Genomic DNA, 53,047 nt, shown 5'->3' on the forward strand with positions numbered 1-53,047 from the left:
TAAAGTTTCGTAAAATTTTCAGTCAAAAATTTTTTGTCCCAAAATTGTGCTCTGAGTATACCATTAGAAAGATCTCGTTCCGAGGATTCTGAATATATATTTTTCAGAATTTTCGACCACCGGAAGGCCTCCAAAAGACCAGTCAAAGTTTCCTTGTCCACTATCGCCGCCGCTGCTCCGCCACCTTCTGGCCACCAGCTCGCCGGAGAAGACGACCGGAGAAACCCGATCCGACCAACCCGTTTTGTCCAGACCAACCCGTTTGACCAGAACCAGATCTGGTCAAAGTCCAATTGCCACATCATCCTTTTGTTGACTCTTTCAACCAGCCAGTGATTAAACCGGCCCGGTTCGATTTGAATTAGTGCAGCCCGGTTCACTCTGTTTTTGTCCGGTTTTCAGATTGGTCAGACCGGTTCCCTAAGTTTTCGACCATTCCGGATTCAACCGTGAGTCCCGTTTTGCCTGATTCTGCTTCCACAGTCCAGTACAAGCAGATTAGGTGCACTTTATCATGGAGAAATCATCATCGGATACCATGATTCCGCTAACATCCTCAAATGATAACATGTGGAAACCTCGTATGGAGGACTTGTTAAATTTGAAGGATTTAGCCGAGCCGCTTGAAAATAAAGGTGCCAAACCCGACAAGAAGACAGACGAAGAATGGGCAAGAATGAATAGGAAAACGATCGCACAAATTCGACAGTGGATTGACCATAGTGTATTCCATCATGTCCCGCAGGAAACGAGTGCTTACAAACTTTGGGAAAAGCTTGGGAGCATGTACCAAGCAAAAACGGCTCGAAATAAAACATTGTTGATGAGGCGATTGGTAAATCACAAGATACGTAGCGGTACCTCTGTCACAGAACACACAAGTCAATTCCAAGATCTCGTGAACCAGCTAAGTGCAGCCGAATGGGTTCTCAAAGATGAGGAGCAAGCAATCTTGCTCCTAAGTTCTCTACCTGATAGCTGGGAGACTCTTGTCGTCACTCTCAGTAATTCTGCCCCCAATGGTAAGGTGACCATGCAGATGGTCACGGACGCCTTAATAAACGAGGAATCGCGAAGAAAAGAAGTCTGGTTAGATCAATCATATGCCCTTGTTTATGAAAATAGTGGACGCAACGGAGGTAGAAGCGGAGGTAGAGGAAGAGGCCGAGGCAAAGGTAGAGGTCGAGGTCAAAGTAGAGGAAGATCTCAAGTTTGAGGGAGATCACGAGAGCGGGGAAAGTCCGTCGATACCAACACTTGGTTCGAGAGCTATTGTAACTATTGTGGCAACTATGGCCACAAGAAGGTGGAGTGTCAAAAGCTTAAACGGGAGCAGCCTCAAACTAACCAGAGTTCGAGCAAGGAAGATGGTGAGACCATGGTCACCGTGTCACCAGACATTGCACTTGTTACATGCGGAGAGGAAGCATGCCTACACGTGGGCACAAATGATATTGAGTGGGTGATTGATACTGCTGCATCATTCCATGCCACTCCACACCGGGATTTGTTCAGTACTTATAAATCTGGAGACCACGGCGTTGTGAAGATGGGCAACACCAGTTTCTCGAGCATTGTTGGCATTGGTGATGTGCACATAAAAACAAGCAATAGAAGCTCACTTGTGTTGAAAGAGGTTCGTCATGTTCCGGATCTGAGATTTAATCTGATCTCAGGAGTAGCTCTGGATCGACAGGGGTATGGAAATCTGTTCAAGGATGGTACGTGGAAGCTGTCCAAAGGCTCTATTGTTATTGCTAGAGGACATATTTGTGGTACTCTTTACAAAACCAATGTAAAGTTGTATCGACCGAGTCTCAATGCAGTTGAAGAAGAGACATCGCCAAACTTGTGGCATAGACGATTGGGCCACATGAGTCTGAAGGGATTGACGACTCTTGCAAAGAAAGAAGCCATCTCAATAGATAAAGACGTAACTTTGGATCCCTGTGATCACTGTTTATTCGGGAAACAACATAGAGTTTCTTTCAGTTCCACCAGAAAGAATCGTTCCGAGTTGCTGAGCCTTGTCCACTCTGACGTGTGTGGACCCATTGAAGAAGAATCTCTTGGTGGTAGCAAATACTTCGTGACATTCATCGACGACGCATCACGGAAGGTTTGGGCTTATTGTCTCAAATCGAAGGATCAAGTATTCGATCGTTTCAAGACATTCCATGCTATGGTAGAAAGGGAGACTGGAAAGAAGCTGAAATGCCTCCGATCCGACAATGGAGGCGAGTACACTTCCCGGGAGTTTTTGGCATGTTGTGCTGAACATGGGATCAGACATGAGAAAACGGTGCCACGAACACCACAACATAACGGTGTAGCTGAAAGAATGAACCGCACTATTTTTGAGAAAATCTGATGCATGCTCAGTATGGCTAAACTGCCAAAGCCATTCTGGGGCGAAGCTGTTCTGACAGCTTGTTATCTTATAAACAGGTCACCTTCAGTCCCATTGAACTTTGAAGTTCCAGAAAAGATATGGTCTGGGAAAGATATTTCATATTCTCACTTGAAAGTGTTCGGCTGCAAGGCATTTGTGCATGTATCCAAGGAGTTGAGGCAGAAGCTTGATCTCAGATCAACTCCGTGTATCTTTATCGGCTATGGAGATCAAGAGTTCGGATACAGGCTGTGGGATCCCGAAATGAAGAAAGTGATTCGAAGTAGAGACGTCGTGTTTCATGAAAACCAGTTTCATGAGTGTGCTCCAACAGTCAACAAGCAACGAAGTTATCATGCTCCAGATGATGTCCCTGAATCACCACACATTCCTCTCAACAATGAGGAACTTCATGATAATGTCCATGATGAACAAGAAAACATTGATCCGACAGATGTTGATGATGATCAAAACGAAGAAATTCTTGAGCAGGGGGAGCCTTCACCCTAAGACGCAACTGGAAATAATCAAGTTCGACGCTCTGCACGAGGGTTAATCCCTCAAAGGTCATACTCGCCAACAGAATGGATCCTTCTTACCAGCGAGGGGGAGCCAGAGAGCTTTCAAGAAGCTCAATCTCATCGTGAAAAATCCAATTGGCGACAGGCCATGGAGGAAGAAATGAATTCTTTACAAAAGAATCAAACATATGAGTTGGTGAAACTTCCTCCGGGAAAGAAGGCCTTGAAGAACAAATGGGTCTTCAAGCTCAAGAAAGATACTAGCGGAAATATCGTGAAGTACAAGGCAAGGCTCGTAGTCAAAAGTTTCCAATAGAAGGAAGGAATCGACTTTGATGAGATTTTTTCGCCGGTTGTGAAGATGATGTCTATCCGAGTGGTTCTCGGATTGGTGGCAAGTATGGATCTTGAACTTGAGCAGATGGACGTGAAAACAGCTTTTCTGCATGGTGATTTGGAGGAAGAAATATACATGGAGCAGCCCGATGGTTTCCGAATCCCAAAGAAAGAGCATCTCGTTTGCAAGTTAAGGAAGAGTCTCTACGGTCTCAAGCAAGCCCCAAGGCAATGGTACAAAAAGTTCGACTCATTCATGCTGAAACATCAATACAAAAGAACAACTGCAGATCATTGTGTGTACTTGAAGAAGTTCCCCGATGGAAAATTTATCATCCTTCTGCTCTATGTGGATGATATGCTGATAGTAGGCCAAGATGCAACTATGATCAACAACTTGAAGAAAGATTTGTCTAAGTTCTTTGATATGAAAGACTTAGGCCCTGCACAACATATCTTGGGCATGAAAATCATTCGTGATCGAAAGGCAAAGAAGTTGTTCTTGTCACAAGAGGAATACGTTGAACGCGTGATCAAAAGGTTCAACATGAAAAATACCAAGCCTGTCGGTACTCCACTAGCAAATCACTTCAAGTTGAGCAAGGAAAGTTGTCCTTCTTCCGAAGAAGAAAAGAAGAAGATGAAAGCAGTGCCCTACTCTTCAGCAGTTGGAAGTTTGATGTATGCAATGGTGTGCACAAGGCCAGACATTGCTCATGCTGTCGGTGTTGTGAGCAGATACTTATCAAATCCAGGAAGAAAACATTGGGAAGCTGTCAAGTGGATACTACGGTACCTGAAGGGTACATCCAGACTATGTTTGTGCTATGGGGGAGCTAAGCCGATTTTGGAAGGTTACACTGATGTTGACATGGCAGGAGATTATGATAGCAGGAAATCAACTTCGAGTTATATATTCACATTTGCAGGGGGAGCTGTGTCATGGCAATCCAAGTTACAAAACTGTGTAGCACTATCAACCACAGAAGCCGAATACATTGCCGCAGTTGAAGCTGGGAAGGAGCTTATGTGGCTGAAACGTTTCCTTCAAGAACTGGGTTTCCGACAAGAAAAATACACAGTTCATTATGATAGTCAAAGCGCTATGGATCTCAGCAAAAACTCGAGGTACCACTCACGCACAAAACATATTGACGTTCGATATCACTGGCTCAGAGAAGCAGTCGAGCAACATGAACTGAAGCTCTCCAAGATCAACACAAACAACAATCCTGCATACATGCTGACCAAGGTGGTACCGAGAGACAAGTTCGAATTGTGCAAAGAACTTGTCGGCATACACTCAAACTAAAAGCCAGTGTACCTCCTTCAGGTGTATGGGACTGGAGGGGGAGATTTGTTAGGTTCATCCCATAATTTGAGGAAGGAAACATCTCCCTCATTTTAAAGAAGAAAACATTTCCCTTGTTTTGAGGAAGAAAACATATTCCTTGTTTTAAGGAAGAAAACATCTTCCTTGTATTTGACAAATTGTCAAGTGCTTGCTTGAGTCACAAATGACATGAATAGGTTCATTTCATCCCTATAAATAGGGAAGCCTTCTATCATTTGTAGCATCACCAAGAGCAAGAGAGAAAAATAGTAAAGAAAACACTTGAGTGAGATATAGGTATTCAGTTTAGGATTGGTTTTTTGTAATAGTTGAGTGTGAGAGTTGCTCCTCCTATTGTAATTCTGTTCCGGTTATGAATAGAAGATTTTTCCAATCCTAACATATAATTCTACAAAATGGGGTCTGTGGAGGGTAGAGTGTGCGCCAACGTGGTCTTTCCACTAGATAGTATTTGGAATTCGAGATCTTAATGTGCTGAACTTTTCTATGTTTTATGATATCACTCTAATTCGCACCTCGGACAGAGGCGTAAATATAACCGCTGTAGTTAGGCTGTTGAGTGTGTCTTGACTACACTGATGTCTTTGCTCCGTGTTAACTGTAATTAATTTTGGGAATCTAAACATAGTGGATTGACTATCTCAAGAACGTAATTTGACGTTGTAAGTTAGATGCCTTATGTTTGACAAGAGACTTGAAATGGAAAAATTATCTTTCTTGTTTGTCAAATCTTATTTTCATAAAGGTCTGTTTCAAATTTGTTTAGATTGAGATTCTATTTGGAGTGTCTAATGTGAATTTGGCTCTTGCTAAGCATTCTTGTCTGTAGGAAAATTCACCTAGCTATGTTGCATAATTAGGGAGCCACTGTATTTTTAGTTCTACATTCCATTTACTACAGCAACTTCTCCCAAGTCTGAAAAGAACTCTTCCTTGAGTTTAAGCTTGACAGTCATCTCACACGGATTACATTCCTTTTCTCCAATGTTCCATCTCTTTCTCATTTGTTATTCACACTATTTATTGCAACTTTTGGTACGGCCCGCTCAACAATCAGTGGCCTAGAGCCAAAAGTTAATAAAATATTATAAATTTTTAAATCAAATTCATGTATTTTTTTTTTTCAAGATGCACTTTTTAATTTTCTTAGATGCAAAGCTATACATTTATGCTTTTAGGGATTAATTCATTCAAATACTTATTTTAAAGGACAAACAAAAATATTTGAATTAGAAAATTGAGTTTGAAACGGAATATAAAATCGTCATAAACTGGAAAAAAGGATAATAAATGTACGGGATGAAGGAAAAATTAGAACCACTGGAGTAGGTATATATACTAAAAAATGAGAGATAAAAACCTAATTTACGATCATTCGAAAAAACCCAAACAAAAATCTAAAAAAATGAAGCATTTTATTTATGATAATTAGAAACTATCATATATTTTACGGAAAAGGGTCAGATATACCCCTTTACTTTGTTTTATTGTTGAACTTTGTCCCCCGTTATACTTTTTGATAATATATACTCCACCATCAGCCAAAGTTCTAAATATACCCTTACTTTGACGGAATCTAAATAAAAGACCCAACCCACTACTTAAAAGAATCTCATACCCGACCCAAAACCCGTCCGACCCAATTGCAAATTAAAACGGGCAATTTGCAGGATTGCCCTTCGCTGGGGGTGGTCTTTAATTTTTATCCCTCAAAATGGTGGTCTTTAAATTTTGTCCTTCAAGCAGAATTTACATGACACAAGCAGAATCTATGGGATGAAGATTAGTAGTACAGTAATATTTATCTTGTCGATCAGGTAAATCTAGTAGTCTAAGTTTAACCTGATTTGGCAATAAGGTTTCACATTAAACCATATTATTTAATTATCGTTAAGTATATTGAAGAAAACATTAGGTGCAAAGAACCAAACAGATTGTCCGAGCGAATAAATAGAAATAGCAATTGGACTAGCTAATGCAATTGCATTATAATTATAAGGCCTTTAATTGAACAAATTAAGCAAAGCTCGAATTGATGTGACATGGAACCTACCAGGTCAAAAGCTATTGCAGAGAGGACACTACTGAAGCCTCAATAAAGCCAAATGAGATGTCCAGTTCCGTCTTCTCAAAATTATTATGCCAGACGGTCTGGGAGACCCATTTGCCTGGCATCGGATAAGTTTTCTTCAATGTATATTGAACAATCTGGCTAATTATATCCCGGCCTGAGAGCCCCGTTCGCCGAAGTTTTCATAATGTATATTGAACAATCATGGTTAAGTGATAGAGGTGTTTTCATAATGTATATTGAACAATCATGGTTAAGTGATAGAGGTGTATAAGAGATGTTCTCTCGCAAGTTTTATTGTAGTCAATATATTTGTGTAAAAAGTATCCAGAAACATAAAATCGTTTTTGATAATTTATCAGCTTCAAGAAGAAAGAAAAAATGGATGCAACTCTAATTCCTTATATATGATTCAGTATTTGTTAAAAAAGGCACAATGTACAATCCAGTGAGGAAAGTGATTTTACTTTCTAGTACAGATAAAACTACTTGAATTAGTTCATAGTTCAGAAAGGAAAATCAAAGTGACTCACAATCTCGATACATGCATCTCATTTTGTAGACGCTCAGAAGGATATACTTTACATTGGAAAGAGGATTGAGGGCTTAAAAAACACCCGATGACCCAAAGCACAACAAATAATGCAAACTGAGAAAAAAGACTAATTACATGAAACCAAGAAAATATACAAGCTCGCAGACACTTAGCATGGAAGTAACAATCTGGTAATTTACAAAACTGTGTTTATGTGGAGTGCTTTAAGCAGAGAAGTCGCCATCTGTTTCACCAAAACTTGGCCACCCGAACTCTGTCCATCTCTGCGCTCTTCAATCAAATTCTGAAGCTTTTGAGGCAGATCATTTTCCACAATAAGTTGTTTTGGACGCGGATGGTGCTCATACACAGCCTGACATCAAAAACATTGTCAGCAAATCATCAGCAATTGCTTTAACAAACACTAGATAGTAAATACCATTCAGGTTGCCCATTGCTAATGCTACACAAAATTCAATACAGAATTTTTGGAAAGTTAAATCTTGAAAGGACAAATATCAAGTCGTTTGAAGGAGGTTGTCCAGTCACGGAGGGGATATCATCATGTCCCTTGTTGCTATTACAACATATCCCCTCTATAGAATAGAACTGATTGCGAGAGGCAGAATAAGTTACCAATGGGAAAAACAGTGAAGACCATTTAATCAACTGAGCAGCACTAGAAAGTCGCAAATACCATAATAGAACCACCCAAAAACAATAATTTCTCACCTTTATCAACTTGAGCAAATTCAGTCGAGCTATAGCATCTCGGTGGTCAAGTCTAGAGACAAGCAATGGTGTTAATCCATTGACAGCAAGAGTTGTATTTATTCGAGACGATTTCCTGCACAAAAGTTAACCAGAAATCAACAGAAGAATATCTTCATAGTAAAATACCAGGAAAAACTATTTAACAAAAGTCAATAAGGTAATTCAGCATGCAGGACTAGAGTGGAAAGTTCTGTTGTCCTAAGTGGGTTTATTAATTAATCATACACAGAGAGGACAACAGGAATTAAAACAAGTATTACCTATATTGAGATGAGTCAAAAAGAAGCACCAAGAGTATATTGCTCATCTAGTAGGATAGAGACCATTTAGAGACTACTCAAACACAGCCTCAAAGTCAAATAAGCTATGAAAAGATATATCAGCTCTACTACATAAGAGTGCATCTACCAAGATCTCGATAAATGTATCTGGCCAGAAGCACTTGCTCTCTTTTGACAGGTGAGTCTTGCCAGCTAATTACTACCAAGCCAAAAATGGTCAAACTTACCACGTTCCAACCAACCACGTTTCCAGATGTCATTCAGTTGTAGGCAGATTCATTAACATAAGTTAAACAAAGACAAGCACACAACATTTGCAAGCAGGCAAAGTAAAAACTCTAAAAATGACATACGTGATAATTTTCAGGAAAGGCTCGAGTATGTGCAGAAAATGCTGTTCTGGACAGCTTTCGAAGAACTTGACCATTTTCTGTATGGCATCCTTTTTAAGCAACGCTTGTTCCACTTTCCTGCTTTCGTTGTCATGTGCCAAACAAACAGCAATGGAATCTAATGCTGTGACAGACCAGATTTCATCTTCAAGTAAGCTCAAGTATACATCTAGCCCACCATGAGCACGGAGCTGTTCTCTTGAATTACGTGATGCATGAGCCATATCACATAGGAGAGGTAATGCATATTGTTTCAAAGGAGAACTGGTCATTACAAAATGCATCAAGTGTGGAATAATTCCATTTTCCGCAGCTTGCTCCTGTCTTCTCTTATTGATCTTGCAGAGGTTGAACAATGCATGGAGAACCTGAAGCAAGGAAGACAGGCAAGAAACGATCCATAAGCACCGCACAAGCATAGACTTAGATATCATATCACAACTACCGAGATAAGACAAAAAATAGACCAGGAAGAGAGATCTTCCTCTATATCTAGATCAAAGTATGGTTCTGATTTATGAGCTATTTTACAAGCACTTGTAACTAAGAAAATAACAAAACAGCAACAGCAGGTCCGGCTATTGTTGAGTGGGGGCAGTTGTTCCCTCTGTTGACTTGTCCAAGAGCCACAGCTAAAGGCTTTCAAAACTTAACCCAGTCATGTAGTAAAAAGGTCATATAAGAAAGCAAGATAGACAGAAACTACTAATTAGCTTGGCCAATGTCAACATTGTTGTCCTCACAGAGTCAAAAGCAAGCATTTCCTTGTTATCTGATATTTTCACCTCAAACTAAGCTATAATCTATGCTCCTTTCATCTTCCTACCATGAGCATGTGGTATTTATTTCTCTTTCTTTTCTTTTGATACCCACAAATAAAAAATGTAATTATTTCTACTACCTTTTTTATAAGTGCAATTAATCTACTTTTATTATTGTTAATTTAGTAATTTTGGATAAGATTAATAATAAACTAACGGTAGAAAGACATTTTTCTATTTTCTTCTTTTCATTTTCTCTACCTTGCTTGTTTATAATTGCAGACTGTTACCAGTAAATAATACTGGGAAAATTACAATTTATCACGTACTTCATGTTTGGTTCTGCTGTAAAAACGTATGCATCACCAGGCACTCCGGATAACCCATGAATTAAATGCTTAGATTACCTCATGATGTATTTGGGACACAAGAGGACCCTCTTTGAGATCAAGATTGGGTATCAAATACTTTATTGCATCTGCTCGCTGGAGATGTTCTAAGCAGTGTGGGTCTGTTGAAAGGTGATTAATGCATTTCAATAGCTGAAAGAAAGGAAAATAAAATAAAGGAACCATCATGAGCATAATTATGTGATAATAGTAAAAACATTGAAGGACAGAAACTTTCACGAGAAATGAAGTACCTTAAGAAGAATAGGGGGCTCTATCTTGTTAAACATCTGAAAAAGACGGCTGAGCAAACTTTGGCTGCACATGAAGGATTTTACGGTTGTGTCTGCTGCAGCAAACTCAAGCAGAAGGTCTGCTACCTTTTCCAAGTATTCTCTTGCAACATCAGCATTCCAAGGGGGAACCATGTGTGAAAGTATTCCAGATGATGCTGCACTTCCTGCTCTAGCATTTAACACTCCAGAACCGGACAACACACCTGATGCAGTCTGTGATGCAAGTCCAGAAGTTGAAGCAATTCCATCAGTAGAAGCCGCCCCTCCAACTTTCTTAGTGGCAGCTTTAAGTGGACTTCTAGGCAATGACTCCAGGTTAGTATTTTCCCTTCCACGTCCAGAAACCTCTGTTCAGCCATTAATCGAGCATTTAGAGGAATCCTACTCACTAGAGAAGATAAAAACAAGAGTCTGCTTGATGCTAATCAAAAGACAATCCCTTGTAAGAAAGGAGTATTACAAAAATTTCAATTCTTTTCCAATTACAATGGGAGGCAGGGAGGTTCGCAGTTTCTACAGCAAAGGCAACAAATGAAACAAGCAGCTGAAGCATTACCTGCAAATTCAGCCATCAAAAAGTCCAAACCATTGGTTTTCTTTTCATTAGATGCATGTAGAAGAGGGAGTATACTTTCATGCTTCTCCAGTCCAGGAAGATTGTGATATTCAAGCTGACCCGAGAAATGGCGAGATGGGGGTTCCTTCTCCAACAAACTAAGAAGGGGCCGAACATTCTCTTGCTGAGTAGCTGCTGAAGCAGGAAACCCATATGATGCCCCTTCCATCTGTTTCGATGCCCTGTCAGTTGATATTCTACTTGTATTGCCACCTCTTTGCTGTCTAAGGTCAATCTCAGCTCGAGAGAGATCATTTTTGTATCTGTCTAGGCTTTCTCGATCTTTTGTTACTAAATTTCCTGATTTATCAAAAGGTGTTCCATCTGGCAATCTTGACAGACCTGAAGCTTCCATTGTAGCATTACTTGACCGAGGTCTCTCACCATCCTGTCGAACAAATGGAGAATCTGGTGAATGTGAAGCTGAAGTACGTGAAGGTTCCTGCATTCCAGATGGCAAAACACGGTCTCCGTTCTTAATTTTAAGCATATCTGACTGATCAGTTCCATAAGGGGGCATTTCAGTCTGCATAAATGAAGAATTGCCAGGGTCCAGTGGCCCAGACCGTGGTCGGGGAGCCAATCCATCAGCTGGGAACCCACCTCCACCAGATGCAGAAGTTAAACGAGCTGCTTCATTCAAGCTGTAGAGAGTGTTGATGAGCCTGAGCAGAATTCCATTTTTAGCCGCTATACGGCAAAAATCATTTCTAGGGGTAGACTTCTGAAGCTTAAACACCTGCCACATGCCATCTATAGCCATGTGAACCATTTCCCTGCATGTGTTTTGGGAGGGGGGACTTTAGCAAATAAGCAAATATTATTTGCATAATAGATTAAATGAAGCTAGTTGATTTGAGATGCTAATTTATCACGTCAAGTAATTTAGGTCATCCTGTTTTCAATCTAAATTTAAAGAAAAAGTAAAGAGAGAGAATAGGGGCAAGTGAAAAAGGAGAAGTTAAAATAAGTTCGCAGAGTTATCCATTAGTTATAGCATTCCCAATCCTATCCACATCTGGATTGCCAAATTCTCTATATTTCTTAGGGGTCATTTGGATGGGAAACAAGTTATCCCAGGATTACTTACCCTGGGATTAGTTATTCCACCCTCCCACAGGGATAAAATAACACCACAATCCCGGGATAACTAATCCCGGGATCAGTTATGCCGCGATTTTATCCTAACCAAACGTGGAATAAACTTACCTCAAATTTAATCCGGGGACTATTCGTCCCTTATCCCTTGTACCAAACGAGCCCTCAGTGTCTATGTTAAGATATAAGATGTGAGGTTTAGGTACATTAGAACTTGGGGAAAAATTTGAATGTGAGTTTAGTTATTTCCCATTTGTGTACCAGCATACATAGTTGCAGGAAATCGAAGGTTTAGATACAGTAAAACTTGGGAAAAGAAATTGAATGCAAGTTTAGTTATTCCCCATTTGTGTACCAGCATACATAGTTGCACAAAATTGGAAGTAACTAGCTTTCAAATTTGTTTCCAAGTTTTGCTTTACATAATACTAGAAATAGAGAGAATTCAGCAGTCCAAATATTTAAGCACAACCATTTATTTAAAAGGAAAACGTTTATGCACAGCGCCAACCCCAGTATTATCTCTGGTAGAACTAAAATTCATACAGAAAGTGTCAATGACCGAAAGAGCCATAAGATGCAATGAAGGTTAAAGTCGGCTTGATACAACAACTACTACTAGGCCTCATTCCCAAGAAAGTTGGACTCAGCTATGAATCCTCACTGTCCATACTGCTCCATTACACTCATAGCATAACAAAATTATCAAAGCCGGCTTGATATGGAAACAAAAAATTTGTAGCGGTCCCTCTTAATCACTTCAATCCTTTACAAGCAGGATTTAGAAAAGACCCGAGTTAATCCCAGAAACTGAAGCGTCGCACTCAACAAACCTTTTGTGATCTCCAAAAGTGTGTTGCATCAGAAAAATGAGCGATGCTTCTGATTCCAAAAGTGTAGTTCTAGGCTAGTTCCATAAAGTCCCAGGTTAAAATGCACATAAAATGAATAAAGGTTCTTCTTTTACCCTATAAGAGCTCTACTTGAAGATTGTTAACATTCCTCTTTCAGAGCTTCTATCAGTCAAAAGCATGAACACACTTTGTCTAATTTTGAATAATATTTATCGGTTGATGAAAAGGATAAGCAGGGGAAGGGGGGTGAAAAAGGAAAGGCATAAGTCTCCTTTAGTTTATTGATATTCACCCGAATCCCAGTACATAAAGCACCATCAGGCGCAAGTAACCTTCCTCTTTATCAGATTATTGGTTGTCAAAATCACCCCTCTAACCGCTATATGCCAACCACACTTAACTCGGGCTGACACTGCTATCTGAACTCAGGTCTTTTTCAATTACCGAGGACCCTGATTGAAAATATCCAGGTCATGACACTTCTTAAAGAATTTCTTCTCTTTTTTTTCTTAATTAGTTTTGTGAAATCTCAGTAGTAATTTTGTACTTCTTGATGGTGACATACTAACCCCTCCAACACAATTATATCAGTGATCAACTGTTTTCACACTTCGGAGTTCAGATCAACTCCAAATTAATTTTTATTAACAAAAAAAAAAATCCAACAATGAACAAAATCGAAATATAAATGTACACAAAAGACAAAGTTCCAATATAAACATTAGATAGCAACTCTTGCAGACCAAAATAATTATACAAGAGAAACTACATTCAGTTAAGGTCAAAAATGAAGAAGGCATGAGGTATGACAGCTCGTAGAAATGCTCTAATCAAAGGATACAGAAGACAAACCTATATTTGGCATAGTCAGCTTCTAAAAATCCCACAAGAACAGGTATTCCACGGTTAGCAATAAACATTTGCAATGTCAAGGAACTGTAAAGAAAGCAATCATAAAGTAAGGTTCACAACTTTTCATGTCAACAAGACAACAACCCAAGCCATAATCTCTATACCTCGACTGACAAAGCTGCTGAAAGAAATAAGCTGCTTCCATACGAATTTCCCGGGGACGATCGGGGGCAGCAAAACTCATCACAACCGGGATCTACAAAACAATTAAACATAAAGACAAGTTCAGAAAAATGTTTTAGCCCCAGTATCAAGAAAATATTGTTTGCAGTATTAACTTTCCCGAATTACTGAACATTTATTTTATCATATTCAGAGTACAATCAGAAGTTTAAATGTAACACCTACTAGGCCAACAAGATGAGTATTTTCTTGGGAATACGTGTTATCTTAATATAAAGTTGAGAAAAATGGTTTAGCCCCAGTATCAATAAAACTATATTTTGCAGTCTTTTACTTTCTGAAATTATCCAAGATTTATTTACCAACATTCAAAGTACAATCAGAAGAATAAATGCAAGAACTACTTACAAGGCCAACGAGACAAGCATTTTCTTGGGAATCTGTGTTATCTTGAACAATCAGATTCAGTACCTGCAGCACTGAACACATGACCTGAAAATTGAAAGCATATTAAACGAATTAACCAGAAAAAGAATCAACCACAGCTGTTGAATGTGCATAGAGACTGAAGCACCAATACGATCACCAGATAAAGACATACACGAGTTTTGGGAACCTCAAGTAACTCCATCAGAGGAAGCAAACCGTGCTGGGTGACAAAAACACGTTTCTGGTCTGGCCGTTGATGAAAAAAAGCAATTAACTTCTGACAAGCTGATACAATAACATCTTCTGATTCATCTGTTCTTAAAGATGATACTAACTTGCTGAATTCTACAGCCTGTCCATATGATAAGTTCCAACATGTCCATGAGTCAGGTTTTCATTTATCTTCTGTCTAGAAATTCATAAAAATTAAAGGACATCGAACTTTTTGTAACAGTCAATGCAAACAAAACATATTAGAAAGGCACGTAAACTAGAGATTACAGGATTATACATAGGAAATTATCTTACACTTCTCTGGCACAAGCTAGAAATCCCTATTACCGGCTATTGGTTACACCATTTTGAGCTTAAACACCCCCCCCCCCCCCCCCCTCTTTCTGCTACCATTAGGTCCAGTTTCTCCCTCAATCATTGCTTTTTTTCGTTCTTTAAAATTTGAAAATAAATTTGAAACTTCCCAATAAAACCTTTTAGCAACCCATCCCTTTTTTCCATTGGAAAGAATAACTATCTACTCAAGATGATTCATTCTTTGCAAAAGAAGGAAATGATCCCTAACTCTACACATTAGCAAATCAGAAAATAAAATTTTCAAGAATGTGATATAATTTATTATATCTGTCCTCTAATATCGAGTGTGACAGTACTGGTTTACTACCGGTTTGTTAAACCTAATGCTTTAGCAAACAAAGAAAACCTTATTTGCAACCATTCTACATCTAACTAAGAGACCAAGCTGAGAAGGAAAATGAAGGAATTGGCATATGCTAAAGGAAGAATATTTTGCCGTGTCGAGAATATACTTATAAACACTACATTGCATTCGTCACAAAAATAAGTCAAGGAAACTAGTTGAATAGTACCTGAAGGTGAAAAAGATTTTCGGTCGGTAGTTTATCATCAAAGCCCTGAAAAGCATCCAAAAAAGAAAGAACTAAGAAAATGGGGGACAAAGACGGCTGTATAAGAAAATATATACAAATCAAGAAAACACGAATAAGCACACATACTAAACCGTCCATGTCTATTACATCCTCCTTCAACACACCCATCATGATACTGAGTAAATCGCCACCATTTGGTGGTCCTGATTCACTTTCCATTTGTTTCTTAGCAATTGTGGCCCTCAACTTTGTTGCCAAATCATTCTTTCCAGTTTCGGCAATTGCATTGCTTTGAGCGACTTGTGAAGATGATGCAGAGTGAGAGACTTCAGCAGCGCGATTCTCCAGGTTCTTCTCCAATGGATGAAACAGGTCGTCCAATGAAGCATCACCAGGGGGGTCACTGAATCTGCTCAGTTCATTTCCTTGCGGAACTGCTGATGTCTTTACAGCCTTTACAAAATTCAGTAAGCAGCAAGAAGAAAATAGGAATTATAAGCATATATTTTACTACCTTTTTTCTCAAAGAATTAATGGAATTTATTGAAAAACATCCAATAGATGCAAAGAAGTACATCTCATTAAGAGTATATTTCATTTCAAGTAAAAACATTAGGGCCCCGGTAGATGTTTCTCGGAAAGCCTAACAACACACAATAAGTCTATAAAATCAAAAATAGGAATTATAAGCATGCATTTTACCTTTCTAGGACTATAATCTGGGTTCTTTTGTCCAGAACTGGATGATGCAGAATAAGCATTAACACCGTGTCCTTTTTCTCCAACCTTCTTACCTACAACGTTGCCGCCCTTGGATTCACTAGACTCAAGCTCACCATTTGCAAGAACATTATCAGGCTCACCCAAGTCTGTTGAACTTTGAAGAGTTGATTCTTTATTCACATCTGATCCATCAGCACTGCTGTGAATAAGAGAGTTCTCATGAATTGCTAAAGTTGGAACTTGATCTGACGTAAATTGATCTTCAAACTTATCAGTTCTTCCTTCGATGTGAGTACTACTTGAACCATCAACCTCCTCTGACTTGCTAGTCTCCGAGACTTCAGATGATGCCAATATTGGACCAGATTCCTGGATTGCGAGGTATCACTATGTTGTTTAATTGATAATTTCATCGTATTAAAGAAACTCCAAAGGAAAATACTTTTGCTTTGTCGGAAGAAGAGCTTCCAGCAGCGCCCTTGTCATCTTCATTTGATGCCTCTGCGACAGACGATCCATCTTCTTCTATATTTCTAGAAAATAATAAATGCAAGAAAAATATGGTACATCAAAAAGTATACCGTCATAGAAAGGACTTTTAAGGGCAATCCTGGAGGAACCTAGACAAATGAAGACAAGATGTGTATTACAAGCCGCCGGGACTTGGGTCTAATGACACAGTCAGTGCAAATCAAGGGTTCGAACCCTGTCGCGGACAAAGAACTGATATTTAAGTGGAGAAGGGTAGAAGGGCAGGCCCATTATCCACTGAGTTACAAACCGTGCCAACTGGCCCACGTTATTTTCTCAGTATGCAAAAAAAACTAGGAGTAGATTACAAAATCTACCTTATTGTCCCGCTATGACGGAGTGAGGACTGCAAAGCACGCCTTGAGTTTTGTATCCAAGGATGTGAAAGTAGTGTCTTAGCATCAGGCCTTTGTCTAGCATCCTGAAACATGATAATCTAAAGTTATCAAAAGCCATTGGAGTAATCAAGGGATTGACTCGCGAAAAGACAAAATCATAAAACCAGGCAAATGGGAGTTATGATGATATGATCTCTGTGATGCCATAGATTAAGCGGTGATTAAGGGCATAAACATTGCTTAATTCTCAGTACACACCATTGTCACAGACCTATCACCAGGCATCCAGATTCAAACAACCCAATTAATATGCATAGAGCCTCATCGAGCATCATTTTACTACAATGCCAAAATTCAAGGTATCTAATAAAAATATCAAATTTCAAGGTCTGTAAAGCTTCACGTTTCCATTTAACAAACTGTTAGAATGTATTTCCAACTACATTTAATTTCACAAAATGTAGTAGAAGAATCTCCTCAGTACTTTACAACTTCAACCATGCTCGCTAGAAAGCCTCACGCTGTTCATCATGCCTGCCTCCAATTTTTGACAATATTATAGAACTACATTACTTTAAAAATGTTAATAATAGAGAAACTGGCTTGTAGTTTTGTTGGATTCCACGTTCAACATCAGACATCATCCTTTGACCATTATTTTTTTTCGAAACGGGTGACTTTATCCTTTGAGCATTATAAATGTGAGAGTAAACAACTTAGGTCACGCCACCTAACTTCTCATATTCCTAATCTAAATGTGCAGCAGCACTCTCCCTTTGGCCTCATTTAGCTAATAAAGTATATCAAGTGCCAAATCTGAATTGATGCAGGAATAATATATTATATTACCTTCTTAAAACACTGACGCAGAAAATCAGTGATAGCAGGAGAAAGGCTATCTGGAATTGGGGGATGATCATCCTGGAACAGACAAGGATTCATTAAATTGTTGAAGATCATATCATCAAAGCAGCCACTTAACCTCTCAAGTAGCATTTGAATCAAGCAAGAGGAATAAAAAATATCATCACTACCTAAACTCCAAAATATTATCCCCATCTTCCTCATATGTAAAGACAAGACGACATAGCATAACTAAAACTTACCTGTACAATCCGAAAGAGAGCAGGCATGGGCTGAAGATCATAGTACGGAGGTACACAAGTAAGCAATTCTATAACTGTACAGCCAACACTCCAGATGTCAGATGCAGCACACACTCCTGACATTTCAATCACCTGAAACACTAGATAGCGTTAAAGTAGATCTTCTAGCTGCAAGTTTCTGCTACCACAATTACAACCCGCAGAATATTTCACCAAATCCCATTTTCTTACAAGTAAACTGTCCATTCAAACTCTTTGCCCTTTGATTGGTTTAGCATTCTTTTCCAGAAAGTCTACTTAAATTCTATTTGATTTGACATGCTAAATTATGCCTTTTGGAAGGTGGTTTCTTACATAGGTTAAATAAATCAAAGCTAAGATACTCTAACTTCTAGTCGTACTTGATTTCTTTATAGGGAACACAAAGTGCATGAGTTAATAGGCAAGATAGAAATACCAGCTAAGCAACAGCTAATCGGTAACTAATCAAAATAAAGTTCTCCTCCCTTTCAGAAGTTAATAACAGGCAACAAGGCGAAACAAAACGTCAATCCAAATATAGACAGCAATGAACTGAGTTTGTTGTACCTCAGGTGCCATCCAATACGGTGTTCCAACAACTGAATGTGTATTAACATCTGCCTCTGTTAATTTCGTTGCAACACCAAAATCAGCAAGTTTCACCAAACCCTGCAAAAATAATTTATCAAAAACAAGTAGTTGGGAATGGCACACACACGTCAGGCAGAAATTTACATGAGCTGAATATATAATCCAAATGATAATTGCTGGTAACAGCGAGACTGGAAATGCAAGTAAATAGCCATGCAGTTATACAACTCATGAAATCTCTTTCTCAAACAAGGCACAAAAGAAATCAGATATAACACGATGAGAAACTAACTAATTACTCCATTCGTCTGATCTATTTAGCAGGGATCGGAATACAAGGGCCAAATTGCTTAATTTTCTGAGCGAATTCGGATATAGATTCTTTGAGATTTTTGAAGTATGAATTTAGATATTTGGAAACTACGTAAAAAGTATTGTTTGTCCTAAAGTTAATTAATAAAATATATTTTAAAAATTATTTAAGAAAATAGTGTTCAAAGAAACAAAGAAGCGTTACTTTGACTATCCAAATAGTAGAAGTGCCACAAAAAATGGAACAAAGGGAGTAGTAACTTCCCTTCCCTGGATGAATGTAGCAAAAACAAAAAAAAGGAAAGGGAGTGCAATCAAAACCTCTTTAGTTGTCAATATATTTGCACCCTTGATATCCCTATGAATTACACCTTGCTCGTGTAGATAAACCAATCCTTCCAATACCTACGACAAAGAGAGCCATCAAAAATCAAAACTTTCACATCTAACTCCACGATACCTAATTTGGCAAAAGGTTCTAAGACCTGAGAGATGTAAACAGCAACCAAAGACTCTGGAAAAGGCCCAAATTTGTTTGGCTTGACGATGTTGGCAAGTGAACCATTCTCTACGTACCTTTGAACAAGTATCGAAATTCAGCTAGTTAGTTTCCTTGAGAATTAAAGCAAAAAACAAAAAAAGTGAAGATAAGTTTCAAGCTCACTCACTCGAGAATTATGAAAAGATGACTCTTTGTCTTTAAGGATCCAAGATACTTCACAATGTTTTTGTGGTTCAAATTCTGGAGAGCAAAACGACATAAGATCACACAGGTTTAGTTGTCCTTACTAAAAAGTATGCCTTCAGGTGCATTCCATTTTCTTTTTGTTTTTCTTTCTCACCCTTTGGGGAGTCAGGGATCCTATGATCAGGACAAAAGAGGAAATATATTTTTACCTTAAGCAAATCAATCTCTTGCTGTGACATTAATGCATCCAGCCAAGTATAGCATCATCAAAAGAAAAGAACAACTTGTAAGTCACATTAATTCGAGAACATAATGTAATACATCAAATGACAGTATACACAATGCACATAGCAGTAATTATCATATATTAGTTTAACACAACCAAATGTTAGGGATGATTTGTGGGAAAACATACTGGGGATACATGGCTTGGAATAAGGAAGACCAACACTTATTAGCTAAGTTGCTCGAACTCGGGTGCGGGTATCCCATACGGGTATGGGTCCGAGTGTCGGATTCGGAAAAATCTAAATTCTAAGATTTGGGGGTGCGAATCCAGGTGTGGATACGGATGCAGGGATTCGGCTAATAAATTCAAAATTATAAAAATAGAGCAATAAAGATATTGAAGGGGAGCCTTGGCGTAACTGGTAAAGTTGCTGCCATGTGACCAAGAGGTCACGGGTTCGAACCGTGGAAACAGCCTTTCTGCAAGATAAGGTTGCGTACAATGGACCCTTGTGGTCCGGCCCTTCCCCAGACCCCACGCATTGCGGGAGCTTAGTGCACCGGGCTGCCCCTTTTAGAGCAATAAAGATATTCTAAATTTTGAGAGATATTCTATGAAAACTTACATGTATATCGTAGAATTCAATCTTTCATTCTCCAAGATGGGTATTCCATTTCCCCTGTCTTAAACCTGTTTTATCTTTTATTTGAGAAATCAAAATCTCAATTTTCCCCCCAAATTTGTCCATGGACTCTAGTCAAAGTATCCGAAGTTGATTCCAATATGTGCATAAAGCATATTTGCAGACACAATGTACGTATGCTAACATAAAAAGTTGGAAAAAATCAGGAATTCTATTTTTTTCCTTTTTAGTAGACAATTAGCCAAGAAGTGAAGATATACCATAATGATGTTGAGATCCTCCTGTGCAATATTCTCCAAAGAGACTTGCTTGATTGCAACAAAGTCTCCATTTTCCAAATCCAGACCTTTATAGACTCGACCATAAGCTCCCTTACCGATCTCATCTCCAAGCATCTTCAATCCACAAAAACAAGTATCAGTCAATCAATCCATCAGCTATGCCTCGATCACAAAAAGAGCAGCCAAATTTTCTTATGAACTCAAATATAGACAAATATAGAAACACAGATAATATATCCAAAATTGTACCAACTTCAATATATATTCATACCAACTTCAATATATATTCATTCTACTTTGTTTGAACCTTCGCAGAATTTGATACTTCAGCAAGAAAATTCCAAAACCCCGACAATCTCAAGACAAAAACGCAACAAATTTTACCCACTAAACATCTTCAACCCCTAATTTCACTTACTTAACTACAAAATCACAAGGAAACTTAAAAAGAATACAAAAATACTTTTCATTTGTAATTCCTAAGGAGCATACTAGAACTTAAAATCAATCAAAAGAATGAATAGACTACCATAAACACCGGAAAAAAACATATAGAGCAGGGCAAATCTAATTCTTCAAAACGGTTCTGATAACCGAGTATACACATGGAAAATATATATATATATATATATGTATATGTATAACCGCTAACTCTAAATTCACAATATGTACGTCAATTATGTAGGTAAAGTGAATCATTACATATCAAAAAGTGTACTATCTTCGATATACATTCATTCTACTTTGTTTGAACCTACACAATTCTGATAGCTCAGCAGAAAAATCCCAAAACTCTTGCACTCTCAAGACAAAAAGCAGCAAAATTTTACCCACTAAACCTTTTCAACCCGTAATCTCACTAACTACAAAATTTAATTTTGAGTTCTAGTTACTATTTACTAAGGAGCATACTAGAACTTAACATCAACCAAATAGATTACCATAAACATAGAGACAGGGGAAAAAACCATATAGAGCAGGGCAAATCTAGCCGAGTATACATATGAAGAAGAAAAATTAAAATATATGTATATAACCACTATCTAAACCAATATTTATTAATTCTACTTTGTTTGAATGAAAAATTCTAAAACCCTGACACTCTCAAGACAAAAAGCAACAAAATTTTACCCGCTAAACATTTTCAACCCATAATTTCACTTACTTAACTACAAAACACAAGGAAAGTTAAACCTTAGAAGCATATTAGAACTTCAAATCAATCAAAAATATGTATAAGAATAACATAAACATAGAGACAGAAAAAACAAAAACATATAGAAGAAAACAATCAAAATATATCTACATAACACTAACTCAAAAATTACCAATAAAAAGAACACTAACTCAAAATGTAAATCAATTATGATAGGCAAAGTGAATTCACTACATATTTGTTATCGAGCATCTTTGATTTGTGAAAAACAGCATTCTATTCCATAATCTCACTTTAATTGTCATTTCAAGTTCCTAAGGAGCATATTAGAACTTAAAATCAATCAAACAAACAAACAACAACAACAACAACAACATACCCAGTGTAATCACAAGAATGAATATAAGTACCATAAACATACAGAAAAAACATATCTAGCAGGGCAAAAAAATAAAATTAACTCTAAATTCACAAAATGTACGTCAATTATGTATAGGTATAGTGAAATCATTACATATTTATTATCGAGCGTCTTGGATTTAAGAAAAGCAGCATTTTGCCATTTTTTATACCTCAACAGAAAAAATCCAAAACCCTGACACTCTCAAGACAAAAAATTACCTACTAAACATTTCTAAACCCACAATTTCACTTACTTCACTACAAAACACAAGGTAACTTTATAATAATAAAAAAAAAAAAATGTCATTTCCAGAACCTAAGGAGCATACTAGAACTTCAAATCAATCAAATAAAGTAATAAATATATCATAAACATACAGAAGGAAAAAAAAAATATCTAGCAGGACAAAAAATGAAATTAACTCAAAATTCACAAAATGTACATCAATTACGTAGATGTAAAGTGAAATCATTACATATTTATTATCGAGGGTTTTGGATTTATGAAAAGCAGCATTTGCCATTTGCCTAGACATTCCTTCTCCAATTAATTTATCTCTTCCCCCTTCAAAATCCTTTTTTTTTTTTTTTTTTGTGAATGAATTAATTTGGGGGAATAGGTTCTAGAAAGTTCTAGAATAGTTTCATTGTTGAGGAAAAGAGATCGCCGGTGATGAACCGATCGGAAATTTTAGAGACTTTAATGGGCCGGGCCGGGCTTTTGTAAGGCCCGAAAAATGAACGTATGTTCAAATGACGGGGGAAGACTGGTAAAAAGTGTACAAGTTCATAGAGACTCTACAAATAGTATGTATAGTCTTTTGCATTTGTGGATGACAGTTATGTCGTAGTTGGAACTTCTGATTTTTTTGATTTTATGGAATTTGTTTATATTTTTATTACGGAAAATGATGTTTTTGGTCCTTGAATTATAGCTTTATTTCTTCTTTTTTATTACAAAAACAATGGTTTTGGTCCTCGAATTATGGCTTTGTTTTTTCTGCTTTGGTCTTTTTTACTATTCCGTTGTTGATACCGGATATGTTCTTACAATTGATGTATTTCTGCTTTACTTGAGCCGAGAATCTAGCGGAAACAACCTCTCTATCTATCAGGATTGTAACGACCCGCTAGGTTGTTTTGAGCGTTTTGACTATTTTACCCCTTTTGACCTCCCCCGTAGTTCTGTTAGAGTGCATTTGACTTGTTGAGATGGGTGGAACGGTCCTAGAGGTGATTGGATGAGTCTTGGTTGATTGTGAGGAATTTAGAAGTCTTTTTAAGTTGAATAAGTGAAAAATGGTTGATCAAAAGTTGTCTTTTGGGTAAACGTGCCCGTAATCGAATTCCGCTAATTCTATTAGGTTTGGAGGGTGATTTATGACTTAGTGAGGTCATTGGTTTGGTTCCCGAAGGGTTCGGGTGTGATTTGGGTCATTGGTTGAGAAACTAGTTAAGTTAAAGAATTAGAGTTGACCACGATCAACATCGGGTCAAGATGACCCCGTGTCGATGTTTTGAAAGTTCCAACAAGTTTTTATGATGATTTTGGACTTGTCCACAAATTGTGGTTAGATTTCGATGAGTTTTGGGTGAGTTTGGATTGTATGGTGTTTGTTTTCGATTTCGACGTCGATTTGAGCAAAAAAGGTACCATATTAAGCAAACGACCTTTGATTCGTGTTTCGACTAAACCATTATTTCTGTATCGTAATTACGAAGCCATAGCAAAAGAAATCGTCGATTTTAGACATCGTATGAGGGATTTATGCCAATTTTAGTGTCGGAACAAGTTGCTGGTGTTGGTGCATCGCACCTGCAAGGCGGGTCTTGTACACACGCCCATCATACTATGGGAGGTGGCCATGCCCGGAGTCGTTACCTTAATCGCAAAGGGTCCGCACCTGCGACCCCGCAGGGGCTGAAAATGGTCCGCAAGGGCGGAAATGACAGGTGTGAGACCGCAAGGGCGCAATTTTGGCCGCAGGGGCGGAAATCGCTGTGTATTAAAAATCAGACTACGTCCATTTAGTATTTTAAGCATATCTTGACTTCTAGAGCTCTGAATGGGGTAATTCAAAAGCCTAACTTGAGTGAAATTTCGCAAGAAATCTATTGGAGTTATCAAAAGTGAGTTTTGGGATCATTTGGCACCAGATCTGGGTCGGACAGCTGGGCATTTTTGTTCTTGTTATTTGCTTAGGGTTTCTAACAATCTTGAGAGCTTAGATTTGGGAGAGTTCAAGGGTGTTCTTCAAGTTTCTTCATTGGGATAAGATCTAAACTATAATCTAAGTATTTCCCCTTGATTCATTCTCTTAGTTTAAGCTTTAATCCATGATTTCTAAAGCAGAAATTGGGGTTTTCCATGGAAAGTGGGTTTAATGGTTTTGATGAAATTGAAGTTAGATTTCAATGATTTTATGGGTTTGGACTATCTAAGTTATGGGTAAACCGATTTTTAAGTAAAATTCCAGTTTTGCCCTTTTGAGTCAGAAATCCTAATTTTTGGTTTTATTTCGGAATTGGGTTTTATATAGCAATATGGATATCAATATGTACTAACGTATAACCCTACTTGATCAGTTTGGGATCGTTCAGAGGGTTTGAAGAAGGAAGAAGGCCGCGTGGAGATCGTTGAGCTTCGAATTGCTAGTTTCCGATTTTGAATTAAATATTTTTGTTCTATTATATATGTAGAAGTGCTGCTAGATATTTTCATTGGTGGAGAAATTTTAGGTAGGCCTTTGGCCATAGAAACCTAATATTTTTCACTTTATTTGAAATATTTGAAGCTGGAATCGAAGATGGAGTCGTGTTTAGTTGTTCTTTTTGTAAAGAATATTTGGTTGTTTGAGCAGGCGTTAGACCTTTGGCTATAAAAATCAAATATTTTTCACTTTATTTGGGATACTTGTAGTTGGAGATGGAGTAGTTTTTTATTATAGTTTAGCTAAAGAATATTGGATTGTTCGGAGTGGAAAAAGTGAAAACAGAGTTTTAGGTGTTTTACAAATTCTAAATACTACAATTTTAAGTTGTATTTGAAATTTTCATTTTGATAATGGCCAAACTTGGTTTTCAAATAAAGTGATTTTTTTTTTAATAAAATGAATAATTCTCATGGCCATCCTGGCCAAACGAGTCCTGAATGTCAGGGTTTCAGGTGGATTTTAAACTTCAAATACAACTCCAAGTTGAATTTCAAACAAAGCGGAAGAAATCCGAAAAAAAGTGAAAAATTCTTATGGTCAAACTGGTTACACTAAAATATTCCCCTTCACAGGTTCAAACGGTGAAGAAATTCGACGCTGGTTTGAATAAGAAGGCGGTTGTTGCCGCCGTTAACGCTAGGAAGCTGGATGAGGCAGCGGAACCGGCGGCATTGCAGAAAGTACTGGTGGATGTGAGGCATGCGTTACAGAAAGCGAGGATTGAGATGAAGATGAGTCAAGCTGATTTTGCGAAACAGATTAATGAACGGACACAGGTTGTTGCGGAATATGAGAATGATAAGTGGTGCCTAATCAACTTTTGTTGGGGAAGATGGAGAAATTACTTGGTGTTAAACTTAGAGGTAAAAGGTAAAAATTCACAACTGAGAAGTGTTTAGTTTGTGTATGATGGGAAGTTTATAGTTGTTGTATTATTGTGTTATTTTTTGGATTTTCTTTATATGTCAAGGATTTCGATGTCAAGCTTATGTAAAAAGCTAGTGGGATGTGTTCATAATGATAATGGTTCTGTTCTTTAATGGTGTGACCCTTTTTGGAGTTAATTTCTTATACGATCACATAATTATGTCAGAAAGTCACTCAACTATTTGTAAAACATCATCACTCAATTTCAGGCTATATCTCCGGGTGATATCGTTAATGTGGACTTTTTTAATAAAAAGCGATTCATTTCGGTTAAATAAAAAGCAAGTCAACATAATGATTAATTAAAATAAATAGGTTTCTATTTTTTAAAGAATTGGCTTAAAAAAATTTTACTTCAACAATATCTATCGAAAATTGTCGGCTTGAATAAGAAGGCGGAGACAGCTGTGGCTGCAGTTCCAGCGGCGTTTGAGAAAGTACTGTTATGAATCTGTATTTCGAAACAGTAACTTAGCAAAATTTCCAGAAACCAATAATTTTACAAAATCATAAAGTATAAACCAATGTAAAACAGAATCTGGAAAAATAATCAGATAAAAGTATACGAAATATTTTTTAAGGAGCAAAAATCTAGCCCACTGAATGCACAGTGTGTCCTTAAGGAAATTATTCCCCTCAAGTACCCGAGGTTGAATGTGGAATATATCCTCCCAGGATAGAAAGATTTCACTCACCGGTGTATTAGTACCAAAAACTCTGATGTCAGGCGAACCACTCAACGGCAGTATAACACACAGAAGAAAACTTTTAAGAGAGTAGAAGAATAGAGAATATCATAAAATTCGTAAGTAATAATCTGAGTATCAACTGGAATTTATAGCCATTAATGCACTGGTTGGGAAAAGCTTTGCAGCTTTTCAGAAAGTTTTGCAACCTTTCAAGAAAAATAATTCGTTTTAAAAATAAAACGGAGGGAAATTTAAATTAATCCGAGAAAGAAACGGGTCGCGGGTCAGACACGCGGATCCGGGTCACTATCGGGTCAGGATCTGGAAATTTTAATTAATTAATTAATTATTTAAATAAATAATAATTAATTAAATTTAAATTAAAGGAAATTTGGTCCAAAAAGATTATCAATCAATCAGTTGACCGAAGGCCGAAGCCGAGCTGAGCGACGACGACGGCGCGAGGGGAGACCCTCTTCTTGACCCTTTAGCAACAAGAAGTTGTGCTTCTACTTTTAAGTAGGAGAACTTTTCTTTCCACCACCTATGAGGGACAAATGCTTATTTCATAAAGCAAGAGGGAACTACTCATTTTCCCTTCATTTTTTTCCCCTCCATTTCCCATTCAACCTATCTATTAAACCCAACAAGTACCGATGGATGTGAGGCAAGCACTTGAGAAAGTACCGGTAGGTGTGAGGCAAGTGATACAAAGGGCGAGGATTAGGAAGCTGGATCAGGAGGTACCGGTGGATGTGAGGCAAGCACTTGAGAAAGTACCGGTAGGTGTGAGGTAAGTGATACAAAAGGTGAGGATTAGTTCCATCCAGGAAGCTGGATGAGGAGGTGGAACAAGGCGCTTGAGAAAGTACCGGTGGATGCGAGGCAAGTGCTTGAGAAAGTACCGGTGGGTGTGAGGCAAGCGATACAGAAGGCAAAGATTGAGAAGAAGATGAGCCTAGTTGATTTAGCGAAGTAGATTAATAAACGGACACAGGTTGTTGTTGAGTATGAGAATGGTAAAGCGGTGCCTAATCAACTTATGTTGGGGAAAATGAAGAGAGTACTTGGTGTTAAACTTAGAGGTAAAAATTAAAAGGTAAAATTCACAAGTGACAAGTATTTAGTTTGTGTGAGATGGAAAGTTGTTGTATTCCTTGTGTTATAATCTCGATTTTCGTTGCGAGTTGCCAATGATCTTGGTTTCGTAATTGTTCGAAGGCTATGTAAAAATCTAGGGGTATGTGTTCATAATGTTATAAATAGTTCTCCTTTCCAATGGTATGGTTTATCTTTATTGTGTGGCAACATATTTATCAATTATAACAATATACCCAATATGACCGCACAAGTGGGGAAGGTTGCAAAAATATGACAACAAATAGCTATAGGCAAAGCAAATGAAGCAACATTTTGGATCATAAGTAAAAAGTGTGTTTCTGAATAATTAGGTTAGACCATTGACTCAATTCTCTCATCCTATCCTTCATTCTCTGTTGCCTTATGGTATGTGGGAAGAGAAGTTTATAGTTGTTGTATTCTTGTGTTATCCTGGATTTCGATGTTGTATCGCCTTAGTAACTTTGTGATCCGATTATGGTATTATTCTATTTATCGTGATTAAATTCACATGCTTTGGAGAAACTCGTACTATCATTTATTTTTTGGGATTGTTGGCAATGCGAAAAAAGTGATGGAAAAGAGGGGTTGCTTAGATGGTAAGCGCCCTCCACTTTCAACCCGAAGGTTGTGAGTTCTAGCAACTGTTGAGAAAATAATCTTATATCTCGAAAATAAGTTAAACATATTCATTTACTAGCCATGATTAAATAGTCATTAATCATCTTTAATCCCTTTGTAAATGACCATTGAATAATAGCCATAATTTGTCATTATTCTAATCTTGATTCAAACGTTACATGCAATTTATATGCATTTGTGAAAGACTTTGATTAGCCTTTAATCCTTAGCCAATTCATGATCTTCTTGACCGTTGCCAACATTTTGAGCCATGAAACACTATATAATCATGGTTTTTCCTTTGGCTAATTGTGGAAAAATACAGAGACAAACTCCTTCACTTTTCTTCTCTTGTGTGCTAGGTTTTCCTTTTATTGATCTTTATTAGTTTCTGGCTCCTAGTTTTATACTAGAAGAGCTTATTAAATCCTGGGGATACACTCACACGGGATGAAATATCCTTAAGGACAGTGTCTTAATAGACACGCCTCAAGCTATGAAATTGTTCAAGAATTCAGTACAATGATCGTGATCAAGTATTTTTCGTAAGATTTCCAACAACCTTAAGGATATTTTCTTATGAAAAATTGAAAGATAATGACTCGTTTTATCAAGAACACATTAAGTATTAATGTAATAAGGTAATGGAGACAATCATGTTCAGCCCTTGATGGGTAGTGCGATGATTTGGTCAAGAAAGGAGGTCTCCTGGTGGTATTGCAAGTATTATTCAATCAGTAGGATGTAATATGGTTGTCTCTCATTTGAGGAGTTGACGTAGAGTAGGACTAGGTGGGGTGCTATAAGGAGTACCTCATGGGCTGGCTTCGAGTCCGCGACTTTTGTAGCACAAAAAAAAAAATATTGAACCAAACTAGCAAAAAAAAAAACATTAGTAGGTTTCACGTACTAAATTAGTGCGTGAAAGGACCAAACTGCAAAAATGCAACTTGGGCCTTTCACGCACGAATTTCGTGCGTGAAGGAGGCAACAAAAAGTCGCCCCCACCTTCCCTACCACAGACCCGACCATTTCACCCCATTGCCATTAACGCCGTTTTCAGCGGTCCACCACCCCCCAAAACGCTATTTTCGTGTTGTTTTTCAATCCAAAACTCAATATTCTTGGTATATTGAAGTGTAGGAACAAGTTTCCAAGGTTAGATTTTGGAATAGAGTGGCGCGGAGCTCATTTTGAAAACTCAAAAACACCTTCATTCTAGGTATTTTACTACGAATTTTTTATTACATTGCTAAATATATTATTACCTTAGGTATGGTGGGAGGGATCTGTGGTGGATTGCGCATTTTTTTTGTGCGTTTTTGGGCAGTCCGCACCCACCACTGCGACTGCCCCCTTTAATTTTTTTTTTAATTTGTTTATCTATTGTTAATTAGTTAATTATTTATTGCTTGTTTATTTATTATTTGTTAATTGTTCGATTAGCGACTTAAATATTTATTAATTTTTAGACTAGCTATTTCAATTGTTAGACTGGCTAATTATTTATTTAGTTTTTGTTAAGCCAATTGTTTATTTGTTAATAATTTCTTAATTGTTTCATTAGTTAATAAATTGTTTATTTGTTAAATATACGATAATAATTTATTAATTTTTGATTAGTTACTTAATTGTTTATTTATTAAATATATGATAATAACTTGTTAATTATTTGATTAGTTAGTTAATTGTTTATTTATTAATTATTTATACTAATTGTATGCTAACTAATTGTTAATTATTTGACTTATTAATTTTTAATCTTTATATTTTAGGATTGAAAACCCTTAGTTTAGGATTCATAACCCGTAGCTTAGGATTGAAAACCCTTAATATAATTTTCGATAAAAGATTACATAACTAATATTACTTGTTAATGATTTTATTTAAAATACGTAAAACAGATGGGTCACCACAATCCTTAATAAAATTTTCGATAAAAGATCACATAACTAATATTACTTGTTAATGATTGATTTAAAATACATAAAACAGATGGGTCACCACAATCCTTAATAAAAATTTTGATAAAAGATTACATAACTAATACTACTTGTTAATGATTGATTTAAAATGCGTAAAACAGATGGATCACCAACCTCTTGATCCGGGGCCCTTTGACCGAGAGTTACTGTATCTTCAGCCCGAGCATAGTCGCAACATATATGGACATCCGACCTGCAGCCTGAGTCTCAGGTCCGTACCCGGTTAGGGGACTCAGCATGGGAGATCTTAGCTGCTCGCCCCTCACATCCTCGTGTCCTGGATATACTACATCGGGGCAGTATCTACTGGTGCATCAAAGTTGGTCGGGTACAGCACGATAGGTCGCTAGTGACGGCATTGATTGAGAGGTGGCGACCCGATACGCACACATTTTATCTCCGCACCGATGAGGCTACCATTACCCTTCAGGATGTGGAGGTCATTTATGGGCTACAGGTTGATGGACGCCCATTGTATATTGAGGAGCCTCCTGTGCTGCTGTCTTACCGGGATGAGTTGACTAGGCTCACCGGTTTCGCGGCTCTGGATGGTCATATTTCCGGCTAGAGTCAGCTTTTGTTGTCGGCCCTTTACGCTCACTTGCGCCTCACAGACATGCAGCATCCGATTGGAGAGGACACGCCTCAGGCTGATGTTGACCGACGCGCTCGTCTATACCTACTCATCATATTCGAGGCCATCCTGTTCCCGAACACTTCGGGTTCGCATTTGAGCCTGAGGTATCTTTGGTATATCGACGATCTCGCCGAGATAGGATGTTATAGTTAGGGCGCTACTGTGCTGGGCTACATGTATCGAGGATTCTACCGATGTTCTATGGGCACGAGGGTAGAGGTCCCTGCATTTTGCTCGCTCCTTCAGGTAATATATTTAAGTGTGTGTAATTAAACACAAAATATATTTTTTTAAAACGACGACTGATAAAATATTTTTTAAATGACTATATCAAATAATTTTTATTGTTTTAAGGACATGAGGGAGTTTAAGGTTGATCAGTCAAACACAAAGATATGGAGGCTAGTTTGTAGACGGCGGTATCAAGGCTATGAGTGGTTGCTTGGGGGAATTGTTAAGCCCGATGGTATGTGGGCTATCACAAAATTCCGCGAAAGACATACTTGTGATATGGAACAAAATCGAGCAGATCATTATAATTTAGATACAAACATGATTGCTCAAGTGTTACTTAAAGACATTGCCGAAACGCCAAGGTAACTTATCCTACCTAGTACATTATATGTCTTATAACAATTGAAAGATCATTACTAAATGTTGTTTGTTTAAACTTATGCAGGTTCCCCATCAAAGATTGTATTCGAAACGTTCAAACTGTATATAGTAAAACTATATGCAACAGAAAGGGATTTCTCGGGCGTAGACACGCTTTTGAGATGGTCTTTGGAAATTGGCATACTTCTTTTCAATCGCTGCCAAGGTATATGGCAGCTCTACTACATTTTAATCATGGTACTGTTGTAGAGTGACGACTTATAGAGGGTAAAATCTTCAACTTCGTATTTTGGACATTCAAACCATGCATTGATGGTTTTGCTCACTACCGACCAGTGATATCCATAGATGGTACGCATGTATATGGTGCCTACGACATCAAACTCCCAATTTCAATAGGAATGGATGCCAATGGGTCAATATTTCCTCTTGCTTTCGCAATTGCCGCTAACGAGAGCAACGACACATGGGGGATCTTTTTGACCCATTTGAAAACTCATGTTATTAAGGATCGTACCGGCATATGCGTGCTGTCTGATCGTCATAAAGGCATATTGCACAATATGGATAATTTACCGGGGTGGCAGCCTCTCTTTGTTTACCATCACTATTGTTCAAGGCACTTGAAGGCAAATTTGCAATCAAAGTTTCACAATGGCACTCTAAACAAATTGATTGGGGGGGGGGGGGGGGGGGGGGGGGGCTGCGATGGAGCATCAACAACGAAAATGGGCTGCAAAAATGGATCTAATCAGGGCAGTGAGTGAACCCGCATACGTTTGGTTGATGAAGCTCGAAGTTGAAAAATGGACCCTTCATGCTGATGGAGGCAAAAGATGGGGCATGCTCACAACAAACAGCTCAGAGTCTTTCAATGGCTTGCTGAAATCTGCTCGAGGACTACCTGTCACTACAATGGTGAGACTAACTTTCAAGCAGGTTGTGAAGCGATTTGTTGTTAGGACAAGGCAGGCCAGAGCGATATTAGCCGACGGCGGGACATGGATGCTAAAGCCCTTCAAAAATATGGAGCATTATAGAAAAAAATGTGAGCATCACCAAATGACCGAGTATGACCTAATTCAACATGTGTATGAAGTTAGAACGGGTTATTACAACGGTAAGGGTGGAAACGTGCATACGGTTTATGAGGCAACAAGAACATGCACTTGTGGAAAGTGGCAAACATACCACATGCCGTGTTCTCATGCTGTCAAGTGCTTCGAGAGAATGAGAAAAACGATAACAAGTTATGTGGCGGGGGAATACAAGGTTCACAGTTACCTTAGAGCATATTCCAGCCAATTCCACCCACTTGGTAATGAAACTTATTGGCCAAACGAGTCATTTTCGATGGTTGCTAACATGGATTACATCAGGAAATTGGGCATTAACTCACGGAATCGTAGACCCAATCAAATGGATGTTAGTGAAAGAACTTACTCTCGCAAGTGCTCTACATGTATGCAATATGGCCATGACAAGCGTTCGTGTGGGCAACAAGGTCGTGGTAGTACAAGCACATCTCGAAGTAATAGAGCCTCTAGAACTTGAAGATTGTATTGTTATTGTAATTTATTATTGTATTGCTTTGAATTAGTATTGTAATTAAATGGAATGAATTATTTTTTAATTAGTATAAATCTCTCGTATTGGATGAATTATTATTAAATCAAATATTTATATTTGTACATTCAAAGATAATAAAACACTTAAATCAAAACCCTATAAATATGACAAGTTTCAAAACTTACTTCGGGGCACTTTAGAACCCCTAAAACGACGATCCAAACGTTTAGGTAGACTTGATGTAATGAGCCGACATTATTGTACGCAAAAAAAGATATTAAGTTTTATATAAAATATTGATATTTTGGGGTTTTGAAACATGACTAATCTTTGCCCAAAGTATGGAAAAAAATGTGATTTGAAAGGTAACACCAAAAAAAAAAACAATTGCATTTTTGCAGTTTGGTCCTTTCACACACTAATTTAGTGTGTGAAACCTACTAATGTTTTTTTTTTTTTTGTGGTAGTTTGGTTCAATTTTTTTTTTTGTGCTACAAAAGTCGCGGATTCGCTGGCTTCACAAAGCAGTAGACATTAAATACGTTGGTTATGCGAGGTAAGTTTTATTTGCTTAATTTTCTTAGCATGACTAGTTTCTACTATTAATAAGTGAAGGCTTGGGTACGACGAAGGGCATATACGTAAATATAAATTTCTTTATGGCTAATTCTAACCAAACATGTGTCCCACTTCTACACACTTCTTGGAATGATCCATGTTTATCTGTTTGGATTACTAATACAAGCATATGCAGGCCCACCTAAAAGTTGGCTTCTTTGTAAATTGGTCTCATTTTTAGTTCTCTCTCTTTTTTTAAAGATTTTCTCTTGCTCATCTCTGCAGTTCTTTCTCTCTCCGGTGGGTTCTTTTTCTTCATTTTTCCTTTCTGTTTAGTTTATTCTTTTCAATAGTTTACTTTCTTTTTGTTTTAGTTTTTATTTTGTATTCTCTGTTTTTCATTTTCCTTCTGGATTTTTCTGGTGACTTTTTAGTTTCATGAGACAAAGATCAATTCCTCATTTTATTAAGTTTCTGGGAATTATTTTATAGTTGTTGGTGTGGATTTTGCTGCTTAATTGTTATGATTTGGACTTTGGTGAAACTAAAGATATAGAATGAATAGTAAGAAAGAAGGTTAATATGGTCAGAGGGTAAGTTTTTTGGTTAGTAAGACATGTATAAGCTTGAGGGTAGAGTTGAAATCTTGTTGTAGAAAGAAATTGACTGGTGTTATGACTGGGGTTATAGAATGTATTTCGCGAATTTGTATTTTATTTAATCCATTGCATTATATAAAATCACCTACTTTTTTCATCCATTTAATTGGCATATAATGGCCCTACAATTTTGATTGCGCAGAGTTTGGAAAGTGAAGTTGCTTCAGGGGCACAGAGGAACACTGTTGCGACTTAAAGGTAATTTTGCCTTTGGTTTCACATTATTATTAAATTATAAATGATTTTCCATGTCTGTGTGTTTCAACTCGAGCCCTTTCATATTGAATAATACATGCCAATTTCCTGGAAATGTTGTTGGATCTTTGAGTGGAGAAGCTGGATTTTTGAAAAACTTCCATTTGTTTATGCATGCTGATTTTGGTTGAGTCTCCTATTTGATTGATATGAGTTGGCTTCTTCATTTGATGTTTTCCTCTGAAAAATGGCCTGTTTTTGCTTCTCTGTGCTGGTAGTGTTTGCTTCTCTGTGCTGGTGGTGTGTTCGCTGGTTATTTCTATATATGGTATAGGAATAAATATTTAAACTTACAAATTAGACTTTAATAAATAACTTTATAAAGCACTTGAAAATTTGATATCTAACAATGAAAGAAAGGTGGATATTCAACACTAGAATTAGATTGCTTAAAAGTCTTTCGGGGACTTAAATATGTAAAACGTACAGATTCTCGTGAAACCAACTATTTTCAAAGAATCTATAGGACTGTAAAGAGCAGCTTCTGAGTACCAAAATTTGATCAGTTTATTTAACAAGATGTGAGGAGATTAAGAGTCTATTTGATTTAGATTTATTAGAGTAATTATTTAGTAACTTTCGTGTCAAAAGCCATCTCAAGGGAGAGATACCATCAATATGAGTATAATTTTTTGGGGAGAGATACCACCAATCTGATTTTTGTAACTATTTATCTTCATATTTTATTACTATTTTTAGTTTTTAATTGTATGGGTGTGTGTGCTGTAAGAATATATTAAATTTTAACTATGACAAAAAAAAGGTTCTAACTGAGTACTTCGAAATCAGATGTCTGACAGAAAAAGAAAGACGAAAGATGTCCAAATGGAGAAAAATCTTAGACGTCGTATTGCCTATAAAGAAATGTCGTTGACCAAAAGGCACCACTTCTAGAACGGCGTCGGGTAGAATATGCTGCGAGAAGGCATACTCTCTCAGAAAATTCTTCTCCTAACTGTTCTACTCAGAAAAGTATGATATCAGGAGAACCTGCTCTGGGACAACCTGCTCTGTTCATTCAAGAGACACCTTCTTCTTCTCGAAATGGTTGGTTAAATCAAACTTCATTTTTACTTCGCCGCTCTATTTACGTTAGATCTTACAAAATTAAAATGTTTCAGGCCGCAAATCAACACAAGTGGGTTGCTGGAATATCAACCCACTACCTTCCTATCCTGTTATTTTAAAAAAGGTCCCAAATTGTAGATTCTGCAAAGCCAAAAGATTTCAATATGAAACCCAAGCTTTTGCTGTAGTAATGGTTCAGTAAGATTAGTTTCACACCAACTACCTCCTAAATTAAAAAGTTTCTACTATGGCAACTCCGATGAATCCAATCATTTCCGTAGTTATATTAGAACATACAATAATATGTTTGCATTCACTTCACTTGGAGTAAAATACGATAAGGAATTGACACAAAGAACTCAAGGAATCTACACATTTAAAGTTCAAGGACAAATGTACCATTTTCTTAATAGCCTCACTACTACAGATAACAATGCAAGAAATTTACAACTTTATTTTTATGATAATGAGAATGATATAGTTAATAGAATGGCCTTTTCAGAAAACCTCAATAGATTTGTTATTGCGAAATTAGTCGATATTCTAAAAATTAATCCATATTCCGTTTTTCTAAAATCTCTAACACATATTCCAGACTTATCCAACTTCTACATCGCACTTAAATGTGATTCTGCTTTGGACCAACGAACATACAACTTATCCAGTGTTTCAGAAGTTGCAGCTATATGGACTGATGAAGAATTGGACAGTCCTGCTTCTACACCACATATTCGTGTTTACACACATAGCAACACTAACCAACTGGTTCACTATTACTATGGTTGTTACGACGTATTACAGTATCCTTTGTTGTTTCCCTATGGTGAAAACGGTTGGCATTGTGGTATTCAAAGAGTTATACAAAAAGCAAACTTCCCTAGAAATTGTTCTTCTTGCAAACATCAGAACATTCCAAGTGTATCCAACATGTCTTCAATTGATGGATTTCTTGATATTGAAGAACAAATTTTGCAGAAAGAAAGACAGAAAAAGAACACTGTATCTTGTCGTGAATATTACTGTTACAAACTTCAAATTAGAGATGATGAAGAAAATGATACTTTACATTCTGGGAGAGTATTCCAACAATTAAAAGTAGATCAATACATAAAAGTGGAAACACAAAGATTAGACTTCTTGTTGTTCAATCAAGATTTATTCCGAATTGAAGTATTAGCAGGACTTATTGATCTTTTAAGACTAGGAGAAAGAGAGGCTTCAAATATTGGCAGAAAAACATTCCTTCCTGCTAGCTTTACTGGGGGTCCTAGAGATATGCGACGTTGATACATGGATGCCATTGCATTAGTACAACACATTGAAAAACCCGATATCTTTCTGACCATGACATGTAATCCTTCATGGCCAGAAATAGAAGATTTCTTACTACCAACTGATGAAATACAAAATAGACCCGATTTAATAAGCCGAGTATTTAAAGCAAAACTAGAAGAACTAAAATCTGATATAGTTAAAAAAAAGTATATTCGGAAAAGTTGTTGCTTTTATGTACTCTATTGAATTTTCTTTTTAGTGCTTTAGGATAAGCCTATCAATTGGGTTGGGTCGGCCCGGGATCGGCCCACCTAACCCTTCATATCGCTGGTTCATGGAAGATCATACATTACCGATGTGTTGTTCTACGTTATATTATACGAAGCTATTAGAGTTACTTGGTTTTATTAAAAAAAAAAGGATGCTACTTAGAGTTAAAGCACTATATGAAAAACTTAACATCTCTTTTTGTGTTAAGATATTCTGTTTATGGTCATTGCATATTCTTTGACACACTACTATGCCCTTGAAATTTTTTACATCAATAGTTATTACTTATTAATTTGTTTTTCTTTTAACAGATTAACGCTCTTAAGCAGAAGATTGGAATTGGGCGAGAAGTTTAGTGAATCCTCTTTTCTGTGAGATTTCTTTAGTCTGTTATTTATAATTGCACATCCTGCTTTCCACTCCTATTACTATGTGCAAAAAATTTAACAGAGGTAGTAATGGTAGAACATCTAGGGAATACTTAATGATCTCAGTGTGAATTAACTTTCAAATTCTGAAATATCTTATGCTTTCTCTTCTTTTTTCCAGTTAACACCCAAATGCAATTTCTACAGCCAACTACAGCTGCTTGAATCCAGATTGTAGTCCCTTACACGAAGAACATCAACAATTTCACAGTTTTTCTCTTTCTAACAAACTTGACAATGTAATAGTATAACTTTGTTCCACATAATATGAAGCATATTATCTTTATATAAAACATATTTAACTTGATAGTACTAGTTCCTTTTTGTTGGTTAAACTCCTATTAAACAAATAAGGAAGTATCTTTCGAAAGTCGAACCACTTTTATATAACAATATTCGCCCGTGCTTTGCACGGGCTCGGGCCATCTAATTTTATTAGAGATACTTGTAAAAAACACATGCCAGCATCCGTCGGTTTTTTTTTTTTTTTTAGCAACCACTAAATAACCTTAGTGGAGGTGTATTTTTTATTATTAAACAGAATTAGAAAAAACAAAACAAAAGGTCTAAACAAATTAAAGACAAAGGGCCGACCACATCGGGTCAACCCAACAAACACAAACAAAAAATCAACACAGCAAACCCCATCGGAGATCTACTTCACCACCACCTCATCTGTTAGTTTCTCTTCTTTGGACATACTTAATTGCAGGTGCTGTAAATCCATCGCCTTGGAGTTGAAACAAACACTTGATGTTACAGGTAATTTTAGCAGTTAAGAAAAATTATTGGATGCTCCGAAACATGATAACTAATCATATGCGATGCTATTAAGATTTATTTTACCAAATATAAATATCTAAATAAAAGAAGCATGCAAAGTTTAAGTTGAGTGATTTTGGCCAAAAATAAATGAAATACTCTTAGTAGAAAGAAAATTTCAAAACGTTTGGGTTACGGCATGATCCACCTCTTCTACGCCTTTCTTCCCTGAATATTACTTCCTCCGTTCACTTTTACGTTCGAAAGTCAAATTATATGAATTTTGATCAATATTTTAAGATGTATTTTTTGTCATATTAATATGAAAATAATTAAAACTTATATAGTATTTCTCATATAATTTTTGACCATCTAAATTTTAATTTTAAAATATTTAATTAATTTAATTCAACTTGCTCCGAAAATTAGTCAAATTAATTCTCGAGAAGCGAAACGTGACAAGTAAAAACCGAATGAAGGGAGTAGAAAAGATAGAATTATAGTTGTATCATAGCTAAAGTAACAACTGATATAAGAAATTATTTTTAATTAATTTAAAGCTATAGTTTAAATAAGGAAAGATAATCTTTTACCCGCAAGGTGGCTCAGTTGGTTGAGCATGAACTTTTATAATGGAGGTCTCAAGTTCGAAACCTCCTGCCTACGACAGCAGGGAATTTGTCTTCTGGGTCGAGCTCGTCGCACCGGGGTTGCCTAGTGCGGGTTACCTCTCCTGTGTGGTTTGCGAGCTATTGCACAGGTATTGGGTTTACCCTGTGCGCACCCGAAGGGTAGCGGTTGCGGGTTCCCATATCATAAAAAAAAAATCTTTTACTAGTTCCAGGTATGGGTGGGCATGGTACGGTATTTGAAATTTCGGTTCGGTAACTTCGGTATTCGGTTTTTAAAAATACGATACCATTACCATACCAAACTAATTCGGTATGGTTCGGTATTTTTAAGTTCAGTTTCGGTATTTCACGGTACGGTATTTCGGTAACCATAATTTATTTAACTTCGACTTACGTATATATCATCACCAACCGGACACTCACAAACCCAAAATCCAACAAGATCTAACCGATCCTGTCGCCACTGCAATTTGGGTGCTTTTTGAGTTGCTTGAGTACCACTTGCTTACACTTGTATGCCATATACTGATCGCTGCCTTGTCAGTCCTTTTCCTTTGGTCCAATGCATCCACCTTCATAAACAAGCCTCCACCCCAAATTCCAGAAGTCATTCTGCCTGAGGACATATGGATTGTATATATGTAGTATGAACTTCGGTACGGTATACAGTATTTCAGTATCCATTTTATAAATACCAAATACCGTACCGAATACCAAAGAAAATTTAAATTCATACCAAATACCATACCAAATATCGTAATATCAAAACCGCGGTATTAAAAATTTCGATATCGATATGGTATTCGGTATATATCGTACCGTGCCACCCCTAATTCCAGGATGATGCCCGTCAAAATTGGTTTTTTTAGGGCCCAAGAGTACTCGGCGTAAACCCCTTCACAAAACCCTCACAAACCTCTATCCATCACAACATTTTATTCAAACAGTTTATTGTTAAAACTATACGTTTGAATCTTTTTCATTTTTTGGGGGTACAAAACTATAGCTCCCAATCAAGAACGACCTATTGCATGAACATCGGCGGAGAGGAAGCCTAGGGAGTAACTTCTAAGTCCCATATAAATGACCAATTTGATGACGTAATTTGAATAAGCCAATCCAAACGGGCTCTTACTGATGAACTCCAAAGCATAAAAAGTTGTTGAACAACTGGTTTTCTAACAAGTGTCCCACTTAAAAATCGATGGACAGTATCTATTTTAATGAAAGCAGTATTTTACACTAAGGTTCATTTTGCCCTTATCATCATGGTCATGGAAGGAAAAAAATGGTTGAGCAGTGTGACGCATGTTAGAAATCCAGTGCTCTATTTATATGGTAGTAGTTAGTTTTAACTTTCAAGTCACATTTTAAGCAAGGTAAACTTAATCAATAATAGTTGAAATAACATTGTAGGAGTGAATTTGTTGTTGTTGATTACAACCGTAATTTAAAACAACAAAATAATTTCTTAGTTGATTAACAATCATTAGGGTGAATGAACAAAGTTTTATTGACGTTGATGAACTTGAAAAGAAAAACAGTAATAATGTACAACACAAGATGAAAAAGAGAGAGCAAATCTTTATATGAAAAACTATTACATGAAACATTTCATCCCAAAAGATGTTAAAACTTACATGACAGACATTTAGAAGACATGAAATTATACAAACTAATATATTTGAAAAACAATATTGAAAAAGCACACAACTAATATGATGCAAACCTTCTAATGAAAGCTAACAATACTGTTTGAAGAATGCACAAGCACGTTGATCACAAATGGACGTGGATGATTGAATTAAAATGGGGAAATTTTGTAAAATTTATCCTCTTTTCTTTCTTATTTTTCCTCTCTTCCCTCAAAATCACTCATCACCTCTTAATTTATTTTCGCACAAGATCAATAAAATTTTATTTTACTACAAATTTATGCAAAATCCCCGTAATCTTCCTCTTTTTTTTTTTTTTTTTAAAAAAATAATCTAAATACTTCCATAACCATCCACCCCATTCATTACATATAGTATAACATTAAGGAGGAGAATAGGAAAATAAAAAAGTGTCCCGTGAAATTTTAAATACTCTTACTTCCGCTGTCCTATCAAACTCATCTCTAGCTTCCATGGCAGATCTTTTATTTCATCCTCGTATTCATCAATTAAAGTTGACGCAATAGGGCGAGAAGGCAGGCTTCTGAAAAATAATGGTGAATTCTCTGCACATGATTCTTTCCCCTATCAATTCTTGCTAATCTTTGAAGGTGCAGACCCACAAGAACAAAAACAAAAAGTTAAGACAGAAATCTCATATGTATAAAGCAGGAAACAAAGCTGATTTTGAAGTGGAAGAGAATGTACGTGTGATTGAAATGAAAGTTTGTATCTTTTATATACATATTAGTATACTCTATATAAACGAGGATCTCACTAATTTGTCGTCCTCACGGGGTTTAATTAGTAATTTTAGTTATCTTACTACTTACACGTGGCTGCTATACTTTGGCTTTTCCTTGTATTGCCTTGATTCATTTTCTGAAGCCCACCAAATGGACCTCTATGGTTGGTGTGTTGAAGTGACTTTGTTAAGATGTTTTTTTGCAATGGGTCCCACATCCAATTCTACTTTTGAAAGTTAGTCAACCCCTCCTTTTCATCTTATATTACTTCAATTACCTTGTATATTTTTTAAACTATATAGAAGCATCGGTTTGCATCCATGCTTCGCCGTCCGTTTTCCACAAAAAAAAAAAAGTGTGGGCCCCAACTAAACATCAATCAATATTTAAAAAAAAAAGTATGAGCCTCAACTAAACACCAACCAATATTAAAAAAAAAATGTGGAACCCACTATCTTCAAACTCACGGAAAAAAAAGTGGACTTCATATTAACAAAATCAAGCAATATAAAAAAAAATGAATCCCATAGTAAAAAAATAAACAATGTCAAAAAAAAAAGTGCATCCCATATTAAAAAATCAAATAATATTTATGTAATTTCCAAAGTATCTCATTAAATCAATAATGATGGATTCATTGTCACATGCGTATCAATCCATTAGTGGGAGCAAATAAAATTATTGTACAACAACATACTTAAAATACTTATATATTAAAATATGATAGAATTTAATTACTTTTTCATTTTTTTCCTTACTCTAATAAATGTGAAAAGAGATTAATGTCATAAAATAAAAAATAATATTAAATGGAGATCAAATAATTAATAAGGTAAATTAGTGAAATTCTAATTCTAATTGACGTTTCCTTAAAAAACCGTGCAAAAGAAAACATGACAAGTAATATGAGTTAAACCAAAAATATTTACCAAAAATTAAAAAATAGTAGTTCTTCATCTAAATAGAAAATCAAATTTCTACTTTGTTTCATTTTAAACATGTAAAAACAAAATCAAGCAATATATAAAAATAAAAATGAATCCCTTATTAAAAACACAAACAATGTCAAAAACAAAAAAAGTGCATCCCATATTAAAAAATCAAACAATATTTATGTAATTTCCAAAGTATCTCATTAAATCAATAATGATGGATTTATTGTCACATGCGTATCAATCCATTAGTGGGAGCAAATGAAATTATTGTACAACAACATACTTAAAATACTTATATATTAAAATAAGATAGAATTTAATTACTTTTTCGTTTTTTCCTTACTCTAATAAATGTGAAAAGAGATTAATGTCATAAAACAAGAAATAATATTAAATGGAGATCAAATAATTAATAGGGTAAATTAGTGAAATTATAATTCTAATTGATGTTTCCTTAAAAAACCGTGCAAAAGAAAACATGACAAGTAAAATGAGTTAAACCAAAAATATTTACCAAAAATTAAAAAATAGTAGTTCTTCATTTAAATAGAAAATCAAATTTCTACTTTGTTTCATTTTAAACATGTAAAAACAAAATGAAGCAATATAAAAAAAAAATGAATCCCATATTAAAAAAAAAAAACAATGTCAAAAAAAAGTGCATCCCATATTAAAAAATCAAACAATATTTATGTAGTTTCCAAAGTATCTCATTAAATCAATAATGATGGATTCATTGCCACATGCGTATCAATCCATTAGTGGGAGCAAATGAAATTATTGTACAACAACATACTTAAAATACTTATATATTAAAATAAGATAGAATTTAATTACTTTTTCATTTTTTCCTTACTCTAATAAATTTGAAAAGAGATTAATGTCATAAAAAAAATGGATATCAAATAATTAATAAGGTAAATTAGTGAAATTATAATTCTAATTGACGTTTCCTTAAAAAATTGTGCAAAAGAAAACATGACAATTAAAATGAGTTAAACCAAAAATATTTACCAAAAAATAAAAAATAGTAGTTCTTCATTTAAATAGAAAATCAAATTTCTACTTTGTTTCATTTTAAACATGTAAAATTAATATAATAATTTGAAATAGAATTATCCAAATCAAAATTTGATAAAAAAATAATAGGTATTGTTTAGGATCAATCTACATACATTAACAATTGAATATTTTATACCTTTAAATTAATCGAATTAAAATTTAAAGTATCAACTGATGCTTAAATATTGCTATTGTTTTATCTCAAAAAGAGGAAAATGGTTTCCTTTTAAATAAGTCTATTAATAAATTTTTGCCAACTTTGTATTCGTAGCAAACACTAATATAATAAAATTTTGGATACGGAGCACAAACTACAATGTTATATTAATCGTGTTTTGAATAATATATATATTACTTTACTACTATATAGAAGAGCCGGTTTATAAGCAAGATCGTCGTCCGTCCTTTGGTCCCACTTTTTTATTTAAGGGCAAAAAAAATCCTTTGTGGTTCCACCCACTTTTTTATTTAACGGCAAAAAAATGACATTTTATACTTTATATTACCAACTCTTTCAAAAAGTAGATAGAAATACTTTATTATATTTCTATTTTTCTACTATATAGAAGCATCGGTTTACCCATGCTTCGTCGTCAGTCACTCTTAAAAAAAAAATGCTTCTATATAGTTAAAAAAAAAAAAGGAAAAAAGTGGACCCCACCCTCTCCAAACTCATAAAAAAAAAAAAAGTGGACCCCATATTAAAAAAACAAGCAATGTTAAAAAAAAAAACGTACACCCCATATATTAAAAAATCAAACAATATTCATGTAATTCCCAAAGTATCCCCATCAAGTCAATAATAGTGGATTCATTGCTACATGCGTATTAACCCATTAGTAGGAGCAAATGAAATTATTGCACAGCAAAAAACATTGATCCCATATTATTGTTTTTCTTCAAAAGGTTTAGTAGGCAAATACATACAATTTCCTTTCTTTTCTTATATTAGCCTGAGATCTAATCTAGATATTTAATTGCTGTATTTGCTATTCCGCCATGTCATTTATTTGTTATGATTACTAAAATAAATATACTTAAAATATTTATATTTTAAAATAAGATAGAATTTAATTACTTTTTCATTTTTATTCTTACTCTAATAAATATGAAAAAAAAATATATCAAATGGAGATCAAATAATGAATAAGGTAAATTAGTCAAATTATAATTCTAATTCACGTTTTCTTAAAAAACCATGCAAAAGACAACATGACAAGTAAAATGAACTAAACCGAGAATATTTATCAAAAATTAAAAAATAGCATTTCTTCGTTTAAATAGAAAATTAATTTCTACTTTGTTTCGTTTTAAACATGTAAAATTAATTTAATAATTTGAATTAGAATTATTCAAATCAAAATTTGATAAAAAATAATAAGTATTTTACACCTTTAAATGAATCGAATTAAAATTGAAAGTATCAACTGATGCTTAAATATTGCTATTGTTTTATCTCAAAGAGAAGAAAATAATTTTCTTTTAAACAAGTCCTCTCTTTTAAAAAGTATTAATAAATTTTCGTAGCAAATACGAATATAATAAAGTTTTAGATACGAAGCACAAAACCCATGCTTCGTGTATATATATATATATATATATATATATATACTTATTAGCACTATCCAAACACAACTATATATGCATACATAGATACACTATAATCTAAAGTGTTGGGCCCGTGCGCAGCACGGGCATAGGCCATCTTCTAGTTTTGTAAATAAGATTATCTTTACATGCCTTTCTACAAGGCTTAAATTTATATATTATCACTATCCAAACACAACTACATATACATAGATACACTATAATTTAAAGTGCGCACGGGCATAGGCCATTTTCTAGTTTTGTAAATAAGATTATCTTTACATGCCTTTCTACGAGGCTTAAATTTCTAATTCCAAAAGCATTCTTGATCAAACTATAGCATAATTTTACATTTGAAGGCATCAAAACGATTCTAATCCTTCACCAATGTGCTGCAGTATTACTTTTTATCTACTCTTATTATAAGTTTACTCGGATCTTGGGAGTATGTAGTGTTTTTAATTTTTATATTTATTAGCTCAAAATAAATGATTTTTTTACAGTAAAAAGGTATTGATTTTTTCTCAAATTTATCCTTGTTTAGATAAGTGAATTCTTACATTAAATTTGTACTATTTAGTTAAAAATAATTTTGTGGAAACACTTTTTACTTTGTAGGGGTAAGTGATTTCTTAAGGGATGTGCACACGCTAAAAACACCTACAATATGGATAGGACGGGGTACCTTATAGATTAATTTAGGTAACTTTGGAGCAACATTTTTTTTTTAATTGAAACATTTATTAGGATTTACTTTACATTTAAACATGTCCCGTGTCATATATTCCTCTCCATATTATTTTTTCTCTCTTTTTTTTTTTTTTAGTTTCTCATCCATTGTCTGGTCCAGCCCTGCGTTGGAGCTCGACTGCCGTATTCATGCCGCTTAGGCCCATTTGGGGGAAGCTCTCCCTATCAGGAATTTTTCTGTACCCGGGGCTCGAACCTGAAACATCTGGTTAAGGGATTATAAGCAGCTCATCCGATGCACCATATCTTTTAGTGGTCATATTATTCTCTCTATTTGTTTTACATCTCCAAAATTTTGCTTTTTTAATAAGCTCATATATGCTTACAAATATAAAAAGTATAAGTTATTAAATGGTACCATATAGTGTTGAAAATAAAAGTAGTGTTATCAATTAAGATCAGATTATCTTTAAAATCTCTTGTTTGGTTAATTAAGAGTTAATCCTTTTAAGCATAAAATGTGTTTAAAAAATTAAATTGATTCTTGAGGATCATTTTAATGAATTTAGGTTATATCTTGAATTTCGTCTAAAACTAAGGCTAAAAACCATATTTAACTAGCATAAATCCTTGACACATAAAATAACTAATGAAAAATTAATAAATAGTAAAGAAGCCTATCCTATTAATTAAAAAAAATCACATTCTCATCAATTCATAAAAATACAAAAAATAAAAAAAAAACTTCAATTTATGATCTTCGCCAAGTTGTAATTTTCATACTTTATCATGTTTGTTTATAGAATATGAAATCACTCGCGTCCGTTTGATATTTGCTAATTTTCCTGCTAAACTTGTTTCCTCATAGATAAATTTTTCTTTTAAGATTATTCAATTATATGTTGAAGAAACTTTAATAATTATGAAAACTTATCAACAAGATATGATTAACTTGCAGTTATATTAAATTTATTAAGTAGTAGAAAAATGTGACACAAATCATACTTATTTACTAAAAATTACGTACTGTTTTAGAAGAATTAGCACGATTTGTCCTTCAAATGGGATGGTCTTTAATTTTTGCCCTTTAGCAATCGAATTTAGGCCTAACGACGTAAGCTCTTTAAGGTAAAAAGGCATAATTTGCAGGATATTATGATGTGAAAAATATAAACTTATGTCCCGCGAAAAACATGAAACCATATTTGTTATGAGGGTAAAAATTAAAGATCAACATAAAATAGGGTCGAAAGTGCAACTATATATTGAGTTTGGGCCCGGGCTTAGCAAACCACCGTGGATTTGTTGTCAAAGAGGCTTACGGAGAAAGAAACTAAAAGTGTGAATGTTGTCGAAGAGATACCATCTCATGCTCCCGGGATGTACCAAGTCTCGGAAAAAGCTTATCTAGAGGGGCAGCCACAACGTGAGGATGTTATTATATCGATCACCCTCAAGGGGGTTATCAAAAGCAACGGAGACCCCAACAACAAAACAATCAATATGGCCGAAATGAATATGGTGGTTCGGACAGGAGGGATTACAACAACAACAATTATGGTAATCGGAATTCCAATGCCTATGTTACACCAAAGGGCCGTACGTCTAATTCTCAAAATTGGCGAGAAGGTCCTTCCAATGATCAAGGGACTTCTCGAATGGAATATATGCTTGAAAAGATATTGGACAACCAACATAAGAGTGACAAGAAGATGGAAAATTTGACCGAAGTGGTAGGCTCTCACACCGCTTTGATTCATAAACTTGAGTCACAAATGCGAGATCTTTCTCGTGAGCAACATCCACCACAAGAAAGAGGGGGCCTTTCTAGCGACACAATTCCGAACCCAAGGGGTAGTGGAGGCGATCACATTGCCTCATGCAAAGCTATTTCTACTAGAAGTGGAAAGATCCTCAATGCGGTAAATCAGAGAGTGGTTGAACCTATCATTGTCGAGCCAATTGTTGATGAGGTTATTGAGGAAGAAGTTGAAGAAGAAATGGAGGCACCAATTGAAGTGCCTATTCTTGTTGAGAAAGAAAAGGAAGCACACCCTATTGTTCTCAAGGGTGACGAGGAGCCAAGTGTTGAAGAAGCTACGGGTGGTAGCACCCTAAAGAGCAAGGTCACAGGAGCAATTAAACCCTTAACTCAAACAGATAAATCTCCTCCCCCGTTCCCACAAAGATTGCTGAAAAGAACGGAGGATGCCAAGTGCCAACGCTTCTACGACCAATTAAAAGGGTTGTCAATGAATATCCCATTTCTTGATGCATTCCAAGAAATGCCGGGATTTGCTAAATACTTGAAAAATTTGTTGACGAAGAAAAGTCCAATCAAGCATGATACGGTGGGAGTCACTCACCGTGTGAGCGCTATTATTTCGTCATCAAAGGTTGAGAAGAAGGGAGATCCCGGGGCTTTCACTATCCCTTGCACCATCGGTCATCATGATTTTGCTCGTGCTTTATGTGACAATGGGGCTAGTATTAATTTGATGCCACTAGCCATATATAAGCAAGCCGGTTTGGGAACACCTAGACCAACGAGCATGCGTCTCCAAATGGCCGATAGAACCATCAAAAGACCGATAGGGGTTGTTGATGACATCCTTGTTAAAGTGGGGCAATTCTTATTACCGGCAGATTTTGTCATCCTTGATTGTACGGTTGACAAAGAAGTCCCAATTATCTTGGGAAGGCCATTTCTTGCCACCGGGAGAGCCCTAACGGACTCAGAAAAGAATGAAATAAAATTCCGGGTCAATGATGAAGAGGTAACTTTCCAAGCTAGCAAGGGGTTAAAATTGCCTAGTGCTTATGAGAGCATTTCGGTCATTGATTCTTTTGATGTGATAGACGAACCAGTGGATCATAAGTTAGAGGAGGAGCACTTTGAGGAAACACTTTCGGCTATTTTGGTGAACTTCGAGGCGGATGACATGCAAGGGTATATTGAAACAGTTAATTCTCTCATTGGCCGGGGTTCGTACTCTTATGAGCCGAAGAAATTATCTCTTGATCTTGATAAAAGAACCACTCCTCCGGCTAAGCCTTCGATTATTGAGCCTCAAAAACTTGAGCTCAAGCTACTTCCCTCTCATTTGAAGTATGATTTTCTTGGCCCAGATAATGCTTTACCGGTTATTCTCTCATCTTTGTTAAATGAGGAACAAACTCAAAATGTGCTTGAAGTGTTGCGGGCTTATCGAAGATCTATTGGGTGGACTATTGCGGATATTAGGGGAATTCCCTCCGGTATTTGTGAACATAGAATCGAACTTGAGGAGGATAGTTCATCAAGTGTAGAGCATCAAAGGAGGCTAAACCCTCCTATGCAAGAAGTGGTCAAGAAAGAGATAATCAAATGGTTGGATGCGGGTGTTGTATACCCAATTACAAATAGTCCATGGGTTAGTCCGGTGCAATGTGTGCCAAAGAAGGGGGGCATCACTGTTGTCCCTAACTCCAAGAATGAGTTGATTCCTACAAGGACAGTCACCGGATGGAGAGTGTGTATGGACTATCGCAAGCTAAACACCGCGACTTGTAAAGACCACTTCCCTATGCCTTTTATTGATCAAATGCTTGATCGGCTAGCCGAAAGAGCTTATTATTGCTTTTTGGATGGGTACTCGGGGTACAACCAAATTAACATTGCATTAGAGGACCAGGAAAAAAACATTTTCACATGTCCTTATGGCACTTTTGCTTTCAGCCGCATGCCTTTTGGCTTGTGCAATGCCCCGGCTACTTTCCAATGGTGTATGATGTCTATTTTCTCGAATATGGTGGAAGATTTTTGGAAGTCTTCATGGATGATTTTTCTGTTGTTGGTGACTCTTTTGACGAATTTCTTGCCAATCTCGGCAAGGTATTGAAGCGGTGTGAAGAAATCAACCTTGTACTTAATTGGGAGAAATGTCATTTCATGGTAACAGAAGGGGTTGTCCTTGGCCATAGGATTTCCGAGAAGGGTATCGAGGTAGACCGAGCAAAAGTTGATGTTATAGCCAAGCTCCCTCCACCAATCTCTGTCAAAGGGGTTCGTAGCTTTTTGGGACATGCCGGTTTCTATCGGCGCTTCATCAAAGATTTCTCCAAGATCGCCAACCCGATGTGTAAGCTTCTTGAAAAAGAAGCTAAGTTTGCATTTGATGAGAAATGCCTTAAGGCATTTAATGAGTTGAAGGAAATGCTCACCTCTACTCCAATTATTGTATCTCCGGATTGGTCAATGTCATTTGAGCTCATGTGTGATGCAAGTGGATTTGCTGTTGGTGCGGTGCTTGGGAAAAGGCACAACAAAATCATGCACCCAATTTATTATGCTAGCAAGACCCTCAATGGAGCTCAAATGAATTATACCGTCACTGAGCAAGAGCTTCTAGCCATTATCTACGCGTTTGAGAAGTTTCGGGCCTATCTACTTGGATCCAAAGTGGTTGTTCATACGAATCATGCGGCCTTGAGATATTTGATGACAAAGAAAGATGCAAAGCCATGGTTGATTAGTTGGGTATTGTTGTTGCAAGAGTTTGACTTTGAGGTCAAAGATCGAAAAGGTTGTGAAAACCAAGTTGCGGATCATCTATCTAGACTTGAGGAAGCTGGGAGACCGAATGAAAATCTTGAGTTAATGATGTTTTCCCCGATGAGAGGCTCTTGGCTGTATCTTGTGAGGTTGCCCCTTGGTATGCAGATATCACCAACTTCTTGGTGACGGGTCTTATCCCCGACGATATCAAGGCTTATAAGAAGAAGAAATTCTTGAGAGATAGTCGTCAATACTATTGGGAATTGGGATGAGCCCTATTTATTCCGCACTTGTGCCGACAACATCATTCGGCGATGTGTGGTCGAATCCGAAGCCATGGTAATCTTGAAAGCTTGCCACGACTCTCCTGTGGGGGGTCATCACAGTGGGAATCGCACAGCAGCTAAAGTGCTTGAATGTGGATATTATTGCCCCACCCTTTATCATGATGCAAATTTGATGGTGAAATCTTGTGACCAATGTCAACGCCAATGGTCAATTGGGAGGAAGCACGAAATGCCAATGAATTTTGTCATGGAGGTTTAGCTATTTGATGTGTAGGGCATCGAATTTATAGGCCCATTCGTGAGTTCTCGTGGTATGCGATATATCCTTGTTGTGGTTGACTATGTGTCCAAATGGGTTGAAGCTGTAGCATTGCCCAACAATGATGGCAAGAGTGTCACCAAATTTCTCAAAGGAAACATATTCACAAGGTTTGGCACTCTAAGGGCAATCATTAGTGATGGTGGTACTCACTTTTGCAACAAGAAATTCGCTAATCTCTTGGATAAATATGGAGTGCAGCATAGGGTGGCCACTCCCTACCACCCCCAAACTAGTGGGCAAGTCGAAGTCTCCAATCGGGAGATAAAGAGCATCTTAGCCAAGACGGTTAATGCAAACAGAACTGATTGGTCATCTAAGCTTGATGATGCTCTTTAGGCTTATAGAACAACATTCAAGACACCCATTGGTACTTCTCCTTATCGGTTGTTGTTCGGTAAAGTTTGTCATTTACCTGTTGAACTTGAACACAAAGCTTTGTGGGCATTAAAAAAATTGAACATGAATTGGGACGAAGCAACCAAGCTACGGTTGTTTCAAATGAATGAAATGGATGAGTTTCGGTATCATGCCTATGAGAGTGTGAGTTTGTACAAAGAAAGGATGAAGCACTATCATGATGTCAAACTTCTGAAGCAAGATTTTCAACCGGGTGATTCAGTGTTGTTGTTCAATTCAAGGTTGAAGCTCTTTCCGGGCAAGTTGAAATCCAAGTGGTCCGGCCCTTTTACTTTGGTGAGTGTGTCACCCAATGGGTCAATGGAGTTAAAGTTCGACGATAGGACACGTACTTTCAGGGTGAATGGCCATCGGGGAAAGCACTACCATTGGATGGTTGATGGAGACAAGATTGTTGATGCTCACCGGTTAAAACATGGCACCGAACCTTAGCATCAAAAGTGGTATTATGTCGTGCCGCGACGTTAAATTGTGCGCTTCTTGGGAGGCAACCCATGTGCATTTTCGAATTATATTTTTTCATTCCGTTGATTTTTGTTGTTGTGTTGTTTTAATGTTTGTTAATGTGTTGAGGAACCTAAGTGTTGAACCTAGATATTGCCAGGAAAGTAGTTATACACCACATTCGACGGAACGTCAATTTGATCGACGAGACGTCGAATGCACCGTCGAGTGGATCGCATGACAGATTGGTCACTGGAAATAATGGCAAATCGACGACAGGTTTGACGCTCCGTCGAACTGATCGACGGTCAGATCGACGGGCGTTCTTCTCTATTTTTCATATATATAAAAAAAAAAAAAAAAAAAAAACTCGACGGAGGGGGGTGTTCAATCAATGGAGCGTTGAATCAATCGACGTTCCGTCTTTTTACCGCGATGGTTCAGAAACGTGGGTTTATAACCCACGATCGTTCCACTGCTTCTTATTTTTTATATATAAAGTCTCTCTCTCTCTCTCCACTTCTCCCCCTTTTAAAAACCGTTACCCCATCCACTTCTCTCTTTCCTTCACCACCCCACAACCGCCACTCCCCCCTCCCCCCCTTGCCCTACTACTCTGTCCCTCTGTGTGTGTGCTTCTTCGGGTGTTTTTCCATTCTAAAAAGTTGAAATCATATTCATTCTATTTCAAGGTATGTGACTTACTGGATTGTATGCTCCCTTGTGTTGTTTGTTTTTGCATTCCATGGCTTGTTTTGCATATTTTTGATTGTTTTATTTGTTTTTGCATCATTTTATTTTCGCCTGGGATGCTCATATTTTTTGCTGGGGGTGGTTTGTTGGTTTATGTGTGGTTGTTGGGTCATGGATCTTTAGCCGAGTCGGAGGGCATTACGACAAACACACCTTATTCATGAGAGTATTGTTGTCTTGCCCACCACCTGTTCGATGAAATGCCACAGTATGGCATTGTATGTCACGATGGCTTGGAGGGCATTACGACCATCGTGTTGTTTTGCCCGCCAAGTGTTTTCCCTAGTCTAACCCAAGCCAACATGGGGTGAAGTCTGAGTAATCCCAAAATACGTGACGATTTGCACCTCGGCCAAAGAAGTGTATGGAATCCGTACTTTTTAAACATGCAAAAGCATTCGACGCTTAGTTCGATGACCCGTCGATTCAATCGACGGACCGTCCTACTCAATGTCGAATGAGCCTTCTCAAAGTTCTTAACCAAAACAACATCGACGGTGGATTCGACGGCCCGTCGAATCGATCGACTGGGTGTCTTTCCCACCGTCTT

At 36.6% G+C, this 53,047-nt stretch overlaps 2 protein-coding genes across 7 annotated transcripts; one reads left to right on the top strand and one right to left on the bottom strand.

The window, feature by feature from the left end:
- Positions 1–7,113: 7,113 nt before the first annotated feature.
- LOC132632319 (MAP3K epsilon protein kinase 1-like) lies at positions 7,114–23,093 on the bottom strand. Of its 3 annotated transcripts, none has more exons than XM_060348204.1 (24): positions 22,756–23,093; positions 20,701–20,835; positions 19,778–19,798; positions 19,549–19,622; positions 19,366–19,456; positions 19,202–19,285; positions 18,545–18,646; positions 17,957–18,088; positions 17,700–17,771; positions 16,830–16,933; positions 16,424–16,514; positions 15,961–16,350; positions 15,385–15,702; positions 15,238–15,282; positions 14,307–14,486; positions 14,114–14,197; positions 13,687–13,778; positions 13,523–13,606; positions 10,659–11,494; positions 10,061–10,449; positions 9,825–9,959; positions 8,618–9,024; positions 7,942–8,056; positions 7,114–7,582 (listed from the first exon to the last, which is right to left on the bottom strand). In XM_060348204.1, the coding sequence occupies exons 1-24, from the start codon at positions 22,813–22,815 to the stop codon at positions 7,406–7,408; spliced, it is 4,218 nt and encodes a 1,405-aa protein (XP_060204187.1). In that variant the 5' UTR covers positions 22,816–23,093; the 3' UTR covers positions 7,114–7,405. The 3 variants fall into 3 exon arrangements, with proteins under 3 accessions (XP_060204187.1, XP_060204186.1, XP_060204188.1); XM_060348203.1 differs by having other exon boundaries at positions 15,385–15,711; positions 22,756–23,092; XM_060348205.1 differs by lacking the exon at positions 22,756–23,093 and adding an exon at positions 22,392–22,410 and having other exon boundaries at positions 15,385–15,711.
- A 10,678-nt stretch (positions 23,094–33,771) lies between these two features.
- Positions 33,772–37,969, top strand: LOC132634129 (uncharacterized). 4 transcript variants are annotated; one of them, XR_009580046.1, is made up of 5 exons: positions 33,795–34,013; positions 34,515–34,570; positions 35,417–35,674; positions 37,552–37,611; positions 37,790–37,969. XR_009580046.1 is itself a non-coding variant. In XM_060350431.1 (4 exons), exons 3-4 carry the CDS (start codon positions 35,602–35,604, stop codon positions 36,980–36,982), a joined length of 765 nt encoding a protein of 254 aa, XP_060206414.1. In that variant the 5' UTR covers positions 33,772–34,013; positions 34,515–34,570; positions 35,417–35,601; the 3' UTR covers positions 36,983–37,528. The 4 variants fall into 4 exon arrangements, 1 of the variants encoding a protein (XP_060206414.1); XM_060350431.1 differs by lacking the exons at positions 37,552–37,611; positions 37,790–37,969 and adding an exon at positions 36,291–37,528 and having other exon boundaries at positions 33,772–34,013; XR_009580048.1 differs by lacking the exons at positions 37,552–37,611; positions 37,790–37,969 and adding an exon at positions 35,749–36,281 and having other exon boundaries at positions 33,797–34,013.
- The last annotated feature ends 15,078 nt before the right edge of the window (positions 37,970–53,047 follow it).

This window comes from Lycium barbarum, chromosome 3 (genome assembly GCF_019175385.1).
Source record: "Lycium barbarum isolate Lr01 chromosome 3, ASM1917538v2, whole genome shotgun sequence".
NCBI lineage: Eukaryota > Viridiplantae > Streptophyta > Magnoliopsida > Solanales > Solanaceae > Lycium > Lycium barbarum.

What these genes read in the sequence shown, in the direction of transcription:
- LOC132632319 (XM_060348203.1), bottom strand. Translation starts at nt 22,815, where the DNA reads ATGTCTAGGCAAATGGCAAATGCTGCTTTTCATAAATCCAAAACCCTC. An exon ending in ATATATTGACAACTAAAGAG is followed by an intron (nt 18,647 to 19,201) that starts GTTTTGATTGCA and finishes TTATTTTTGCAG; the next exon opens with GGTTTGGTGAAACTTGCTGA. An exon ending in CTTCTTCCGACAAAGCAAAA is followed by an intron (nt 16,351 to 16,423) that starts GTATTTTCCTTT and finishes CTCGCAATCCAG; the next exon opens with GAATCTGGTCCAATATTGGC.
- LOC132634129 (XM_060350431.1), top strand. Translation starts at nt 35,602, where the DNA reads ATGATATCAGGAGAACCTGCTCTGGGACAACCTGCTCTGTTCATTCAA. An exon ending in ACCTTCTTCTTCTCGAAATG is followed by an intron (nt 35,675 to 36,290) that starts GTTGGTTAAATC and finishes CACATATTCCAG; the next exon opens with ACTTATCCAACTTCTACATC.